Source organism: Triturus cristatus, chromosome 8 (genome assembly GCF_964204655.1).
Source record: "Triturus cristatus chromosome 8, aTriCri1.1, whole genome shotgun sequence".
NCBI classification, from domain to species: domain Eukaryota; kingdom Metazoa; phylum Chordata; class Amphibia; order Caudata; family Salamandridae; genus Triturus; species Triturus cristatus.
The window spans coordinates 249,888,216-249,960,304 of NC_140591.1; the positions used below are offsets into that span (position 1 = coordinate 249,888,216).

The 72,089-nt window shown below is 42.9% G+C and overlaps 1 protein-coding gene across 1 annotated transcript; it reads right to left on the reverse strand.

The window, feature by feature from the left end:
- Window positions 1-34,627: 34,627 nt before the first annotated feature.
- Window positions 34,628-52,373, reverse strand: LOC146801928 (matrix metalloproteinase-18-like). Its single transcript, XM_085624072.1, has 10 exons — window positions 52,185-52,373; window positions 49,738-49,979; window positions 49,489-49,637; window positions 49,251-49,376; window positions 46,585-46,746; window positions 46,203-46,374; window positions 45,770-45,903; window positions 38,341-38,500; window positions 36,751-36,854; window positions 34,628-34,975 (listed from the first exon to the last, which is right to left on the reverse strand). The coding sequence occupies exons 1-10, from the start codon at window positions 52,287-52,289 to the stop codon at window positions 34,875-34,877; spliced, it is 1,455 nt and encodes a 484-aa protein (XP_085480198.1). The 5' UTR covers window positions 52,290-52,373; the 3' UTR covers window positions 34,628-34,874.
- Window positions 52,374-72,089: the final 19,716 nt, after the last annotated feature.

Consider the following 72,089-nt stretch of genomic DNA (forward strand, 5'->3'; position numbering starts at 1 on the left):
ACCCCTTTGCTGTGTGTTTGGGGGTTGGCATGCAGTGGTTGCTTCATTACCAAAGAGAGGAGAAAAGGACTGAGTGTGCTTTCTATCAACTTGAAGAAGAATCTCCAAGGGCTTGAACTAGAGCTTGCCATCTGCCTGATGTCTCAGGGATACAAGACTTCACCAACCAGCTCCCCCATGAATTCACTTGCTGGGTATAGACGTGCCTGCTGTTGTGCTGGGCCTTCTGAGAGACTGTGTGTCGCTGGGAGCTGGAAGCGCGACGCAACAACGCGAAGCGGGTCGCCGTCGCAGCCGCTTTCATCGCATCGCCGAGAAAGTGAGCCGCAGCTGTCATCATCGCATCGCCGAAGCGCGGCGCATCGCCGGAGAAGCGGGACGCTGCCACAGAGGTCATCGTCGTATCACCGGAGAAGCGCGTTGCAGTGCCTGTCGCAGTTCCAAAGATCATCAAGTTTCCACACAGCCATCGGGCGTGCATGCATCACACCAATGTTGTCGCATCGCAACCAAGATGCCATTTTGTCACAACGCACCGGAGAAAAGTATCGCATTGAGGTGCCAGCTTGTCGCATCGCACCGGAGAGCAGTATGAAACCGACGCATCAACTCCCCACACACTAGGAAGCGAGCATCAACTCCCCTGCGCAGCAGTAAGGAACCGACACATCCACTCCCCTGCGTGTAAGGAACCGACGCATCACCTTCCCTGCAACCCTTTTGTTTCATTTGCGCTACGCATCTAAGGTACATTGAGAGTAAAGTGTTGCATTTGCAACTTGAGAGAACTGAGCTATTTTATAACATTTGAGAGACTATTTTTGAGTACAGTATTGTGGATTTATTGTCGTTTGGTCTTGTGTTAAGTCTATATAAAAATATTTATTGTTATAATACAACCTGTGTGGTGTCCATTTGTAGTGTTGTCACTGTATTACTGTATGTGTTCACAAATGCTTTACACACTGCCTCTGAGATCAGCCTGCCTGCTCGTGCCAAGCTACCAAGGGGGTGAGCAAGGGTTATTTTAGGAGTGTAGCCCCTTACCCTGACTAGACGCAAGGGTTCCTATTTGTCACAGGTACCTACCTATGCCAACCAGAGACCCCCCAAATCTAACACTCACTATGTGCATTATTGGTTTTATCCTCCTAAATACATGCCACACGTGGCAGTGGAACATTGGCTAGCAGACCCAATAACCCTGGAGGGTGCTATATTGGGAGCTTGGCAGTGCATCGCCGAAATGCTGCAAGTCCGTATGCTATACTCACCTCTGCTTCCTTTGGTGTACCATCCAAAGATGCCGGTACTACAAGAAGGTGCCTTTAAAAGAACTAAAGTAAAGTCCGGTATAACGTGCTGGGGAGACCTATATCTCAATGGAAAGTTCCGCACTATACACATACAGCAGCTTTTCACTAAAACAACACCCTCCCCTATGGAAATTTTTCTATATGTTTGATTGAGACAAGGTATTAAGGAATACACACCTAATTATCCACAAGAACCGCAAGAGTTAACCCCGCTGCGGCTGATGCTGAGACGCAACACAGCAGCACACGCAGTGTCCACATTATATCACAACAATTACACCAATCAAACCCTAGAACGATGCGATGCGAGGGCTAAATGGGAAGCACATATGGGGCAGGAAATAGCAGACAACCACTGGGATTATTGCTGTGCACAAACAGAGCTAGTCTCAGCAAGCTGCCGCCTATGCATTATTCATTATACATTCTTACACTGCACTTACTACACTCCCGTCAAAATGCACAAATTTAAATTGCGTGACGATGATAACTGTGACAGATGCGGGATGCCAGAGGCAGGTTTTTTGCATCCCGCCTGGAGCTGTAGCGGCTTTCAGGAATATTGGTGCCACGTTTTTTCAGAGTTAGAACAGATGACCTCATCACCTATTGAAATGACACCTATGGTTGGCCTACTGGGGTATACAGAAAATGTTGAAGTTGGATACAGGCGATTTGTCTCTTTGGGGCTCTTATTAGCCAAAAGGAGACTTGCATGCAGATGGCGGCATGAAAGAGCGCCTAAGTTTAAGGACTGGGTCAGAGACATGATATTCTGGCAGGATCAAACACTTACTTACGTTGAGTTACTCCCACTGGCTTTGCTCCCCAGAGATATATGGGCCCCTCTCCAAACATATCTCTTGTCACACCCAGTCGACATTGCGCTTAATAACCAGGCACGATAGCCATTACACTTGAAACATAAATATCATGGGTGACAGTGGACCGGAGAGACATTGGGTTGTTCAGAGATATAAAGATGTAGCCCTTAATGTGATGAATAGAAGTATATAGAGAACTGTCCTGTGTGTGAACAATTTATTGCAAACTCATGCATGTTACCGCACTATGTAAACAGTTCTGAATACCATGAGAATGTTCACAATGTGTAGGTATATAGTGAACCATGTACTTCATGTATCGATACTAATATATGTTTAACAAATAAAAGTAAAAAAAAAGAATTAGTTAAAATTGTTCAATGCTTTACTAATCCCACTGCTCTAGATAGCACAGTTACGCCATCTCCTACCCTCTGTGCTGACCTATCAGACTATTTTCAGGAAAAGATCCAAATGATCTACTCCGCTTTTTCTTTCTCAACATCCTCCCTTGCGCAAAGTCCAACCTGGATCTCCCCGACACCTGGTCTGAATTCCGCCCACTGCCACCCGAGGTGTCTCTCAGGGAATTGTACAAATGTAAATCAGGATCTCCGCCCAGCTCTGTTCTTCAAACTACTGGCCCCTTGTTTCAATTTGCCCCTGAACCAGATCTGGAACTCCTCCTTGACAACTGGTATTTACCCAGCTGCCTTGAATCAGGCCTTCTTGCTGCCTATACTTAAGAAACCAGATGCAGATCCAGCGGAACACATGAATTTTAGGCCCATCTCTCTACTGCTTGCTCCAGCGAAAATTCTGGAGAAGGAAGTCCAGAAACAACTGGCTGAATTCCTTGAATGAAACAATTGTTTTTATGATTCACAATCGGGTTTTAGAACGGGGTATAGTACGGACACAGCACTTCTGGAAGTTTCTGAAACCATTTGTGAACCTGTGGACCAGGACAGCTTTGCGATATTGGGGCTGCTTGACCTGTCCGCAGCATTAGACACTGTGGCCCACCCAATTCTTTTGGAGAGACTGAGACGGATGGGAGTGAGGGGAACTACTCTGTCCTGGTTCTAGTCGTTCTTGGAGAACCGCTCACAAGTATTTCCACACCCTTACATCTCACCTCAGAAACCCCTTGTTTGCAGGGTACCCTAGGATTCAGCGTTGAGCCTTTACTTTTTAATGTACACCTGGCTCCTCTTGCAACCCTTGAGGTTCTGTAGCAATCCGAACCCGTGAATTCGGTATCATAGTACTGACACGATTTTGGTACCAATGAACCGCAAATGATCCATTGTATACGTGACAGTGTTTTCGCTGCTCAACTAGCATGAATTCACTGGAAAATAGGGCATTCTCTCGTAAACGCCATGGCATCCATTTTAGTTACGGCATCCATCTTGTTTCTTGCCCTCACATAGTCAATGAACGGACGATGACCCCGGCAAGATCACCTTGTTAAGGACACGTAAGCTCGAGTCCGAGAAAGGCTGACGCTACATGACTCGGCAGAATCAAGCTGCCTCCCTTGCCTGAGGCCAGTCCTGCTATACTGGTTCTCGTGTCCGTTGTCCTGACTGAAAGACCAAAGACGATTGCCCTGCCCGTTTATGATCCATAAACACCTCTTATCCTACATTTCAATCCTTTTGCACCTGGCACTGCTCCTTTCCTTCTGGGCTTTTACAATGGGGAGGTTACGATTTTTATGGTGGGGAGGATCGGGCGAAGAATGAAAAACTGTCGAGAGGACCTGATCGAATACCGAGAACCTACAACTAATCATTGTTTGATATTTATTTATTGTCTGTTTGGGATACCGGGTTGGGCATGAGAAATATTTGTGTAATGTTGCCCCGAGACATTTTTCTTGTATTTAAGATGCGACCCACTTAATGCAAATTGAACAGTCTCGTAGATTCTGCCTCTGTGTGGTTCCTATGATTTCTGTGTCCCTGCAGTAAATAAACCTTGGTCTTTGACGCCGCCATCGAGAAGCCCGTGTCTCTGTTTATTTGTGCACCGAGACAGGAGGAACTCAGGGGTCTTTGGGTGTTGTTTCCCTGACACCTCTGGACTCTTAAAAGTCCAGAACCTCAAATTGGTGCCCAAAGTGGGGCGACGTCATCCGGTACCGGTCCAAAGCCTGAAAAGTTCGAGAAGTTTCGTGTGAAGATTCCGGAGGGAGGTACCCCGCTTCATCGATCCCTGCATGTCGTAAAAGTGGCCCGACGATCTCTTCCACGAGGGTTCCCGTTCCCAGACGGCTACAGAGGACCGCTGCCTTGACTGTCGCCCTGTCTTGGACCCGAGGTGAGACCTTAGTACGGCGAGACGTAGAAGGGTTCTCCTTGGTGACGTCTTCCACATTTCAGTTAAGTATTAAGTGGGTCGTGCTCAGTCTGGTTATTTGGATACGTTTGTAGATTATCATTGGTTGCTCTTGTTAGATAATCTTTGTTTTGGTATTGGTTCATTTTGGAAGGCCTAAGTTCTTTGCGCATATTTTTTTGGAATTTGTTTTTGTTGTCATGACCACCAGTAGTAATTGTTTCTTGTCCTGGTTACGTTGCAACGGGGATTCCCGGTTGGAGGATTCGTGTTCGGTTCCTCCGATTGGAACTCCTACATATGAGCTCTATTGTAAACATGGTGTGGGTCCTATTACGTACAATGAAGTATGGGTCCGTTATACCAAGAAAGATGGTGTCCTTAGTTGGCCACCGCATGGTAGTTTCGAAAGTGAAATTCTAGATAATTTAGAAATGAAGTTGTTCAAGAGAAAAGCCCGGCCGGCAATGTTTGATTCTTTTCGCGTATGGCGCAAAGAAGCCAAACAGAGAGAAATTAGGAAAACGAAGAAAGAACAGAAAGAGAAAGGGTTGACCTTAATGGAGTCTGCTAGGCAGCTGCATGTCAACGAGACCGAAAAAGCAATAGAAATAGCGAATAGAAAACATAATTTGGCGATCGATAAATGCTACCCTGTCTTGCCATCTTGTCCTGTTAAGCCGATAGAGGACCCTGAAAAGGATCCTCTGTTGTCTTATCTGTTGAGTTCACCTCCACCGTATGCACAGGGTATTACAGCACCACAGTTATTACCTGTTGTACAGCCAGCTGCTGGTCAGCCTGGGATAGGTGCTCCACTTCCTTTGAATCCAGCTCCTGTCTTTCCCGTGATCAATGATCCTACGGCTCCCCCTCTTCCTGGGTCGCCTATTCCGCCTTTGCCTGTCGTTTCGCAAACTGCTTTACCTGCTACACCCACCCTTACTATTTCGTCTGCTCCAGCTGCCCTGTCCGCAAGCCCTGTCATTCTGACTCCGCTTTCCGTTCGTCGGAAGATAACCGACTCTGTAACTAATATCTTAACTCCTCTCTACAGGTCTTTAATTGGGACCCCCGTTTCTGACTCTATACAGAGACGTAGCCAGCTTCCTGGTCCCGAGGAACGAGACACGTTAGATTCGACAGCTCTTAGGTGGATGTCGAAAGCTGCGAAGTATGATGCACGAAGAGTGTTAGACACATTTATGCAGTGGAATGAACCAACTCAACGTTATGTTTTTGACGTGATGTGTACTCTTGTGCGTGAAGAATGGGAAGATGATGACTTAGATACAGTCCCCTCTGATTTAATAAATATTCAACAGAAATTCGCCGCAGGAATGGTGATAGGTTCAGAAGTAGGTAGAGCGATAGAATTGGTTTTAGCTTATAGGGATGAGTCCCCTTTCAGGGCAACAAGAGACCCTGATGGCACTCCGGTAACTAGAAAAAGACGAGGTCAGTATCCGATGAGGGAAGTTCCGCCCATATGGCGCGAAGCAGTTGCCGCTGATGGGAACTTGAATATTGTGGCTGCTCCAGCAAACTTCCAGAGAGTGTGGATACACATTCCTTGGAAACGGGCCGAAGTATTAGCAGTAAAACAAGCATTGCCAGATCCTCGTAAAAATCCTGCTGGCTATTACAAAGAATTAACGCAGACAGTCCAAGCATGTATCATGAATTTGGCAGACATTGAAATGCTATTTGGTAATGTAGTGCCACAGCCTATATGGGCCAAGATTCGGCAAGAGAACCACCCAGTCGCCTTAGGAGGTGATTGGCCAGCTATCGTAGCGGCAGACGCACAGCAGATTGGCGGAGCTAAACCCGAACCCCTGATTGCTGACTTACCTGGCAGAATAATTAATCTGATGAAAACGCTGATGCCAGCGTTGCGAGTAAATTGGGATAAACTATCAGCATGTAAGCAAAAGAAGGACGAAAGCGTCTCTGACTTTTTCACTAGATTTGAAGAGACTTTCGTAGATCACAGTGGGCAAGATATGAGTACCGAGGGAGGTCAGAGGTTGTTTGTTGATAAGTTCGTGTTTAATTTATTACCTGAGCTTAGTAACAAGTTAAAAGATTCAGAAAGTGCATGGGCAGTGTCGACGACAGCACAGATACTTGCAACTGCACAGTACTACGAGAATAGAGAGAAAGAAGAGAAGGAAAAATCAGAAAAGAAAACGAAAGATTTAAAAACCAAAGTTCTGTTGCAACATGCATATCCGCCTCGTTCGAATCAGTCAGATTCACAGCAGCGACCTCAGTTTCAATCGCAGCCACAATTCCAGCAAGGGGCGACCCAAAGATTTAATTATAATTTTCCCCGACAACAGTTAACATGGAATCAGTGTGCCTATTGTAAAAAGGAGGGTCATTATAAGAACGAGTGTCCAGTACTACACCCACAAACTAGTGGTATCCCAGCTCAGAGAGGAAATGTTGGATTTATGCAAACTACTAGAGGTAGAGGGCGTGGTACGATGACACCACAGGCTGATCGCCAATCGAATTATTTCGACCAGCGCAATATACAACCTACGCAACCAGGTAGATCTCCACAGTATCATGTTGAAGATTACTACGATCATAATGAAGAGATTCATAGAGGCGAGCAATAGGACAGCCGTAGGCAGAGAGAGGGAGTAGTATCAGTTCCAGTTGATCAGAGTGGACCTTATGTCGCAGTAGTTACATCAGGTGTGATCGAACCGTTTCTGTTGGATACTGGTGCGGCAAAAAGTTCAATCATGCGTGCGAAACTCCCTGGCGCACCTTTGTCCGGCTTAACGAACATTTCAGTAGGTTTTTCAGGCGCCCCTGTTCACAATCCTGTGTCTAGTCCTTTATCTATTTCTGTTGGGCCATGCGAGCTAGAAGCACCCCTTATTCTAACTACTGGTTGTAATGAGAATCTGCTTGGTTTAGACCTGTTAAAACGCCTGCATGCGACACTGTACTGTTCTCCTTCGGGAGTACAGCTCACATTAGGCAAAAGAGTCATCTCTCCGATGTACATGTCGATGGACAAGCTCCCACCGGAGCTGCGTTCTCTCCCTGATACTCTTTGGGCAACTGGTCCTAACGACGCAGGCCTCTTGGAAATTCCCCCTTACGTGGTAAGTCTAAGAGCGAATGTTAAATTTCCACGAATCCCACAGTATCGGATTTCACATGAGGGTGAACAAGCACTTTTGCTGATTGTAAAAGACTTGATACAGAAGGATGTGATAGAGGAAACGAGAGGAAATGTCTGCAATAGTCCTGTTCTGCCGATTTTGAAACGTACTGATCCTTCCAAACCTCCAATCTACAGATTTGTGATTGACCTCAGAGAGGTTAACAAAATTGTGATTCCACAGTTTCCAGTGGTACCAGATATCACTGCATTACTGACGTTGATTCCTGCATCGGCATCATGGTTTACGGTAATTGACTTGAAAAATGCATTTTTCAGCATTCCGATAGCAGAAGAAAGTAGAGACATTTTTGGTTTCTCCTTAGGAGGACGCAGTTTCAGATTCAAACGCGCTCCACAAGGTTATTGTGAAAGCCCTTCAATTTACAGCCAAGCATTAAAAAGTCAACTAGATACTCTTGTACTTCCTCATGGTGTTGCTCTGATCCAATACGTAGACGATCTTTTACTAGCCGCTGACGACAAGGAAACTTGCAAAGCAGCTTCTATTTCTTTATTACGTCATTTGTCCGACTTACATCACAAGGTGTCACCTTCTAAACTGCAATATTGTTGCCAAGAAGTGACCTACTTAGGTCATCTTTTGTCAAAGGAGGGAAGAAGGTTGACCCCAGAGAGAATCAAAGCAATTTCGCAGATGACTGTACCAAGCACACAAAGAGAAGTGCGTGCGTTTTTGGGTATTACGTCATACTGCAGGCAATGGATTCCAAATTTTTCTCTCATGGCGAAACCATTGGTAGCCCTCACTGGAAAAGGTGTTCCGAGCCCTTTGCCATGGTCTGATGAATGTCAACAGAGTTTCTCTGACTTACGTGATGCGCTGTGTTCAGCTCCTGTGTTGGGTACTCCTGACTACAGTAAGCCGTTTACACTATATGTTCATGAAAGAGACGGTTGTGCATTGAGCGTATTAACACAACAATTTGGTGACAAACAGCGGCCTTGTGCATATTTTTCATCCACACTAGATCCGGTAGCCAGAGCATTGCCAAGTTGTTTGAGAGCCACAGCAGCAGCCGCAGTGTCTATTCGACAGTCTGCTGGACTAGTCATGAACAACATGTTAGTAGTCATGGTTCCACATGCTGTGGATACACTCATGAATCGAACGAAAACTCAGCACCTCACCAGTGCTAGATTATCAGGCTACGAGCTGACACTTTTGGCAAGTCACATTCAGATCAAGCGATGCAACATATTGAATCCAGCAACGCTGTTGCCGATTGCTCAGGAGTCGAGTGATTCAGAGCCCCATGATTGTTGTTTCAGAACTGAGGAAGAGACAAAAGGTAGAATTGATTTAAAAGATACTCCGTTATCAGACCCAGACGGCACGTTATATGTCGATGGGTCCTGCTTCAAACTCCAGAATGGTGATGTGACGGCCGCGTATGCAGTTACGACTTTGAGTACGATTGTTGAGACTGCAAGAGTGAGTCAGAATTCTGCCCAGGCTGCAGAATTAATTGCATTGACAAGAGCGTGTGTTTTAGCTGAGGGAAAGAGAGTGAATGTATTTACTGACAGCCAATACGCCTTCGGCGTTGCACATAGTTTTGGACGTCTCTGGAAAGAAAGAGGTTTTCTCACGTCCCATGGAACTAAGATCCAACATGGACAGTTAGTCAGCGATCTATTAGAATCCCTGACTCTACTGAATGAAGTTGCGATTGTGAAGTGCAGTGCACATCGAAAGATTACGGATGATGTTGGCCGAGGGAATGCGTTTGCTGATGAGGTCGCTAAAGAAACGGCCAAGAACATGATGAGCCAAATGTACGTTGCAACGTCTGCAAGATGGATTGCTGAATCAGGAATGTGTGAGAATACGATTGACAGTGTGAAAGCAATCCAAAATGAGGCAACTGAAGATGAGAAGAATGAATGGAGGGAGAAAACGGGTAAAATAGATTCGAGTGGATGTTGGATTGATCTGTCTGAGCAGCAACGTTGGATGTTACCCAATGCGTATATACTTGCAGTAGTCACGATGGCGCATGGAGCGGCGCACATCAGTTCGAAAGGGATCTGTAAAATGTTAGCTCCAGTATGGAAGAACGATGGAATTACTAAGTGTGCGGAGAGAGTGGTGAAAAATTGCATGGTATGCCTGATGCATAATCCTGGCAAGGGAACCCCAACCCCAACTGGTCATTTTGCTCCCCCTTCTTGCCCTTTCGAGGTGATTCAGTTGGATTATATCCACATGGACAGGTGTAACAATCTTAAGTATGTCCTAGTGGTGGTATGTGCCTTTTCGAGATGGATTGAGGCATACCCATTAAAGGATAACACTGCCATGTTCACTGCCAAAATCCTCCTCAAAGAATACTTCCCTAGGTATGGTATGCCACGGATTGTTTGGTCAGACAACGGAAGTGAGTTTGTAGGGAAAGTTATGAAGAATGTGTGTGCAGGCCTGGGAATTGTACAGAAATTCCACAGTGCGAATCACCCACAGTCAGCAGGTTTGGTGGAAGGGTACAATGGCACCCTGAAATTGAAACTTGCGAAAATTCAAGCTTCCACTGGTCTCTCTTGGCCAGACGCACTGCCTCTAGCTTTACTGTCCACCAGAGCGACTGTACACTCTCGAGTAGGGCTTAGCCCATATGAGATTGTGTTCGGCCGCCCTGCTAATGTTTGGGGAGTCCCTAGGCCAAAGGAATTTAGACAAATAGAATACCCAATGTTGATTGATTACCTTTATGATCTGACTGCTAAACTGAACCTTTCTAAGCGGATTACTGGCGCAGAGTCACCCTTACCTGTTCCTGGCAGCTGCACTGGGACGGTCACGCTGTTGGTCTCCCCTGCCGCCGACGGAGTTCACGGCCGCAGTTGGGGGAGACTACAGCTCCCAGCAGGCTTAGCGCCACCACCACCGGACATCCGCCTACTTTCGCGCCCGGAGGCGCTCAAAAAGGAGAGGCTCCCTCCGCGTCGCGGGACGCGCGCGGGCGGCGCCGGGCTAAGCCCGGGCAAAGGGCGGGCCCTCTGAGGTCCTCAGAGGTCAACAGTGGTCGGGCGGGCCACCCATCTAAGCCGTAGACAGGTGAGAGAAGTGACATGGCTACAAGGGGGAAGCGCTCTGCCATCCAAAGTGGTGGCCCAGATGCGGCACATACGGGTATACCATTAACTTTGGAAAGTATGCTGGACAATGCTTTTAACATGGTTGCCAATGAAATTGCGAGTACGGAGAGACGGATGTCACTGGAACTCTTGCGCGTACACCCTGAGCCCAGGGACCCAAGTGTAGTTCACACTGTACCATTATCTCCAACCGTTATAGTGTCTAAATCCAATGTGCTCAACCCACCATCTATCACACTTGAGGAGGAAAGTGATACTATTATCCTTGAATCCCAGCTTGACACCACTGAATATGTTCCTATCCCTCATATATCCCCGAAAGCCAAACCTGCTGGAGGAAAAAGGAAAAGAGGCCCCCCAAAATCTTTAAACAACAAAAGGAAACCAGCTCCATATAATAAGGGCCAACCCACACCGCAGAGTATGTGGACTAGAGGGAAGCAAAAAACAATAGGGGTCAGCAGTGCTACGACCGATGAAGTGCAACTGGTTGAAGGACCTCTGGACACTACTCCTCCCAGTAACGGTATAAACTGCACTTACACACAGACTGAGCCAGCTAGCGAAAATACTCCAGTAACGAAATCAAATGCTAACATTTTGGAAACCATTGTAGATACCGTTTTTAAACAGTTAGAATGTCAAATGATCAAACAGTTTAATAATATTTTTAAAAGATTGGACCGTATTGAAACAATGATTAAAAATGAGGATGTTAAGAGGAAGGGGGCTATCAGTCTTGATCTAATAAGGGGTGAGCGCTTTTTGAAGGATGTAGAAAATGTTAACAAAGGCATATTAAGTGATGTGCGAAAATCCCCCAGAAATGTCACCACAGCAAATATTGTGACGAACAGCATTAGTGACGGGAGAAATCACACTTCAAAAAACCTCCAGCACACCCAGGTCACAGCCAAAGAACCAATATGCCCCAATACTATTGCCACTAATATGCCTAAGGATGCTCCCACCCTCCACACGACAGGAAGGAAGACACCTACTAACACTGCATCTGATATGGGTCAACTAATTAATACAAGGCCAATAACGCACTCAGGGCCTGTCCTTAACCTGCCCCCTGACGCCTGCCCTTATGTGATAATTCTGGCAGGAGTCCCTCAGTTAAGGGAGGGACAGAGCGAGACATGGATGCAGCTTAACAATAAATGCATAGACTGGCTATCTAAACACAAAGGGGTAGGACCTAATATCATGAGAGAAATTTTGACTACACGACGGGTAAGCTGGGTTGGGCCTCTACCAAAGAACATAGAAGGGGATTGTATTGTCATCAACTTCAGAAATCCCCCTACAGTTAAATTTATTCTTGGTAGTACCAATATATGTTTTTCTCCGCCCACTGATATAACCTCCTTGCCTTTGGGCTACTTTTACAGACCTCATTATAGACCTCTCAGTTCCACCTTTTCGCCTTTTCCCTTACATAATAGGTATAGTGCCCTGTCTGATCTGGGCACTCTGGACTGACCATCAACTACCCTGTCAGATTCAGCAAATAAGAACTATTCTAAAATACCCAGGCCAGCAGGGGATTCTCCTATTGATTTAAATACAGTGATTGCTAACGATGATAAGATGCCTAAGAATAATAGCTATGTTTCTACTCCGGTATCCCAGACTAACAATTTGGCTATCCTAAGCTGGAATATAGCAGGTTTAAATGCTAAAGTCACAAACAGCGATTGGGTGGACTGGGTTTCCAAATTCGATATTTTAATGTTTCAAGAAACCTGGTGTACCACTCCTTTACTTTTTGATGGTTTCTGTTGTTTTAATCAAATTGCTTCCATACCTGCTTTAGGTAGACCCAGTGGAGGACTATCAACATGGGTTAAAATAGGTGCCGATGTCATAATTGAACCACTGGAAACAAACAATAGAAACTTCCAGGCATTGCTTTATATTAGCAGTGTTAGAATATGTTTTGTAAATTTTTATAACAACGATTTTAAAACACATCCCAATATAAATTTTATAGAGCTGTTCAATTTTATTGACGACATTACTGAAAGACAAATGTGTGGTAAACTTGACGGGTTATGTGTTGGAGGTGACTTTAATGCACACATCCACCGTCAAACTCCTCCCTGTAAAAGAGGCAAAGAACTATCTAACCTCTTGGCCTCGAGGGATTTAATTAATGTAATGGAAAAAGTAAATACCATGGAAAAACTCTGCCCTGTGGCCACCTACATTGGACATGGGAGCGCTTCCACAATTGACTACGTACTCATGAGCCCTATGTTGGCGGACCTTTTATTAGAGGCCTCAGTAGTCAGGTGTATTTATAGCGACCACTACCCCATTCTATCCACTCTCAAACTTCCCCACAAAAGGCTAAAGCGGAAGGAAATAGGGGCAAAAAATCTAGCCGTGTCGACAGATAGGCTAAGGGTGGTCTGGAGGGGGATTAATAATAAGGGGGTACTAGCCCAGGTTATAAAATCTCACCCTGGACTAGTCTTCACCTGCCTGTCATCCGACCACCCTGATTATGCGATAGTGGAAGCATTCACCGAATTGTGCAAGACTATAAAGAAGGAGATATCCAAGCCAGTCCTAAACAATACTAATATTACACCCAGATGGTTTGACAACTCTTGCTCTAGAGCAAATAGAGATTTGAGAGCTGCCTTAAAGACCGATCCACCTGATCAGCTTTTGGTGAGGACCTTGAGGTCTAGTTACAAACGTGCTTTAAAAACACGATCCAATGAGCTTCTAAAAACCCACTGGGAATCACTTGTAAAAACAGCAGCAACAAAGGATATCGCCGGGTTTTGGAGAGAGGTCAAGAATTTGAAATTATTTGGCTCTAATATCACTCCCATAACTTGTAGCATATCAGGGGATGCATGGGTGAAGCATTTTACAAATATTTACATGGCATCGACCCCCCCTATTGAAAACTGTCAATCATTTAAGTTTCCGCATATTTCAATAACGGAAGTAGAGGACGCAATTCTTCAAAGCGCCGGAAACAAAGCGCCAGGGCCTGATGGAGTATCCATTGATTTAATAAAATCAGAGCCTGATTTGTGGTCCCCACTTTTGTGTAATGTTTTTAACAATTTATCCTCCACCTCATTGCCTGATTCTTGGTCCAATAGCACCATCGTACCAATCTTTAAAAAAGGGGATAGATCTGACCCTGGGAGTTACCGCCCGATATCATTAATTGACAATACATTGAAGATTCTGGGCAGGGTCATTTTTAATAAGATTAACATCTGGTCCGAAGAAAACAAAATTTTACATCCATGCCAGCTAGGCTTTAGAAGCAACGTAGGGACGGTTGAGCAGTGCCTGAACCTAAACTTAGTCTTAGATAAATACACTATAGCTAAAAAATCCCCACTTTATCTAGGTTTTATGGACCTAAGCTCCGCCTTTGACTTTGTCAACCGGTCACGCCTATGGACAGCCTTGCTGAGGTATGGTTTGGATGTATCTCTGGTCCACTTTTTGGCCCACTTACACAGTGATTTAAAAGCTTGTGTCCGTATTAACAATGATGGTGAAGTTTCGGGCGAGATTTTAATTGGCAGGGGTGTTAGACAAGGTTGTGTTCTGGCTCCCCTGCTTTTTATTCTATATATAAATGAATTAAGTATATCTCTGGATAAATTGACTCTTGACGTTCCGCTCGTTAATGGCAAACCTCTCCCTGTATTGCTTTATGCCGACGACGCGGTACTCTTAGGTCGTACACCTAATGCACTTCGCACTTTAATATCAGGCTTTGTTTCCTATATGGCCGATCTTGACTTATGCACAAATTTCAAAAAATCTTACATTATGTCTTGCGGGCCTAAGAAACATAAAATCAGCCATATTACGTCAGGGAATAACGTCCTAAACAGCACTAGCACTTTCCCTTATTTAGGTTTGTTGTTTTCTGACTTCGGATCCTGGCAACCACATGTTGCCAGAGGGAGGAATAAATTGGGTAAAGCCATCAATTCTATAATCACCTTACGCCAACCAAAGCATACCGAAGTCACTCTGTCACTTCTACAAATTTATAAAACGCAGTGCGTCCCTACAGGAACCTATGGCGCTGAGGTGTGGGGATACTCGAGCTGCACGAACATCCAGATTGAAGAAAATAGGTTCTGTAGGAAGGTACTGGGGGGCGTTATCTCAGCACCATCTTACGTGTGCCACAGAGAACTGAACCTTCCATATATAGAGGACTTTATAAAATCCAGACCTGCCCTGTTTTGGTTAAAAATTTGGTGTAACCCAGCAGCCTCGTTGACTCGTGATATAATTTTAGACTGCCTAAAAAGTGAGCGAGCTAAATACATTCCCTGGCTCAATGCGGTTCAGTCGAGCCTTCTAAGCGTAGATATGGGGCATCTTTTCTTAGCACCCGAAACAATCAATGTATCACATAGGACCATAGTGAAAAAGGCCTTATTTGATTTGTATCGAGTGAACAGAGAAAAAATTGAATTTACAAAGCCAGTAATTATTGGGTACATATCACTACAATTATCATGTACTAAGCCATCTAACATGCCCCAAGGCTACCTACGCAAGAAACTGGGCAGATGGAATCGAAGTTTGCTGTTTAGATTTAGGGACGGGAGCGTGGTAAACTTACTCTGCTTCCCCCTAGGCTACACTCATAACTTGGGGAGTCTACTCTGCCCATGTAACCAGGGTGGAAAGCAAAGTTTGTTGCATTTTACACTGTTCTGTGGCTTTTATGCAAAATATACCAAACACTTCCTAATCCCTTATTTGAGAGCTAATGCCCTGACGGATTTTAATGAGGCCTTTAGAGTTTTACGGATGCTAAGTACCGACGATGTAATTTACAGAGTCAATTACTTTCTTCAGACTGCTGTCCGTTCTCGTGCCTCCATGACTATGACTTGAAGTGTGTTGAGTATTCTGTCAAGTTAATCAACTTTTGTTCATTGGGTGTACTTTTAGATACGTTGTTTTTAAGACTAGTTTTTATCAATGTCTTAGGATGTTTTATTGTCTGCACATTGCATATTTGCACATTTGATGTATATTAGATACATTGCTTTTTAAAAAATGTCTTATTATTTATTGGGATTGTTTTTAATGCTTTTAATAGATGTATCTTCTGGAAGTCTCTGACGTGTATTGACCTAGAACTATCTTTATAGTATTTGTGTTTCTGAATCTGCACTTATTTGCCTGTGTTTAAGAATGTCTGCTGTATTGTGTATGTACTTTTATGGATGTTTTGTTTATATCCGAATAAAGATCATTTGAATTGAATTTGAATTGAGCCTTATTCATCAACAGGTATTCGAATCTCTGCCTAAACTGCCGGAGAGTCCAGGCCATACGTTGAAACCCGGGGACCAGGTGGTGGTGCGGAACTTTGAACGCACCCGAAACCTTCAGCCAAGATTCGTAGGCCCGTTCCAGGTCCTCCTTGTAACCAGAACTGCAGTACGCCTGGCCGGCAGGAAAAACTGGGTGCATGCCAGCCACACAAAGCGTGTCCCTCTTCCACTTCCCTATGACAACTGGGTTAGACGAGGAATTGGTGTATCCGAGACAGAACCTGTTCCTAGGCACATTCCTTTCAGCGATGCAGAGTACCTAACGGACCACCCACGAACTGAAACACAGAACTTTGACACTTCAGCAGAAACCGTTCCTTTGAATCCTGAACCAAGTATTGCACAAAGTGAACACTTGTCATCTGTGGAGTCGAACACTTCTGCACCTGTGGACCAGCTATTTCAAGACCAAACAAGACCTGGAAAATACAGATACAATCTACGTTCTCATGTGATAAACTGATGACATTGCATTAAGTACATTTTTTTGTTTGAAAACTGTAAAACTGTTTTGATCGCATTGCATCCGTACAATCAGGAAGTTTGCTTTTATTTTTGCTATCCTCTTACCTTGCCGTCTGGGTTACCGTAGGGTCGTAACGTGTGCCTTGTTTTAATTTACAGGGAATCAGACATTAGGTCGGTTTCTTCTGTTTGTCTTGGGAACTCCCAGGATAGACAGAGGTAAGTTTCTAACAGGTACAAACCATCCGTTGCGAACGGTTGTAGAAGATGGAGCTTCCTGAATTACGACGGGTTAAAGTCATAAATGTGCACAAGACAAAATTATATGACATACTGTATAGTAAATGTTTCCTAATGCAATGTGCTTTAACACTTCTGATTGTTTTTATAACTCTGGTAGGCGGAATTATTTTTGGTATTCAATTGATCTTTGCACCTGTTACGTCTACAGTATCTCCCCATATTTCTGTTTCCCCAACTATTGGTACTATTCACTCTTTCCACCCTTTTCCTGCTCACGAGCAAGCTCGACGCTCTGAGTTCATAAATAACACTTTCATTCAGCTCTTGCACCAACATCAACTAGTGGTTAACACAACAAACTGCTGGGTATGTGGCCTGATACCACATACCATGGACAAGGGCATCCCTTATTTGGTTCTGCCTTTCAGTTATAATGGATCATTCTGGGCATTTCAGACCATGTTCGCCTATGCTCTAGAGACCTACCCTCCACGACCTCCGCGTTCCACCCGGTATAACTCTGCTAATAGAGCCTTGGTAAAGGGAATCACTGACATGGTGAGAGATGTCAATAATACTCCGTACATTCCCAAGGATGAGTTGCGAGTTTACATGGGGTGGAACATTACAGAATATGGCATTACTCTGGGCGAGAACAAACGTAAGAGCTCAACTCCGATCTGGGTCGTACCCCACCAAGGTCAGGTCTGTTTGCAAGGGAATGGGAGGAATCCGAAAGCTCGACTGGGGAAGAGTGACTGTATTGAAACATACGTGTTCCCGTCACAATCTTCCCCTGCATTCTTAGCCGCTAAGGGTACCTATTTTGTTTGTCAAGACAGAGCATATACATGGCTGCCCGCTGACTTCTCAGGCTCATGTTATATCGCTCGACTGTTACCTCCGACATACACTGCTGCACCGGACTATCACAAAACGAGAGTTGTGAGAGGTGTATTCAGTAAAGAAGATACTGCTGGCCAAGAAGCAGGAGACTTTTTCAAAGGTTACCTTCCGTTCTGGGGGCCTATGGTCAACAGTAGAAACCTGCGTCAACTAACACGAGTAGTTGAATCCACCATTACCGAAACTGCGGGTGCCCTTAGTAACCTAACGGCTGAGCTTCAAGCGGATCGCCTTATGACGTTACAGAACCGTATGGTTCTTGATGTGTTACTTGCAGATCGAGGCGGGGTATGCAAAATGATCCAATCAAGTTGCTGCGTTTTTATCCCAGATAATGCGCCAACAGTATACAAGGCCATCTCTAAGTTACACACAATTTCCGACTCCATTCATGTAGAGGAAGGTGACTGGTCACTTATGGGATGGTTCTGGAACCTGTTATCTGCATGGGGGTGGAAGGTTCTAATGGTCATTGGTGTTACGTTGGTATTTCTATTCTCGTGCTGTCTTATTATTCAGTGTGGCCCTGCCTTATGTAGCGTTTGTGTTTCATCATGCGTAAGAAGACCACCTGTTTTCAAAGATACGCCACGGGCTAGAGTAATGCTACAACAACATATCAGTGACCTGATGAACATAGAACTGGACTCTGACATAGAGTGAGTAATTGCCTATGTAAGGGCAAAAGGACGGTCTGAGGTTCTGTAGCAATCCGAACCCGTGAATTCGGTATCATAGTACTGACACGATTTTGGTACCAATGAACCGCAAATGATCCATTGTATACGTGACAGTGTTTTCGCTGCGCAACTAGCATGAATTCACTGGAAAATAGGGCATTCTCTCGTAAACGCCATGGCATCCATTTTAGTTACGGCATCCATCTTGTTTCTTGCCCTCACATAGTCAATGAACGGACGATGACCCCGGCAAGATCACCTTGTTAAGGACACGTAAGCTCGAGTCCGAGAAAGGCTGACGCTACATGACTCGGCAGAATCAAGCTGCCTCCCTTGCCTGAGGCCAGTCCTGCTATACTGGTTCTCGTGTCCGTTGTCCTGACTGAAAGACCAAAGACGATTGCCCTGCCCGTTTATGATCCATAAACACCTCTTATCCTACATTTCAATCCTTTTGCACCTGGCACTGCTCCTTTCCTTCTGGGCTTTTACAATGGGGAGGTTACGATTTTTATGGTGGGGAGGATCGGGCGAAGAATGAAAAACTGTCGAGAGGACCTGATCGAATACCGAAAACCTACAACTAATCATTGTTTGATATTTATTTATTGTCTGTTTGGGATACCGGGTTGGGCATGAGAAATATTTGTGTAATGTTGCCCCGAGACATTTTTCTTGTATTTAAGATGCGACCCACTTAATGCAAATTGAACAGTCTCGTAGATTCTGCCTCTGTGTGGTTCCTATGATTTCTGTGTCCCTGCAGTAAATAAACCTTGGTCTTTGACGCCGCCATCGAGAAGCCCGTGTCTCTGTTTATTTGTGCACCGAGACAGGAGGAACTCAGGGGTCTTTGGGTGTTGTTTCCCTGACACCTCTGGACTCTTAAAAGTCCAGAACCTCACCCTGGTTGAGACATGGGGACTGAGAGTGGTCGCCTACACTGACGACACTCAGCAGGGGTTCTCTTTCAAAGAGCACTCAGAGGCTGCCTTTGTCAACTTCAAGCAATGCCTGAATAACATCTCCACCTGGATGACTGAAAATTGCTCAATGCTTAACGCCGAGAAAACAGAGGTCTTATTCTTCAGCCAGTAGGCACCTCCACCGTCTGAGCTATGGTGGCCCTCAGAGATAAACCCACCACCCAACCCGGTGGACTTAGCCAGAAATCTGAGTTTTAAATTTGACAATGACCTCTCTTGTAAGATTCAGGTTCGCCATGTCTCATCTTTATACTTCTGGAAGTTAAGAGCTTTGAGAAAATTCTTACACTTTCTTCCGGAGGACTGCAGGAGGACAATGGTCCATACATTTGTCACGTCTCAGCTGGACTACTCGAACAGTCTCTATCTAGGACTTATTTGGTCCGCAGGCTGCAGATAATACAAAAGGCCGCGGCCAGATTAATTAGGAATGCACCATTCCGCCATCACATTTCCCCACATTTGTGGCACCTCCATTGGCTGCCTGTCAATAGGAGGATAGAGTTCAAGGTGCTCATTTTTGTCTACAGAGCCTCCAGGGATCAGGGCCCAGGCCATCTGAGGCAAAGACTGTAAAGATACCATCAAGGTTCTGAGATCAAACCATCTTCAACTGCTCAGGGTCCCTCGCTTCCTTAAGGCCAGGATAGGCGGCAGAGCATTTGCGTTGAGAACTGTGAAACTCTGGATTGCTATGCCCCTCATCTCTGCATGATGGAGCCGGAACAGGACTTTAGGAGGGCACTAAAAACTTGCCTTTTAACCTTCCGTAGAACAATTTTCCTGTTTTCCCTCACTGTGAATCTGCAACCCAGCGCCGTGACACCTCCGTGGGAGGTAGCCGTGCGCATTATAAACCACATTTATTTATTATTATAATGTTCATTTGGCATAACAGACACATGATAACCTTTACCTTTCTCCACTTAGAACTCCTATGACATCCTTAAGGTGCGGCATGAGTTGAGTAATTGCAGTTTGATGACACAGGGCAAATGTGGTATTTGAGATTTGCTTATTTCACTCAATTACCATTGACCCCTTATGCTTCTACCCTCACAGTAAACTGAAGCTTGACGCCTAAACGGTCTAAGAGGAAGGCCTCTTAGATGTAATAATTATTACAGAAGATGGAGGAAATTGAGGTGAAAAGTATAACCTTGTATGCAATTGTAGTACTTAAGAGTAGAGTAGAGTAATGAGTCTATGTAAGGTTTGGTGGAGCAGGAGACCCAGCTTAAATGTGTGGAGTCAAATTCCAACACGCATGTGATTCCCTTGCACAATTGAAAAGTGGAGAACCACCAAATTTCCTACTGTGGAACCTCTGCTGGCTTTGCTATCAGAAACCGTTGGCAAATAGCCGAACTGTCAAATGGCTATTGGCTTATGATTGCTCTGACTGGTGAAATAGTGTCTGCAATATACATTGAAAAGGCACATTTTATTACAGCTCTGTGATAGATCGCAATGTTAATCTTTTTTTATTTTCTGTCCCGTCGTCAACTTCACACATACCATGATGCATCAGCACATAGGCCGTGTAATATCCCATACCCATCTAAGCTGTATGTACTGAACTATACTCGATGTTATTCTAGGTGTACAACATTTGCCTTGTGTAGTAGGCCATCTGGTACACTAGACCAATCAGGTGTCAGACTTGTCCTTGTAAATATGTAAATACCTCTGTATGCATGTCTAACATATTACTGCAATTAACAATTTTCACTGTGTAATATGTACTGCATTTTACATATGAATGAATTGCTTATTCTCTCTATTTGCTGCCATATTATCATCTTTTTATAGTACCTAATCGCCAACTTGTATATCAAGGTTTGATTTTGTTTACCCTCCTTGTCCTGCTCTCTCCTCCTTGGCCCCTAGTCTTTCCTCGTGTCTTTCTTTTCTTCCTCTCTCCCCCTCACCACCTCTTTTTATTTTCCCTGTAATAATTGCATTTTGCAGATGGATTGGTGTTTCTAATAATAATTGTTCAGGTTCAATGGCAGTTACTGGCCCTATCAGAATTATGATCTCCTGGGCAAATCTATTTACTTTTATTTATTTATCTGAATTTTTTTATTAAAGGTTTTTTATATATATACAAACATTGTCTATCGGGTTCACCGCCTTTGGGTTACAAGGTATAGAGATTAGTATAAAAGTACCTTTTTTGTCGGGTCTCCCATTGGTGGCTATATTCTTATGAAGAAAAGAAAGGTCTTAAAGTGGGAATGTACAGGACAGATTGGAATAAGTCGAGGAGGATGATAGGACAGAAACAAACTGTATATATTCTCCTGGGTAGGTTGTTTGTTCTAGTTCTTGAAATGTCTCTTGATCAGAGCTGTTTCTTATGGTGGCTCATAAGGGACTAGCGCCTTGTCCAGAACTTCCCACAGGCCTCTGGAAGTCGACTTCCACGGGGAGTATTGCATTGCCAGGTTATCTTCTCCCCCTAAGGTGGATGACCCAGTTGAGCCAACTCTTGTAGGATGTTTTTGAGGAATCTTTCCAGTTCGTTAGCACCAGTTTGATCGCTGCTGTCAGAAGTAGGTCCAAAAGTTCTCTCTCTCCCTCTGTGGGGAGGCCTGTTCCAATGAACTCTGTGATGAGTGAGGCGAAGTTCCTTGTGATCTTGCACTTAAAAACATTGTCTATAAAGTCCATCACCTTTTCCCCAAAAATCTTGAGCATTGGAAGATCAGGTGCTCCAGCTCCCCCCTCCCCATGTTGCAGTTCCAGCAGATTGGGCTATCTCTAAGGCCTAATGTGTGTAGTCGGGCTGGAGTCCAGAATGTTTTGTGTATGAGCCATAGTTTGGTTTGTGCTAGAACTGGGGTGATTTTATTTCGGGTGGCCGAGGCCCATTCCTTTCCCCACTCCTGTTCATTTAGCGGGGGTTGTATAAGTGTATCCCAGTATCCCTTTGTTTTATTGTAGAGTTTGGACTTGAGGGGGCGTAGTGTTTTGTATATTTTAGATGCTTGGTGGCCTAGTTTATTTATGTTTGCGTCGTATTGAAAGATCGAGGACGTGGTGTCTGTTATTATTGATTTTGTTATGGCTGTCTTTATCTTTAGGAAACTGTACAGATCTAGGTCTTCTAGATGGTGGGTTGTTTTCAGTTCAGAGAAAGTGATTGGTGTTGCTTTCCTTTCTAGTTGATGCGAGTGCGAGATGCCCTTCTCTGTCCATGTGTCAAATCTATGGGTTTTCCCTTTGTATTTGAAATTGTTATTCCCCCATAATGTTTCTGATTTTGAGCCTTTGATACTGACCTCCATTTTTTTGTCAAGTTTTAAAAGTGCTATTTTGGTATTTCTTAACATAATGTTGTTGGCGAGAGGGTATGTGTTAGTTGTTAGTAGTGCTAGTGGGTTCAGGTTGTTCAGAATGGCCTTGTCTGCCTGAAACCATACCGGTGTGTATTCTGGTGTCTGGTCTACCCACAGTGTGCCCTGTTTGGCAATGATAGCAAGTTGGAAGAGCTTGAAATCCGCTAGGTTCACCCCCCCTCCCTTGTATTTTTGGTAATCTTAGTTTTTTGATGCTAATCCTTGCTTGCTTATCTCTTCAAAGAAATTTGGTGCACATTTTATCTATCTTTTGGTGGAAGTCATCTGATAGGAAGATGGGGAGCATCCCCGATAGATAATTTACCAGAGGTGTGACCATCATTTTTAATGTTTCGATCCGTTCCCACCATGTCATAAATTTTGGTGACCAGTCTTCTAATTGTTTCTTTATCTTTATCGTTATAAGTTTCTCATTGTGCCGTATTGTGGATATTAGGTCGTTGCCAAATAAAATACCTAAGTATTTGATGTGGTTTGTCTGCCAGGCCAGTCCTGAGTCTCCCAGCACTTCTCTGGAACAGTATATATTTAGTGGCTTGCACTCAGACTTTTCATTATTGAGCTTGTACCCAGAGACTTCTGAGTATTCTTTTATCGTGGCCATTAGCGCTTTTATTGATGTCTTTATCAGAATGTCGTCTGCGTAGGCTGCCAGTTTTATGGTCACTCCCTTGAAGTTAATCCCCTTTATGTTTTCATTTAATTTTATGTCCCTTATTAGGGGTTCAAGAGCCAGGAGGAAGAGTGATGGTGAGAGTGGGCACCCTTGTCTGGTCCCTTGCTGGAGCTTGAACGTGTCAGAGAGTGAACCGTTTACCATGATGCAGGCCATTGGGGTCTGGTATAGGGCCATTGTCATTCTGATGAAGTCATCACCTAGGTTGATGCTGTTCATGCATTGTTCTAGGAAAGGCCACAACACCTTATCGAAGGCTTTCTCTGCATCTAGTGCTATGGCTACTGCTGGCATCTGGCTCCCTGAAACTTGCTCTAGTACATGACAGATTAACCGTGTGTTGTCGCCCGCCAGTCGGTTCCGCATGAAGCTGATTGGGTGTTCCTTATTATTCTGGGTAGGAACTCGATCAGTCTAGCCGCCAGGATTTTGGCATATATTTTACAGTCCACATTGATAAGTGATATGGGTCTATAGCTCCCCGGAAGTTGGTGGTCTTTCCCTTCTTTTGGTATAACTATTATTGTCGCCTCTGTCATAGACAGTGGGACAACCCCTGACGCTGCTGTATGGTTAAATACCTTTTTCAAGGTAGATGATAGCTGGGGTAGGAAGGCCTTGTAGAAGTCGGCTGTGAAGCCATCTGGGCCCGCAGCCTTGTTTTTTTTAAAGCTATTTAACTGCCAGCTCTATCTCTGTGTGGTTGATTTCTTGTCCTAGTTTTGCTGTCAGCTTGGTCTAGTTTTGGGAGTTTTAGTCTTTCTAGAAATCTTTTGCACACCTCCTTGTTGAGTGTCTTTTGGCTCCTATACAGCTCTGAGTAGAAGTCTTTGAATGTGTTGAGTATTTCCTTGTGACTTGTGTGTGTTTTGTTGTATTGGTCTGTGATTGATGAGATCGCTACCTGGTTACGTTTGTGCTTCAGGTATGATGCCAGCAGTTTCCCTGCTCTATTAGACTCGCAGAGGTTGAGAGCCTTGTATTTGTCAAACCACAGTCCCGCTCTCTCGCTTATGATTTTGTTATATGCTTATTTCTGTTGTGTCAGGGTGTAAAGTGTTGTGTTGTCTTGTTTGTTGTTTATATGCTCGAGTTCTAACTTTTTTATGTCCTCCTCTAGCTGGGTCAACTGTAGATTCACTTTCTTGTTTATTCTTGCCTTGATGCTGATTAATCTGCCTCTAATGGTTGCTTTTAGTGCCTCCCACATGGTATTGGTGCTAACCTTTCTATTGTCATTGTTGTTTATGTAGTCCTCTATGGCTTCCTCAATTTCCTTTTTGTTGCCCGGGTCACTGATGGTGTCGTTCCTAAAGCGCCATCTTTTCGGGATTGCTTCGTTGTGTGCCACTTAGTTTTAGACTGATGGCTGAATGGTCAGAGACTAACCTTGGTTCGATCGTAGATTCTTCGATCATATGTGTGTGGTTCCCTGAGATTAGGATGTAATCTATCCTCGTGTATGTCTTGTGAGGGTTGGAGTAGAAGGTGTAATCCCTTGCGGCTGGGTGCTGTAACCTCCATGCATCTTTGAGATTGAATTTAGAGCATATGTTCTGTAGTGCTGTGTGGGAGTTGGTGGAGTGGTATTTGCAAGAGGATTGCTTGTCTATTAGAGGGTCTAATGGGATGTTGAAGTCCCCAGCAACGACAATGAGATCGACTTGTGGGATTTTGTCTAGTGAGTCGGATACCTCTGCCCAGAAAGTGTGGTTGTCTATGTTGGGACCGTATATGTTCGCTACGTGCAGTTTTTCTCCCCCTCTGGAGAGGCTTGTTATAAGCAGTCTGCCCTCTTTGTCCAGTGTGTGTGAGTCTATTGTTAGCTTCGAACTCTTGGAGACTAGTGTCAGCACTCCCCTCTTCTTTTTGTCTGCGGGTGAGCTTGCTATCTGCGCTATCCATTTGGCTCTGATTAGTTTGGTGTCTTCCTCATCTAGCTTTGTTTCCTGTAGCAAGATTATGTCACTTTTGGACTTTGCTAGGTAATCTACTATTTTCTTGCGTTTAATGGGGTGGTTTAGGCCCTTAACATTGAGTGATGTTATCTTAAGGTCTGTAGTCAGTCTGAGATTATTGCTACCTGCCATTTGTATTCCTAAATTGCGTCACTACTGAACGCCCATCACTCAAGGTTCCCCGGGGTTGCTCGTATCTCTGGCAAAGATTCTTCCCTTCTACATTGTTCGAACTAGTCAATCGACATTTGAAAGGATATATAAAGTTTGGAAAAAGGAAAGAATGGAAAAGGAATAGAGTGAGTACATGAGGTTTACTAACATTGCCCGCCCCCCCCTCTGTAAAGCCCCTCCCACCCTCCCCTCCCCCCTTCTTCAATAGGATATGGAAGGTGCAACGGCAGGATCGCCTTTCCGCTTCCCGGAGCTTATTGTCTCATTGATTCCTGTTGCTATACTCCTTTTTGTTTGCAGACTACATTGTCCTTAGTGTTATCCAGGTCTTCATCCAGAGGCTAGGATACTTGTAACCCCCAGAATTTTTTTTTTTTTTTCCTCATTTTATCAGTTTTCTGGTACCTTGTTCTTTGTTCCCCCTGACTCTTTACCTGAGGTCATGAGGTAGCAGTTGGCGGTTATTTGAGGTAGTTGTCGTGAAATAGCAGTTAGTGGTTATTTGAGGTAGTTGTGTTGCGCATATTCCTTGTTTCCTAGGTTCTTCCCTTCTTTCCCTTTTATTTTTTTATTTCACCCAGTACCCGGCTGAGGGAACAAAATCTTGAATTACTGTTTCCCCCAGTATTTCCTCTTTTTTCAGAGAACCCTTAAAGCCCAACAAATAATGGGCAGAAAATGTACGCACTCCACAGGTACCAGCACATGTATATATACTGGTCCATTTCTAGACTACTCAAAATTAGGACATGAGAGCGCACTGCTAACCGGAGGTTTAAATGAGCTAAAAGGAAGGGAACTGCTTAAATGAAATTGTTGCTCAAAAACGTTGTATTGATGAGATTAACAAGGTAGAATCATTTGTTTAAAAATGTATTTCAAAAGCTATGGCAAATGTAAATAACTAAATAAGCGACTAAGGTGAAATGTTGTTCACTGAAGACAGTGTGTGTGAGTTCTTGGCAGTACAATAATAATCCAACCTCAAGATCAAGCCTAAGCCTGAGCCTGCCTGCAGAAGCCCTATAAGAAATATGGCATCTACAGGATTTGTAATTGCCCTAGGCTAGCAAAAAACTGTCAAACGCCTTCTAATGTATAAGCATGTGAAACAGCATGAAACTTTCCTATAGAATTAAGCCCTACTAATGCCACATCTGCCTTCGATTTCAAGCATAAAATGCATTTTGAAATGTGACACACAGTCATTTGGTGCTGCAAATGAAAACATATGGCTTTGATATTTACAGACCTTTAACCAGAAGCTTTCCCATTGCACAATTAATTTATAGTTGGACCTTAATGTGACTGGTTTAGATTTTGTCCATTCTATAGAACGCAGTTTTAACTTACAAAAATGTGTGCAGTAGTAAGTAGCATATCGTTTGTATTGAATTAACACATCATTTTAAAGTGTAGAAACCCGAAAACAGCAAATGGTTTAACTTGATCAGAGAGCTCCGACTTGACCTTCCAGATAAAAGAGGAATGTGCCTCTCGTGAGAAATAGAGACGCATGGCATAATTTACAGCATGTAACCTCGGAGCCTTATTGTATTTAGTTGCTGGTAAAATGTTTCAAACAAAGCCCCATTTATTTATTTGCCTTAGATATAACAGAAAAGCACATATATTTCAAAATGTATTACCATATTATGTTTTATGGAGTCCTATTTAAATAATAAGTTCTTTTGCAGCTAATGTAATTTGTTTAGTTAAAATAAAACATTTCTTCAAAAGAAGGTTAGGGAATAAAATAATTTTAAATAGGACTTAAATGTGTTGTGAGAACAGCACCTGATGGATGACGTGTAGACAGCAGAAGGAGTTGGAGATGTGCATCTGGAGAGCGCTGGATTACATTGGCGGAGACAAAGAACATGCAACATACATTTAGCAAAATCTTTACATATTTATTAACGTGTTCCCAGTTTAGGGGTTTTTGATTTAGAGACAGAGATCTGCAGTGAGAGAATGGAGAGAGATGCCTTTAGAGGAGAAGACTTGGAGTCTTAGATGCAGATCTGAAGGGAGCAGAGCAGAGTTGATTCACAGAGAACAGATGCAGAGGAGGAGAGGGCAGACTTTGATGGAGAGCAGAGCAGATTCAGACGAGGGCAGATCAGATCCAAGCTTTATGCTTTGACTAATTGGCTTTGCAAAGGCTTATTTGCTCTATGCTTAATTTCTCTCTACGGGAAATTTTGCAGTTTTTAATTATTGATTTAACTTCATGCTAATCTCACTCCTGCCTTTATTTTGTAACTCTTTATGGGTTCCAACTGATATCATTTGTGCCCCATTTCATCGTATATGGATTCTTTCCTTTATGGAACGCGCTGTTTGCACATCATAATATTCTCTGCACGAACCTTTTTTTCTATTATCAATTTGGTAACCTGACTGATATTTGACTATTGAATGAAGAATCAGAGAATCTTAAACTTTAATTAGAAAATAAAACCCTTCAAACTACTCACAAACTCTCATTCTCGACTAAAATATTTCTTTACATTTGATGCTTGTTTGTGTTTATGAAGGAGCTCTTTTGGTGAAAATACGGTGGCGAAGATTCGTAACCTCGAGAATAGATATTGGCGTGGAAAAAGGGTAATGATAATTGAAGGAAGTTGTGTCACATTTACAAAATTTTCCAAAGAGAGATTACTGTGAGATTTCTGCGCTAGCACATGTGTGTCCTTTTCTTTAAGATGGTATGGGTAGACAAAAATAATCAGGCTGGGGCATCTTCTGGATGCCGCTCGTCCCTGCCTCGGTAATGTGGGTTGAGGAAGCTAGGAGGCCACCATTAGGAGGGTGGCAGAGGGGTAGTGCTCGTCAGGAGAGAGGGCTCATCGTAATAAAAGCAGTTGCGGTAACACTGTAATGATAGCGCTTGTCAAGAGAGGGGCTCACCTAAATTGACAGCAGTTGCGGTCTCCTCCGATGCAGTATCCAAATCGTAGAGTTCCCTTGTGCAGCAGCAGGAGGAGGGGCCCCTGGTCATATCATGTAGTCTGGGGGCCAATGAGACACCGTTGCAGGTGTTTTCAAGGGCTTAATGTATTTTTTTCATTACTGTGATTTTCAGCTGCTCCGTGTTAAAAATCATGCCTGTCCCGCCTGTCCCTATGAGGCTACCTCAAGCAAAACAGAAAAATGCATCTGCTTAGGCCCCAATTTTCCCAGGGAACAGTAAAACTGCCCCTCAAATTAACACTTTAGTGAATTCATTCTTGCGGCTCTGCCCTGCAGACAGTCCTTGGAAATGAGTGCAGCCTTGTTTGTGGAAAGGTCTTTGTGTAACTGTGCTTAAAGTAGCATCTGGTGTCACCCAAATGCAGAATCATTTAATGAACTGTAGTCACTTGGAAGGAAAACCACCCTTTTTTTTGTTGTTCCTGTGTTGTGTGTCGATCTCTAGTTATGTTGTAGTACACATGATGGCTACTGGTTCAGTATTTGCAGTCACCTTGTTTCACTTTCAGTGATGTTATTACTATTGAGTGCCTATCCTGTGTCTCAGTTGATCTGCTTCCTAGGTCCACTTTAAAAGAAGAGTGTCAAGCATTACACACATATTCCCCAAATATTAAAATGGTACCTTACACATAGGTTTCTGTTGCCAAGGCAGGCACTGAAGTAAGAAGTTCTTTCACTGTGGGGGCAGTTGCCATCAAGCATGTATCTGCAAGGTAGTTGCACTCCTTCAAAGGATCTGCCTCAACACACGTCTGTAAGTAGTCAATGGTGATGGTTTTTATGCGCCTAATTGCTTAACTTATTTAAGATTTCTAATTGTGTACATTTCAGCTGGTAGCCGGAAAGCAGTATGGCTTTTTAAGTGCATTTTATTGTTTTGGTGCAGAAGTAAATTTTTGGGGGTGGAGCGTGTAGGAATATTGTTTCTAAATTTAGTGTGCTCCGTTGTGCTTTTAACGCATGTGGATATTAAGTAATTCACCAAAAAAAAGCAGGATGTTGACACCATGCCAACACTTCAACCTGCTTCCCCAGTTACTATGTCGGGAGCTCTGGTTACAACATAACAAAGGTGACATTATATTAAATGTGAACTTATTCACAAAATAGTTTGCGAAGGTAAAATCATGTTGTAAATAATACATGCACATTATCAACTTGGTTCCCTAAATATAAAGGGGCAGATCTATGTTGCAGATGCGCCACTTTTACGCCGCCGTTGCGTCACTTTTGTGACGCAGCGGCGGCGTAAACCCTGCGCCGCGTTGCGCCCAATTTACATCATGACGCATCTATGGAGATGCGTCACGGTGTAAAGCCCTGCGCCACGTAAAACCTGCGTCAGGTTTCACGTGGGCGTGTCGACATAGGGGGGGGCGTTCTGTCGCAGGAACGCCCCTGAAAAGTGACTCAGTCAAATCTATAAGATTTGACTGAGTCACTTTCCCAACGCTGATGCGCCAAAACCCTGCGCCTGCTTGAAGCAGGCGTAAGGCTTGAAGCACCATGTTAGGGATAGGGTTGGTTGGAACAGTGCTGGAGTTGCGTCGCGCTTGCGACGCAACTGAAGCACTGCGCCAACCTTACGCCATTGGATGCGTCACGCATCTGTTTATTCCTGCGCCATGATGCGCCGCATTATAAATGCGGCGCATCATGTGTGGCGCAAGGGTAAACTTGCGTGACGCATCATTCCTGGCGCATCCTTGCTGATTTGCAGGGATGCGCCAGGCAACATAAATCTGCCCCAAAGTCGGCAGCTCTTTTTATAATAGCATACCCTCTCCCCCTTAGTAGCTAAATCCTCAGCTGGAAGCATTTACTCTCTCAGCTAGCCTATCAGCCACTAGCACTTATACGTATTTGCATTCAGTACTAACACTTTGGTAGACTCATTCTTTATATATTTCTTTAGCACAAACGGAAGAAATACAAAGCAAACACAGTACCAAATCTGGGGTGCAACCAAAGGGAGCACACCTCTGTAAAACTAAGAAAGTTTATATTATTTTTATATCCTAAAATATGAATGCATACAACCCTTTTTTTTAAGCAACATTGTTTATGTACCATTTTCTACATAATGTAGTGTAGTATACACCAATTCAAACCACCATACTACAATAAATGCCAATACACCACACCACTTCTCACCTCACAGCAATACACTTAATACTATCCCCCCACTAAATTCACACCACTCCACTGCACTCTCCTCCTCTTCTTAAGGTGTCTTCTGCATACAGAAGCATGCCTTCTTTATGAGTCTGTGTCCAGCTAGCCCCATCTTTCCCTCACACTCTTTCTGCTCCTCTCTCTGAAATTCTTTCACCACTAATACATAAACTACATATCCCTCTCTATCTTCCTTTCTATCTATTCTATACAGTTCTCACCCCTATCTGTTCACCATACCACATAATTCCACATCACAAATACATTACACACCACACAATTCCACCCTACACAATTCTACAACTAACAATTCCCATACAGCAGACATAATTCCACTCCATGTATTTTTGACAGTATGCTGGATTTCGTTTTTGCTGACTTAGATGCTTTGGGCACTTTGCCACTGCTGATCAGTGTCAAAGTGCAAATGCTCACTGTATAAATTGTTGTTATGCTTGGTCATCCATGATTGGCATATTTGATTTACTGGTATGTTCCTAGTACAGTGCACTGTTGGTGACCAGGGCCTGTAAATCAAATGTTACTAATAAGCCTACAGTACTGATTGTGCAACCCACATTAGTAGCCCTGTAAAAGTATCTCAGATCTGCCACTGCAGTGTCTGCACGCACAGTTTTAAACTGCCATGTCGAACTAGCAAGTGCACACACTTGCCAGGCCCCAACCTTCCCATAATAAAATACTGCCAGATTCGTTTATCACAATTGAAAGGCCATCTGTCCCATAGGCTAACATGGGAATTGTTTTGTAACATCTTACTAGTATAACTTTCCATTGGCACAAGATGGAGGAATGGCGTTTAGGCTCTCTGAACTCAGAATTTAATAACACATATTTTTACGGAGATGATTTTTAAATTGCGTCTTTCAAAATGCCACTTTTAGAAAGTAGGCATTTTCTTGTTTAACTATTCTGCTGTTTGTGTATTGACTGTCTGGTTTTGGAATGACAGGAGTTGGGATGTGCATTCACTGTAGACAGCCACAAGGAGGGGGGTTGGGGTGTGTCCTGCCTTTCCTGGGTGACTCAGAGTTGGACTGAATAGACATTGGCTGCATTTAGAATGGTGGGAGGAGTTTCACTTGCACCTGAATAGGCTGTGTCTCCCTTGCATAAAGCTGTCTACACCCCCTGGAGTAATGCTGCACCACAGAACTGGTTTGGACTGGGCTCAGAGACCCTGGCCACAAAGAGAACAAAGAGAAAATGGGATATCAGTTTGGGACCTTAAACCCCAGTGTATTAGATCACTTCTCGGCTCAAGAGAAACATCGGCCAAGGAGAAGAGCTGGGGAGCTGTAAGGAGGAGTACTGCCCCTTTTCTGTGCTGCTTTGCTGGGTTAGCCTGCAGTTGCTGCTTCTGGCAAAGAGAGGACAAAGACTTGAACTTTCCTGTGAACATGCTTGAAGAAGAATCTCTAAGAGCTTGTGTGCGCTTGCCTCCTATTCTGAAGTCTCAGGGCCACAATAACTTCACTGCCACACACCGACCAGCACATGTACTCCTCTGTGGACTCCTGTATTCAAAAGGGTGCCAATTCCAGTTCCTGGGCCCTGAGAATTGTATAGTTGCTGCTGGAAAGCAAGAAAAACAACTCTGACACCATCAGTGCCACTGCGAGTGATGCCACAACCTGCACTTTGGCCGGGGGCACCACTCGTCGAGTGCACGATGCACCCCCCCACCTGCACCACAGCTCTGATGCCCTTAGCCACCTGCAGTTATCAGCCTTCCAGATGCCATCGCTCACACCGATATTGTCACCGCCAGCATCAGCATCACGTTATTGCGGAGCCGATAACCGAAGGTGACTTCACAAACTCTTCGACATTGCATCGCCTCACCAGAACTGCTGCCTCCCCGCCACCTAAATTACTCATCCTGGATTTGACGATTCACCTCCTCACTGACTCAATGCCTGGCCTCCCTCATGGCAGAAGGGAACCGGCTTCACCACGGCACCGATGCCTCACCTCCACGATGCCGTGCATCGCCAGTTGACTTTGTTTTACAAGGTACTGTTGTTTGGGGGTCCGTGTAACTCTATGCCCAGCCCATGCACCTCGCAGTTGGCGCCATACTTTGGATTTGTGCCTGTCACGACATCGTAATAGCCCCGGGTGGAGCTTTTTTGCTTCTACCGTTCTATTTTTGAAGTAGCCAGTTTTAAAGTGATAACTTGATATATGTATGGTTGATCTTTGTCCTTTTGGTCTTGTTTGGTTTAGATAAGGATACTTTATTTTTCTAAACTGGTGTGGTGTCCATTTGTGGTGTTTTCACTGTGTTACTGTGTGTTTGGGCACAAATACTTTACACATTGCCTTTTGGATAAGCCTATCTGCTCGTGCAAAGCTACCAAGGGGGTGGGCAGGGGATATCTAAAGTGTGTAACTCTCTTACCCTAACTAGAAGGAAGGGTCCCCACTTGGATAAAGGTGCATACCTCTGCCAATTAGAAACCCCCATTTCTAACAACAGGTAGAACACGTTGTTGTTTACAACGTCAATAGCTCTACCTCTGGCAAATGCGAGACCTATTGCATTGCAAATGCTTGTAATTCCCTTGATAGCATCTCAGGCCACTTCCCATCCTTCAGTCACTGGGTGGCTAAATCATGAAGCGGGCCAATCCAACTCTTGAAGCTTATGAGATCCACTGCCCAGGCTATGGTATCGGAAGGGAATCCCTTCATCTAAGATGGACATCCATATCACCATGATGACAGCAATGTGTGGCAAATATGTAACATTTTTCTCATTTGTGTGAGGGAAAACCTGAATAAGGGAGTGCCAAAATATTGCCATTAAATGTGGCTTTCCTGTTGTGCATATCTTTTCACTTTTAGCACCTGACAATTTCTGCCTGTTCTCAGGGCTCTTCAGGAATTAGACTGTTTTTTTCTTTGTGTACCCTCCAAATTGCACATGTACATAGTGCTCTTCTGCATTCAGAGAGGGAGCTGTGACATGGTGACACTGAGTAGAGAGACACTGGCAACTAGTGAAAGCACTAGCTAGAAGGTGCCGGGATCATCTTACTGCCCACACCAACATAAAGAAAGTACTGCAATTTAGCTAGCCTGGGGGCACAGTATCATAGGAGCACTGTGAACCCTGATGTTTGCAGGGCAGTGCACTCTTACGGAAGACGCGTTACTACAAAAGTACTTTGTGTATATTAACAGGTTTGATTTTACTCTCTGTTTGGCCTGCAGGGCTAGACAGTGCAGTTTGAAGTGGGGCCTTCTCTCAGCAAAGCAGGTGAGGAGAGTTTATGAGCAGGTCTCTGCCAAGGGCTAGTAAGTCAGAAGAGGTCACTGTTCCGGGTTAGGGGGATGCCAAGCGCAGGTCTTACTCCCTTCCTTTCAGATAGGTAATGCTTCTCTCTTCTAACCTGACTTTCTCTTTATATCCTGGTATTTGGATACATTTATGAATGGGGCTGGAAGGCGATCATTGTCTGAGAATTCAGTTTCTGATGCTGCAGGTCAGACAGGTTCCAGAAGGTAAGTCTGCCACCAGCATCTCCTCTGCACCAACCAAGCAAGCCCTGTGGCAAGAGGATGCCAAGTGATAGCAGCCACTCACTACTCATACAACCCTCAGAAAGTAGCAGTCTCACACTCCCAACAGCGTCTCACACGTGTCACTGCCTAATCGCAAACTAGCAAACGCACTCTTAGATCCCTCAAACTAGAAGTCACACACAACTCACAGAACACTCACACACTCACAGACTAGCATTTACTTTCTAAACCCCATTTGAGATTTGTATTTATGTTTGCTTGTTTGTGCATAGTGATTAATACTATTGTTTAAAATCACAAATATCATCAAACATATGTAGTAAAATATGTTCTCATGAAATAATTTATTGTTTCTTAACAAATACATAAATAAGTTATATGAATATTAAATATAATAAATTAGTTTAGAAACATACACTTAATAAGTATTTTGCCCTGCATTAAAAAAATAAACCTAGTTTTCAGCATTGATTTCTAACTGTCTTAAAAGTTGAACCAGTACTCCGTCTTTTTCTTCACATTTTAAAGACCTTCTTCCATTAGTGAACTATTTTCTGAAGCTATCTTAGCACCCTAACCAGCTGGTGTTATTCAGAGTTCGGGTGACCTTCTTAGACTTCATGTTGAACTCAAAATGCTTATGTCCACTGAAGAAATACAAAAGACCTGCAAATAATAAAGAAACACTATCAGTGCATTGTGTAATGTTTGTGAAAATGATTTACTTTAATATAGAATCGGTCAAGAAGAAACATCGTCATTTTGTTGAGGTTAACTTAAACTTTTCCAAATTACCCTTCAATTGACAATATTAACATCTTTAAACAGAAAATATAAAACCGATCATGGATAAATACTGTAGTAAATAGTGCAAAACAGCAGGGACCCTTTTGTTATGCAAAGAAATTGTTTCTTGGTCTAGCTGTTTCATCATACATTATATTGCAGGGCTGTCGTTGCATTTTTAGTACTGTCTAATTAAGTAGACACAACCGTAGCCATTTCAAGACAATATTGTTTTGCAGTGTTACATTTATATTGTGCTACGTGGCTCTGACAGGCACCGAAGGGCATTTGTGGACTGGTGACATGCTTCTTGGTGGCAGTGCTTGGATGGAGGAACATGTGTCTGTCATGCGGCCTGTGCAAGTAGTGGTTTGACGTTGTGTGTGAGGAGCAGAGTTGAAATCTTGTCCTGTTTGTGTCACTGCAGCTTGGTGAGTAGTAAACATAGTAATACAACTGTTGTGCTTAAAGAAGACATTGTACTGCTGTGGAGAAAATGCATGAATTTTGTCGGCCCTCCTATGTGGGGAGTACTTTGGTGCTGTGTGTTTATGGCAGGGACTGCTCATGTGGTTAAATAGGACACTGTGGTTAGGAGGTCAACTCTTTGGCACTGCAGACTGCATTCAAAGCTGAGAGAACATCACAGACTCAGATAGCAGAGCCATAAGCTGACTCAGGTGGCAGAGCCATAAGCTGGCTGCCTTACTATACCCTGTCTTGAAGATTAAGGGAGTTAGGCTTTAAGAAACATCAGTAAGTGTGTTTGGAAACAGTGGATTGTGCTTGTGCTCTGCTTAGATGGTAATAATGACTTGGGGTTTTAGTGCAGGGAAGAGGGAATGACAAGTTAAGAAAGGCAAAAGGTGTTAGGTCCTCATTTATGAAAAGTGACACATCGCTGCGAGAAAACAGCGATGCGTCACTTTTCATTGCGCCCTCCTTGCAAACCCAAATGATGCGTCAAATTTACAGTATGACGCATCATGTCGCAAGGAGTTACAGATACGTCAGTATTTCTGACATATCTGTAGGCGCTAAAATGACGCATTGTTGGAGTGTGTCACAAAAGTGACGCAACTCTAGCAATGGGTCATTACACATGGGCAAATCCCATGTGAAATGTGCCTGCGTCAGTCTTACACCTCCCATGAGGCAGGCGTAATATATTGACGCATTTGCGTCCTAGAAGTGGCGCAGTGAAATCTTATAGGTTTCACTGTGTCACTTCTATGACCCTTTCTTGCGTCGTAACGCCCCCCTGCATAAACTATACCTGGCACAGGTATAATGTGGCGCAGGGGTTTACAAAGTGACGCATCTAACTAGATGCGTCACTTTGTAAATATGGTGCAACAAGGCACATTTTGTACGCTGCTGGTGCATCTCAAAAAGTGATGCACCGGCAGCGCATAAGTGACGCAAGGGTTAATTAAAAAGCCCCTTAATTTCTTCTGGTTTAGTACTCTGTTACAGGGCACACATTGTTTAGTCAGCAATCAAACATGTTTCCTTTCCTGGGTGTGTTTTACCCAACCTTGGAGTTTCTTTTTCACCCTGCCCTCACATAGCTGAATTATAATGTATAATAACACTTCTGATATTTCAGTCACAAGTTCGACCAGTCCAATGCTTTAGCTAAGGGATCTCCTTACCATTATCTTCGAAAACGGCATGAACTTTCTTGCCAATCCCTGGAAAGTCATCTTCGATCCGTCGTGGAGAGCCTGTGTCCATGGTCTTTCTGGATTCATCATAGCTGTAGAAGCAAATAGTTTAAGAGGAATTAGGATCTTCAGTTTGGTGAAACCAAGTCACATCAATTATGTTTTCACACTATTATTATCATTACTATTACCATCATCATTAACATCATCACTATTATGTTTCATCTTTTTTATATTTCAGTTCACCACCCCTAAGAATTATGATCCATAATTTATCAGCTGGAACTTCCATTAAAGATTTATTGATATTTATTGTGGGCGGCAGCTTCCAAGAGCAACACTGAGCTTTCTCTCCACCAGCAAGTTCAGAGCTGATAAATGCATGAATGTTGTAAACTGCAGGAGCCATATTGTGGAACTACTGCACTGCCCTAAAGTAATGCTCCTGCGCCTTCTGCTCTTCAATGTGGTGCGCAATATTAGATAACCTCTGTAGTGCCGCTGAACTTGATGGTGCAAGACTGAGGGCCCTCAAGTACCTTAGAACATGCCTTGAGGAGCTCCAACAAGTTTGCTCCAGTGCCCCTAGATCAACCGCGCTGGTGATAGGTACCACACCTTTGTCAATGGAAGGGCAGTAGGGAATCTGGTGTTGAATTAGGATGTTAAATTACAGCTAAAATATGGAAAACTGTTGGTTGTTGGGACACGGCCATACCAAACAAGAGCAGGGAGCCCATTACTCCACGTGAGGGGGCTTAGTCCACCTGTAAGCCAATTTTCTACGACTTCATGAAGTGAGAGTGGTAGAAAATGTTAACCAGCACTAATTAGTTTCCCTTGGGTTGAGCAACAGCCTGGGGTGTGTTACGTTTGAGAAACCATCATCTGGTCAATGCACCCTCTTCCCTTTATTGTTCCCCATAGCACAGGTATTGGTCCTTTCCTCTTCTCTCTCTAACCATCTGTATTGGCTAAATTGTATTTCATTCATTTAGATTATTTGCTGGAAACACATAAATGTTATTCTCTTTTACCATCTTCGCCCCTAATATTAAAGCCAAACTCACAAATTGCCTGAAACAGCATTTGACGACTTGCCACTTCCCCACATTCTGAACAATATTAGCAACACCTTCCCTTCATCTGCAAAATGCTTTGCCGCACAACTCCACCTTGGTACCCCTGTCTTTGTACAGGGCTTCCAATTCAAGACCATCCTATTCATTGTCCTATAGGACCCAATGTGAGGAGCCATAAACACCCCCAGCTCATCCTCCCACTCAGTAGCACCTTCCTCAACATTCATGTTGTTTATGTTCCTTTAGCTTTGTTTCACGCCCAACTCATAAACTCTATCCCATCCATCTCTTGGTTTATAAAGCCACCAACAGCTGTCTTGCTGGGTCCTGCCTTGCTAACACTGCAACATCTTTGTTGTGATGTTAAATGTTTCCACATATATATAAATGGATAAATACAGTTGGTAATTTTTCATCATAATCACCAGGGGCACCTCTGAAATGTACTAAAAGTACCGAATGACGTCATCAGAACATCACAATCTGGCATGCTCACCTCCAGTACTGCTCTCCAACAAAGAAGTATGTTTTCTGTGTGCTTTGCAGATGCACGGCTGCATTGATGTGCTTCACGGTCCTTGGGAAACCAAGTTTGTAGATGCTTTGAGGGTAATTGGGCAGAATATCAAATCCCTGAAGAGCCCAGTATTTTGATGCTACAGGGAACACAAAATAAAGAATCGTTAGCCAGCCTTTAACTGATTCTTTATTAGCATTCTTTATGACGACCCGATTAACCTTGAAAACATAGTAAACTACATGGAAGTAGGTCGTTAAAACCCTTTTCCGTCTGCTTTCAGTCGATAAATTACATTTTCAGCCACTGCTTAGTACACTTGTTCCTATATATGCAACACTTTTCACTGAAATTACATTCCACTGACAGGCTTGTGGCAATAACTTTGCACCGAGAGTTTTTAACATTTCTTTCTAGAAGCATTATTTTTAAAGGCTCTACAGGTTCACTGCAGGTGCAATGTCCTGGCACAGTGTACGGATCAAGGAGTAAATGAGAAGAATTTGTTTTTTATGTGATGCGAATAAATTATAGAGTGATTATCCACCCATAGTACAGAGGCTTAATGCAAATCCATGGACTTCTATATTAAACGTTCCTTTTTCGACCCCTTGTTAATGTTTAATATTAAAATGTAAATTACATTACTTGACAGTCAGTCAAAGTACTTTTATTTCGATAAATAAATATCATAAAAAGACATAGGAACAATACAATACAAATTCATAAAGAAAACATTATTTCATTAAGACAGCTCAATCATTAGAAATGTTAAAAAAGAGGTCAGTCAGATAAAACCATCTATTTACATCCATCTAAAAATTACGTTTATATACAAGAATCCCCCAAGAAACGAGATCCTGCTGACAGTGTTAGTGATATCACCATTATAAATTGATATTTGTCTGATTATTGGGTAACTTGCTTTTCTTAATCCTAACAGCCCCCACCAGGAAACTAGCTACATAATACATAATCCTGGGGGTTTGTAAAAGCTGTAAAAAAAGGATTGCAGGCTTAACTTGAATAAACCCTGCCTCCCTTAAAATAGGAAGCAAATATTTCTTTCTTGGGGCAGTGTAATAGTCACAGAACATCAAGAAATGTGTAGTATCCTGAATCGAAAAATTATCACATTTACACGGACTGGCGTTTTCTGGGATACACCAGGTTGGAAAATGTCCAAGTATTAAATGAATCATATTAAACCTGAAACGAGTTAAAAGGAACCGGTGAAAAGGTAGGTTTACTATGGTTAGATAGGGTTCGGTACATATGTGAGTACTCAAAATAATGCTACTCCGAACCGAAGGTTTCTCCAATTCAACTCTTTCCCTTTCTGAGCTTAATAACTCGCCCATCATCCTCTTAATAAGACCAATATCTTTCGCAGTAATCCGTTCCGGGGCGGAAAAGAGTTCCAATCTCCCTAACTTAACAAAACAATTTTTAATGTAAGCTAGCCACGGTATATTTATGGCTCTATCCAACTGCAAACAGTCTTTTAAAATGATGTGGTTGAGGGGAATTTCTTGATTCAGCCATGTTTTTAACCAGGCCACGACCGGAGCTACTCTAATCAGGTCTGTGATGTAACCCATTCCAAGTTCTGTATGGACAATATATGTGGAAGAAGACTGCGGTACGGAGAGTACCGATCTCAAAAATTTATTTTCAGTAATCTGTATACTGTCGGAATTGCAATTGCCCCATATAGCACTTCCATATGTGGCAACAGCAAGACATTTTGCCTTATAAATTTTAAGTAGCGATGCTATTGGCCTAGCTCCTAATTTTTTACCAAATCCCTGAAGGGCTGAAGATGATCTAGCTAGGGCAATATTTCTATTTTTTATCTGGGGGCCCCAAGTGCCTCTTTCATCAAATGTGATCCCCAGGTAAGGAAAAGTAGCTACCTTACACAGCTCTTGCTTCCCACAAACAAATGTCTTTGAGATCTTACTCTTTTTACTCTTGCCCATTATCATGATTTGGGACTTTTTAGCATTAATCTTTAAGTCCAATGATCCCATAAAATTCTCAAATGCGTCCAATAATCTTTGTAGACCCACCCCAGTGCGTGAGAGCAGGACGGCATCATCGGCATATAAGAGAACTGGAATACCAAGTTCTCCTACGCGTGGGATGTCTAGGGTTGCATCTTTGAGAATAGGGTCCAGGGCGTTTATATAAATGGTAAATAGTAGCGGCGCCAGAATGCACCCCTGCCGCACGCCCCTATCCGACTTAAAGTGACTCGTGCAGCGCCCTTCTGAAGTTACTCTAATCGAGGCTGTTAAATCAGTATGTAAGTCTACTAATAGATTGACAAGGGCCCTATCTAGTCCAATGTCTAGCAAAATTTCCCATAGTTTAGAGCGATTTACCAGGTCAAACGCTGACGAGAGGTCCATGAACGCCAGGTACATAGAACCCTCTTTAGCCCTTGTATATTTTTCAACTAGTAAGTGCAGATTGAGCCCTTGGTCTATTGTACTTCTTTTTGGTCTAAAACCATACTGGGCATTTGACAGTACCCCTTTCTCTGTAAGCCACTCATTCAATTTTGTTAAAATAACTCGTCCCAATATTTTCACTGAGGTATCAATCAGAGAAATAGGTCTGTAACAAGAAGGATCTTGCCTGTTACCCTTTTTAAAGACAGGAATAATGATGGATTTTTTCCAGGAATCTGGGATTCTTGCATTAGGAAGAGCATTAAAAACATTACATAAAATTTTTGCCCATAATTTCGGCTCACTTTTATAGACATCCCCAGGCACCCCGTCAGGGCCTGGGGCTTTATTTTTTAGAGTTAAGTCTATCGCCCTTTCAACGTCTACTACATCAAAGGAGACAGCAGTGTCAACAGTAGAGGGGGCCCCTACGTCAGTTTCCGGAATCCCATCATTTGCAGCAACACTCATTGTTGCTGAATATATCTGACTAAAATATTTGATCCAGTCTTCATCTGGGATATTTGCCTCCAAAGGGCTGTTGGAGTCCTCAGAGAAAAATGGCTGGTTTATTATTTTCCAGAATAAACTACTATTTTTTAAAGTTTCTGGTTCAAGGAGTTGGACCAGCGCATTTTCTTTCAAGACCCTCTTTCTTTCTAAGATGGTTTTTTTATACACAGACCTTGCACTGATTATATCAGCACGAATCGTAGGGGTCGCTTTAAGTGCTTTTAATAAGACTCCATGTGCTTTCGTGCATTCCTTGTCAAACCATCTTTTTCCCATCAAGGGCTTCTGACTCGATTTATTCTGAAGACCATGGTTTAATTCCTTACAGATGTTTTCAAAAGCCATTCAAATATCTATCGGTTGTGTGCTACTCTCTAAACATATTGTTACTTCTTCTTCTACTTTGGACAACACATCTCGTAAGAAAATGTCCGGCACAATTTTGGTCCATTTCAGCCGACGATTCTGGTCTTTTGCCTTGAGATTTACACCCCCTCTGTCTTTTACTCTATTTAGTGAGATTAGATCTGTTTGCATTACTACAAGTACAACGGGATTGTGATCACTAAAAACTGAAACCTCTGTATAATAATTTAACACATTATACAACAAAAAAGAAGACACAAAAATATAATCAATTATAGTAGCCGTATCCTTTGCCTTAAAAGTAGGGGCTCTATGTATTCCCTTCCCACACCCTGATTAATATAGGTTCCATCTAGCCAAAAAGATTTCCAAAAGCTCCCCAGACCTGGTATGTTCCAGATGAACAGGTGAGGAAAGAGGGGGGCCTTCATCCTCTTGACTAATACAGGGGAGGGTACACGGATGTATATTAAAGTCCGCTAATAATATTAATTCGAAAGAATTTACATTAGCACTATAGACCGACAAGAAGTTGTCCAATACTTCCAGATTTTGGCTCGTACACTCCTTAGCGTGTGCATTATAAAAATTTACAAATAAAATCCTGGCCTTATCTAGGGTTAATAATTCAACAACCAAGCAATTTTCAGAGCCCGACATACACTGTGATAAGGTCCCTTTCAAATCCAGTTTGAATAAGCTCAACAGACCCCCCTTAGACCTCCCTGCCACACTACTGGTTGCTGGAATAAAAAAATGGGAATAGCCATCCAAGGCGAAACTGTTCGTATTGTCCCAAGTCTCTTGCAGGGCAATGATGTCAAAAGATTTTAATGATGTTAACCATTCATCAATCCCACTTTTATTTTTTATGCCGGCGATATTCCATGTGGCAATTTTAAGGGATGATTCTGTTGGCTGTGCGGACTTCACCGGTGTTTCAGACAGTCAGTCATTTTCCTCCAAAGATGATAAAACAGAAAAACGATTATGAAGAGATAAAGTGTTACCCAACTGACTGTTTGGTAACTGCTGAGCTTGTAGGTCCCCACTGATTTGATAGGAAGATCTATTCACATTTGCAACAGAACCAACTGGCCCCCTCCCATGACCAGAATACCTATGCTGTACAGGCAAATAGTGTTGAATATTGTCCAAATGATTATAAAAGAAACCCAGAGGTCTAACACGTACCGAATTTTCCAGGGTTGGCAAAACGGCTGCCCTAAGGAGGACTGTTGCCACGTGTTGGGGATATTTGAAGTTTATGATAATACAGTCCCCCCTTATATTCTTCCTACCGTTGCCAATCCAGCTAACTCGACGGGTGAATAATATATCTTCTGCAAGGGCACACGGAAAACCACAATTCCTGTTCAACCAGGCCAACGTTTTGTTTTTTAGGGCAACATATGTTTCTTGCCTTGAGTCAGACAGACAACTATCAATCTCCGGAACATTAGTTAGTACAAGAGTATATGGCACACAATCCGGTGGGAGATTTACACATTCATTCCTCCTCGGTCTACTTCTCCCACCTAGTTCCGTCCCACCTGCATTATTCTGCTTGTTATTTTGGGCATGTTGTGTTTGTACTGTTGCCTGTGCATTTGCAATACCCATTGATGGCATAAACGTTGGTAGGGTAGTCAGTGAGTTAGTGACAAAAGGCGCCTTTGCATTCACCCCGGTGTCATTGCCGTGTACCTTTAGGCCATCCAATTGATGTGCCTCCGGAGCCCCTGGGCCCCCTATACTGGATCCCATCACCCCCGATAGACGAGGTTGTGATATTGACCCATTTTGAGACTGTGTAATGTAGGAGTGTAAAGCACCTTCCAAACTAGTGACTTTTTGGGCCACAAAATCTAACTTTTCTACCAGTGGAGTAATCAATGCCTGTAGTTTAGACTCAAATATGGTTGTCAAGAGAATAATCTGGGAAGGGTGCAGAATGTTACCCTCGACATTATTTATTGGCTCAGGGGCATCTTCTCTACTAGTGGGGGATGTGCCTGCCTTTTTAGTCTTCCGGGTCACTACTCTTCTAACGGGTGCCTTCCTACATGCGCGTACCCTTCTCCGTAATGGAGACTGAGGTGGTGTGAGCCTTCGAGGGGATGTCACACCTGGACTTAATATAAGGTCAGGGACAGTCTCCTGTTGGGCCTCTACCATCTCATTATTTGTTTCAGCATTAATATCCATTACCGAACAGCGATTAGACGATGAGATAGACTGGGTACATGCCCTTGTAGGTGAGGAATCTGGGCTAACCCTTGTTAGTGATAGTCTCCTATCTTTGTTGATCTTACTGACAACCTTGACGAGATAATTGTCCATTGTCCTTGCTTCAGTATTTGGGACTTGTTTACCAGGCCTCGATTTAGACATAGTCAACATGAACAATATAAATCAGGTTTGGTCAAACAGACAGACACAATATGACTTACAGCCTCAGCCAGGACATAACTAACTGGGGAAACAAAGTCTTACTGTGTATCCTGGTTGTAGAGTGTTCGGAGCAAATAACAGGGCCCGGCCCGGCCTCACTCGGTCCGCTGAGGGCCACAGAGGGCCCGCCCTTTGCCCGGGCTTAGCCCGGCGCCACCCGCGCGCGTCCCGCGACGCGGGAAGACCAGCGTCCTTTTGAGCGCCTCCTGGCGCGTAGGTAGCGTCGCGCTCGCTGGGGCCGCTGGGAGCTGTAGTTTGCTCCACTTTCCGGGCCGCAAGATGGTGTTGCGGCGATGGCGGCAATGTCAGGAGAGGGACGGCAGGTTTCCACAGGCAGGCAGAGCACCAGGAATGACCCCGTACCCAGGCGGCAGGTGTCCGCTGTTCAGCGCAGCTCCACGTTCAAGTTTACTTGACAGAATATCGCACACTCAAATTGATCAATACGTTATTAAGTATTGCTCTAACATGCGACAAAAGACACTTTAAGGCACTTGATATTGGTCAGGCCTCTTGTACTGTCATTATGCTGTGCACTGTTCACACCCAAAGACTGCGGAGGCCCATGGTATATTTCCATGGGTGGGGTGCGCAGTCAGATCTGAGACACAGGTGAGAGATGGTAACACAAGTGATAAAATAACCCAGAGGGTTAATGCACCTAATTACAGTTGTCTAACCAAGGCCCAAGTTTTTGGGTTATGGCAAGGGCCATTTAAATGCTCAAACAGCTCAAGGTAAAGTCAGATTTATTGAAGCATAGCATATGAACTCCTGGGGGTTATAGGTGTGTCAAAGCTACTACGGACTGATGCACTAAGGGGCATAAACCCAGTGGAGAGTAAACATCTAGCGTGCACCCTAACTTATAGTTCATGAATGGTGATCATTCCAGGCAACTATAACTTTACTGCTATGGTGCTTCTGCATTGTTTCTCTTCTCAAGTCATGTAGGATATCAATCTTTCTTTTTAAGATGTTGGGGAGTGGATTATTGCTTGTCCCTTCCTTTCACATCATAGATGAATTCTCATCCTCTAAATACTATAGAAAGAGCTGGGTTTACACTTTAGTCAAAATTATGCTATTCTCAAAATGATCATATTCTGATAAAGTTGAAATCATCCCCTGTGCATGGGTCATCATACGTAACAACACTGGAACAACGCCAACCCAACAATGACCCAGAAGTTGTTGGATGACCTAGGCCAGGAAGGTCCAAAATAGGTGAAGCCTGGCCATTGCGCCAGATTTTCCAACAGAGAAAAACAATGACTACTTAATGTATTTCATCTAGGTTGATTGCCTGGGCATTTATCTCATTGGATTATTCAGAAAATGTAAGCACATATGGATCCAAAGGACCTTCAATGAACACCCATGATCTGAGCAAACTATGGGTTATTGAGAATCATAGGTGGAATGTGACCTTCACTACAGCAGGAGCAGTCAAAGGGTTAACGCATGAAGCAACAATGATGGGGACATTTTTCAATCTTGAATCAGACAAAGTTTAGATTATTGGTGATCTTCAGCCATTAAAACCGGTGGGTCCTCTCCAGACCAAGATTCGCCATGGTAACAAGAATATGGTGGAAGTGATTATTGAATGTAAATACCTTTGAAGAGGAAAATCTCATCTGTCTCTGGATTTTCATAGGCGGCCTGGATACCAGATGGCAAAGACGGCCAAAATGTTGAGATTGGGTAATTGTAAACCTCTTTTACGGTTGGAATTCTGCGCCAAAAGGAGCTGTTTAGGAAAAATAAAAGCATATCAGTTAATTGTCATATCAAAATAATTCTCTACACTGTAAAACAATCAACACTATTTAGGGTATGTCAGCTTATAGAAAATAATTATATACATTGAGAGAAGTGACACTAGAAATTCCAGCAAATGTTTTAATGCTAAAGATGTCACTATGAAGGAAACAGTCGTTGTCTGTGCTTTTTGAGCGAGCCACAATTATTTTTGGACCTGACCTAGCCTCTCCAGCCCTACTCAATAATGCATGAAGCCAAAACTAGAAATGTTTTTCTTTGCTTCACCTGTCCTTGAAAAAGAGGATTTCTCCGCGCAACGTGGTGATGGCATCAAAAACAAGAGTTGGGTCACAGATGGATGGATTGATGGGAGACGAGGTAGTTGTGGTGGTAGTTGATACGGTGGTAGTTGGTGTGGCATCTTCTGGTATTGTTGGAACTGGGTTAGGAGATCCTCCTAATAAAATGAAAAAAAATGCCTTTCAAAATCAATGTGAAATAATATGCAATATAAACTTATGCATGTAAAAGACACCTTCTTTTAAATCTCACATTCAACATGAGTTGCTAGAACATAATAGTTTAAAGAACATATTGACCCTTTCTTGCAAATACATCTTTTTACATTGTAGAAGGAAAATTAACATAACATGTAAAGTTAACTTACCATACAGGGCTTGAATGCCATCGACATCATCCTGGGGGAGTCGGAATTGAGCTGGATCAGTATAGGAGTAGGTCGGATACATCAGAGCACTGTGGTCACCAGAATGAGACAAGCCTAATGAATGGCCAAACTCATGGGCAGCGACCAGGAACAAGTTGTATCCTGTGGAACAAAGGAAAACAAATGTCACTACGGTCTACTAGAGCTTTTCTGAGTCTATATGGGCACACTGAGATCTGCCAAGTATAACCTGAACTACCAGAGCCTACCAGAGCCTAAAGTATATATTATACCACCAGTGTTACCAGGGACTACTAAACCCTATCAGAATATTTGAAGACCTACCAATTTTTATGAGGTATACCAGACTGTTCCTGACCCTACTATGGTCTACATTACCATTAAAGCCTGTCGGGTTCTGGGTTTAACAAGATGAACAAAAGTACAGCATAGTTCCTCTCCTTCTACAATAGTGTTGACCAAATAATGCCACTTTAACAGTTACTACAGAGGAGATTTTTTTGTAATGGTGTGTGCTCCCTATTGTGAACAGGGCTTATGGGCTAGCTCTGAACTATCTCAACCTTTCAATGTATTATGCAGGCAAGTTCTAAGGTCATTGAGGTTACTTCCTGAACACCTGAATTCTTGTTTAATTACCTTTCTAGTGGGCATATTAATTAGTATTTTGTATACATTCTAAAATTAACAGGGAGACAAATAACTGAATGTGAGGGATCTTGGTATGGAATTTAGGGAGAATTTAAGTTTCGACTGACAATTTAAAGTAATATTTGAAAACGTTTACACCCGAAAGATATAATGGGAATCTAATCCAGCATTATCATTGTAATTTGTTTTTAATATGTAACTTTAGTCCCAAAAAGTTCATTTTATAGATTATGGGGCCTATTACGATGGACCGTCTCGGAAACGGGACTGACTGACCTCCGGTTGTTGGTCCCTACCGCGTGATTAGGATGCGACTGAACACTGTTCAGTCGCATTCCGGCATTTCCCTATGGGAGCATGAGATATGGCCATAAACCGGCCGTAGTACATGCTTCCTAATGGAAATGGGAGGTGGTGTTAATCCTTCACCCTGTGGCAGGAACTTAAAGGTGCATGCCACGGGGTGAAGGGATTAACAGGGGGGCACATATGGTGCACCCTGGACCCCCAACCAGAAGCTGCAGAAGCAAGGGGGCCCTGCTAAAGGTCCCCATACTCGCTCTCCGACAGACTTTCCATATCGGAAAGCCCAGCATGGAAAGACTACCGGAGACCAAGTATAGTAATCCCAACGGCGAAAGGCTGCCCTTTTGGAATTATGGGCCAGCGTCTGACTGGTGGACGGGCTCCATGAGCCTGTAGAAAGCCGGCCGGAATGACCAGCCGGTTTCAATCCCAACCGGCTTAAGCAAAATCAGCTTTTCGGAATTAAACAGACGATGAAGCCTGTAAGCCTCCGACCCCACGTATTTCCATGTATAATGTTCTAGCTTTATTGAACTCTTTTGAAGCTGAAGTCATGTTTGTATCTTTCCCTTGGATGGTGCAAAACAATTTTACGTAAAACTTATATGTTGTTTCCCTCAAATTATTAGACTGTGTGAGCTAATGTTATAACTTTGACATTGAAAACATGAGAATGGGGATGTGGGATCTTACGCTGTGAGCAGTGAAAGTGTCTACTGTATTAAATAAAATATTCAATGGTCAAATAATGCTAATCGAGACATTATAACCTTTAAGACGTTATCAGTTTTTGAAATAAAGAAATAAAGCTTGGCTCAATAAATCTCTTTCTGCAGATAACTACTACATAGTCCATACTCTCATGTAGGAACATTCAGACACAAAATGTTTTATGTATTAGAAAGTAAAAAAATAAACCAAAGTATCAATATTTGTTCAAAACTTTAATCCACTTATCGCTTCTTCAGACACCGCCCACACCTACCATGCATAGTGAGATTATATCAGTTTCACATACCTTAGTTTAGCACCCTTAGTATTACAACGGGCGGTAGCCCAAGAAAGCACTTTATATGTGGAATGCAGATTCATTCACAACCAATTCCTTATCTATTTAGTAGTAACATGGTGTGTTTTTTAAATGCTTTACTTAGGGTAGAGTTTTTGTTCCTCTGATTAAATTGCTTTATATAATCAAATGTATTTATTATTATAAGAAAGATTTATATGAAAGCAGTGCAATAACAAATATGCAAAAGAGAATGTAAATGTGAAAACACAGATGGCACTATGATGAAAGTATGACTGTATGGATATTTATCTGAGCTCGATGGAGGCCATGGCAGTATGGAACACCGGGGTAGATCCCGAGTTAATGATTTATGATCATTTACAAGTGAGTCAGGGTATATATAGGATCCAATAATGTGGAACGAGGCAGTGTAATTTGAAGATACACGTCTTTCATTTCGCTGTGAACTGCACCTGGGTAGCAAAGTTAATTGTTTTATAATTGGCAAAACACTTTAGGATTTCCTCCAGGGGGCATTGACTAAAAATGACCTATTCATCAGGAGTTGATTTTCCCTTTGTATTTTGTTACTCATGACGACCCTCACATAAGTATCACACATTCCATGACACTTGAATGAGATTCAGAGAATGGTATCATGTATGTGAACACCTACCAGCCGACCCTGCGGTCCAGGATTCATCTTCATCAAAGTGCGCATCGCCACCAATTGAATTCCCAGGTGCAAAGGCATGGGCCAGAGTTCCATGAGGTCCATCAAATGGGTAGAAATCACCATGCACTAAAAGAGTAAATGGCAAATTAGCAAAATCTGCAGGAATAGAAAGCTAAGGAAAAATGAGGAACAAGGGAGATCTCCCAAGGATGACTGCAGCACATTCATTCTTCCTTACCTCCTGCTCCAAAGGAGATCTGGATATCAGCCGTCCCTTCGTAGATCCGGCTGAAGGTCAGTGGGGTCACATCGCTCCAGACTTGGAAGGCTCTCCGGATCGCTCTATCTACATCAGCCTCAGCCATGTCAGGGGTGTGGTTCAAAATTCTTTTTTATAAAAGAATACAAAACAGCAATATTAGTGATGCCTGTGTGCATTGGGAACAATAGTATATACTGTCATCTAAAACGTTTTCTATCATGTTACCTGTATGTCAAAGATGTTGTTCTCCAGGTAGGGCGGCCACCAAAATGGCTGTATTCGGCCGCATCAGCAACTCCACAGCGGGGCTTGTGCATCATTTCCAGTGTGTTGGAATCCAGCTTCCCAGTCACCTCCAGCCCAAAAAACGCCTGCATTTCTTGAAGTTTTTCAGAGAATGGACTGTGCTTTTTTCGAGTAATAGGTGTTCCATCTTCATTGAGGTTGTAGAATTTCTTTAAATATTCCTGAAATTAATACAAATAACAATTTAGTAAATTAGTTTGCAAAAAACACAAAGGAATGTCAGCAACCTCACAACTGCCACAAGTGTTTCTTTACATCTAAATGAGGCATATCATGGAACTCACTGAAGATGAATGACTTTGTTTCTACTGTTACATAGAAGATGTCTCTCTAGTCTTTCATTGGAGAGATTTCTGCAGTGTCAGCGGGCCTAGGTTTCATGGAAAGCATGTTTGCGAGACAGTGGGCTGAGATTGTATGTCACAAAAGAGAGCCTTGGCCTTATCTGGGATGCAGACCTGAGCTTAAATACTCCGATTGCGGCACTTGTGCACAGTGCATCATCAGACTAGGCAGCCGTATCAACTTCTGCCGCTTATCTCCACAGAACAAAGTCTGATTGAGGCAAGGGTCTCCTTCCAACTTAGAAAGTCACTGTTTGTAGGTCTTTCAGCAAAGTACAGTCAGAAGCAGACCAGTATCTGAACAGTGGTCGCAGAAAAGAGCGATGTTCAAGATGTTACCACCAAGGCTGGACTGGGAAGTTAGATTCAGCAGTGGAAAACACCCAAATAATTGCCTATTACTTCAGGGACTGCAGTGACTGAGTCTAGCATGCAGTGAACGAGGCTTGTGACCATCTCTGGGGTAGTGTGGCAACCAATGAAACATTACACAGAACAATTTTCGAAATTAAAATGCTGAAAAGCCACCAGCCTTAGAGGTAGTTCTGATGAATAAACACATGGGGATGTTGCAATGCTTTAAGCTGTAGTACGGTACCAAAGAGCATCATTTATCCGCAGCAGTAGACCTTATAGATGCCTCTAACAAAACCTCCTGGTGCTCTCTCAGGACTGTTATCAGGGATAATGGGTCTGGAGAAGCCTCAAATCTCCCAGTCCTAAAACCACTCAATTGTTCCCAAGCCTACTAGGATGTTTCTGCTAGTGCCATATAGCAAGAACACCCCTGGTTATAGCTCAGCTAAAGTGCAACAGTGCATTCCTGCTGGAATCTGAAGTTAAGTGGCCTTCAATAAAGTCACTGGTATATTCCTCCTGGGTTCTGTGTGCTAGTGACTCTCATTCAGTTCTAATGGCATGTTCCTGCTTAGTTCTTCAGTCTCTTCAGTCCTGTGACTCTATTTAAACCTAATAGTATATTTCTGTTTGGGTTCTGTAGCACAGTGACCCAAACAGATTCCCCCACGAGCTTTCAAAGTAGAGGAGAGTGGCCTTTGTGTATCAAGTCACCAGTGGCCAGGATGTCCTCTCTAGTGATAATCTGGGTTGCCATAATTTCTTAGCCTTTTGCAAATTTCTAATGAAGTTTTTGATCGCCCACTGTTTGCACTTGAGCCTTTCCTGACTCTGGCGTCCAGGCTACCATGCTGAGTACAAGACATCTGCTTCATCTCAGCACATGATGTGGTGTAAACATACGAAACAATGTTAAATATATTTGGCGTGTTTGATTCATGCCTGACAATGTTTTCTGCCTTCCGTAATGAAGTAATGCCTGCTTCCTTCCATGGGGCAACAGGCATGTTCTGCTCTTCCTTGTAATATGAGTGTAGTCAGCTGGGAGCCGCCTCTCAGTTTGCTGCTATGGCATTTTTATATACCCCGGTCCATGTTTCCTAGTTCTCTTTAACTTCTCAGTCTACTGCTATGACATGTTTACATGCCCTAGGGCCATGTTTCCTAGTTCTCTTTAACTTCTCGTGCCACTTCATTCCTAATCAGGCACTGAGAGCACTTACAAACCTGCAGCAAAACAAACGGTTTTGCATTTGGTTTTAATTTTTCTCGTTTCTCGTATTTTTACGCTCTTTGCTAATAGTGGAACTGCATTATACTGTCATTTATATAGCGCTGTATCCCCCTAAAAAGGCGCCAAATCAACTGTTACTTCACCTTTCAGGTTGGTACATTAAAATATCCCTTCATCCATATTTTATTTACTGACAACCTCCAGGACTAAGGGATTAAACCTCCAAACAAAAATGATTTAAAACATGCAGAACAGAACTTAGCATTTCTTGCAAAATGTTGTTTTCAAGAGTCGATAATTTGAAAAATAAACTATCCAACAACATTTACCGCAGAACCAAAACATTCTATTATGGGATTTTAACTCTTGCTGTATGCGGACCGGATTTCTGCGGGGCTCAGTCATGGACTGAAGTCTGTCCCAGGACTCACCTCTGCCAGCTGTTGACTCTCCTCCCGGGCCTCGGTTACAGGCGCTGCAGGGAACGCATATGTGCGCAGCGCACACAGGAGCAGCAGCAGCGACAGGGACTTCATTCTTCTCTTCTCCTGGCCCTCCCTCTGCTCACTGAAAGGTCTCTTCGGGTTCTCTGCCTCGCCATCTCTCTGCCCCCCTTTTATACAGTCCTGTGAGCGCCCCCCAGTCACCTGCATGAGTCACTCTTTACAACTTACACCAGATGCAAGTCAAAACACACCCAGAGTGCTACGTCATCTGTCTGTTTGCTAAAATCCCTCAATGGAGCAATCCATCCTGTAAAATTCTTCGTAGCCAGGAAGAGGTTTAACAAGCAAAGGGAACATTTTTTTAAACTATGAATTCTGTTGAGAAAAAAAGTCTTTTGCAAATCGCACTTTGAAACTCGTTATTTGTCATATGTCTGTATCAGCTATAATGCATATGTGGAATGGCCTTAACATTATGACTGCAATATCAATTATGAAGCAATATGGGCTAGAAGTCTGAAAGAAGGCCACTGTCCTGTTGTCCAAGGAATGTTCCTGCTTTTAGTTTTATTTATATTTTCATTAAAAACACATACATATATTAAATTGTATGGTTGGTGTTATTTTCATTAGGGCACCAACGTCACTCGTTAGCCTTGCCGAGTTATGCTCTATCACATGCACGCGACAGAGAATAATCTACCTGGTTTGAGAAGTTGTTTAGTAACAAAGCTGTATGCGGTGAATGTTAAAAAGTGAATCTTCTTCGGGGGGGGCGTGGCTAGCGCCCGACGATGATGGCGGCGCTTCTGTGAAGCTCCCGGTCCGGGGTGCTGACGGCGCATTCTACTATGCATGGCAGTGGCGTTTTTCTGGTGTGAGGCTGTGGGAATGGTTCCGTAACAAGATGGGGACATTTTCGCCGACTCCTGTCTCGTCTTTGACTGCCGAATGAAGGTAATGCGTTGGAGCAATTTCACGCTGCCGCCATTTTGTTTCATCGGCTCTGCCCGCGTATGCTCCCCACAGATGTATTCACATCAGCGCTGCATTTGTAACTGCCTCTGAGGATAACCCTTTTATGCACGTGTCTGCTGGAATGCATTTTGTGCATTTTGTGCCCTCTATTGATGCTTGGGCAAGATTAGGAGGATGACCTGCTTCTGACTGACAATTGCATAGCCGCCATTTTAGGAATCTGTCATCTTCTCCAGTGCGCTGCAGGAATATCAATGAATCATGAGCTGTATTCCTCATTAAACAAATACTTTGATGGTCTCAATTTCATCTTAAGCAAACCGTTTTTGATGCTGGCTATGGGTCTGTGCTTTCCTGCTATATTCCAGTCCTTTCTTCGGTAGTGGGGCTGTGACCAAGACTTGCCTCGCCTTTTCCTAGCAACTGAGTTGATGCGGCTCTTGGTCGGATATGGCGAGACCTTGCGGAGGCTGACCTGTGTACCTGTACTCTTGCTACATTACTATAGTGATGCGGGGGGGCGTAACTACCGCCCGATGAGTATGGAGACGTCGGAATGAGGCTCCTGGAACCAATGCGAAATATTTGCGCTCTTAGGCTACTTGATATGTAGTTATCTAGAGGAATGAACTATTGCGCATCTTTGAGAATCTTCATTTGCCGCTCCCCAGGACAGTAAAGAGTCGATTCTGCAAGGTGTAAACACCATTTTGAGGAGAATTTTCAAATTCCGGTATCTTGTGAAGGGACTTTTCTTACAGGACCACAACTGTGTTTCCTCTCACACATTTCTTATTTCATTCTACCTTTGCATGATCATACTTGCTTTTGCTACCACTCCGCATTGCTTCGCCTTGTGGTGACTTCAGCCTGTCTTTCACGTTTGCCTGTCTTCCTTTGACTCCGGTTTCCTGCACTTTCATCATTGACCTATTGCTTTCGTTCAACTGCCTCTTAGACCCTTCATGGGGAAGCTCCGGAATTTAAAGATGGCTACTTCTTCTCACTTACCTGTGGACTCAGATTTGGATTCTCCTCCCCAGGACATGGTGGACACCGCGGCACCGAAATCGGATTTACCACGAGGAGCCATCCCCAAAGCGCGCAACAAAGGGAAGTTGCCATCTTCTCTAGCTTCCTCTAAGCGCCTGAAGAAGGACCCACCATCCCCAGGGAGTAACTCATCATCCGCTTCCATGGATCTCATTTTGGAAGAACTTCGTGCGTTCAAACCATTTATGGAAGCTACCACAAAGAACATGCAGACTATGCAGGAGAAATGGTCGTCTCTGGAGTCCCGTGTTCAAACTTTGGAAACGTCCACAGACTCTTTGCAATCTTCTTGTTCCCATATTCCATCACTGGAGGCGGAGATACTTCTACTTAAACGTCAGATGGAGGATTTGGAAAATAGAAATCGTAGGAACAATCTACGCTTATATGGTCTTTCAGAACTTACAGAGGGGTCAAACCCCACCGTCTTCTTTCAATCCTTTCTTGCCAATATCTTAGATGCTCCGGCCCTGACTTCCGTTAACATTGAAAGGGCTCATCGCCTTGGACCGAAGGTCGCTAGTAAACCTAGAGGTATCATTATGTTATTCCTGCAATTCACTGATCTCCTACAGGTCCTTTCAGCTGCCAAGCTCAAGAAGCAAATTATGTGGGAAGGTCATCGCCTCTATCTTTCACAAGATGTCTCCAAGGCTACTGCGGATCGAAGGAAGAAGTTCTTGGACATGCGACCTCAACTACTAGCCCTGAATGCTAGATATGGACTACTACATCCTTGTCTCTTCAAGGTCACATATAAAGACAGAACAACCACCTATGAAGACCCTGCAGCCTTGCAAGCATTTCTTCAACGGCAAGGCCCAGATGTTATGGATGTATCCAGACCTGGTTGACAGGACCTGCGACTTCTCCTTGGAACTCGTTGTGTTCTGATTCTATTGTCCCTCCATTATCGCTGATGTTGTGAATCCCCTACTGTCTCTTCTTCTGGCAACCGTTTCACTCCCATGTGTCCCCTCTGTAGTTCAATTATAATTTGTTTTTTGTTGTTTCTCTGTGACACGTCTTTCCCTTCAATTGTATATCTCTCTTGTTTCTACAGATTTCTCTTTACCCCCTCTTGCCCTGATGTGCCATGCTACTTTCTGTATGCTGCGTTTTTGGATCCATAGTAATTTGAGGTTTGATGTCTGCTCTGGATGTTATCGTCGCTGTCTCCTGGCGCCACCACCCCATCCTCGTTCTTGAGTTTTTCGTTTCGTAAGTATGTTTTTCAGTCATTCGTTTCGAACGTGTACTGTCTTCTTGTTGGTTTTTGTTTCGGTCCTTTTTTCTACTCTTGTTTTCTTACCTTTTGCTCTCTCCTCCCTCTTTTTCACTTTCTTTCTCCTCCCTTTTCCCTTTCTTGTTCCTTCCTTTTCTTGGATTCCGTATTATATTCATAGGGGTTCCTTCCTTCTTTCCTTTCCTTTTCTTCCTCTTTGCTTTCCCTTCTTCTGCCCTCTCTCCTTCATCAATTTGTTACAATTCTCTCAGTTTTCTCAAGTTATTTTTTCTGCAATAATAAGCGTGTTGTTGTTAGCTGTTTCTCTTTGCTGTTCTATTCCGTGTTACATCTTGGAATGTTAAGGGTTTAAAGAATCCCATTAAAAGGCAAAAGGTTTTTTCACATTTAGCGAGACTTAAGTCTGATGTTGCCCTCCTTCAGGAGACTCATCTCTCTGAAATGGAGGCTCTAAAACTCAGGCGTTGTTGGGTGGGTCATGTTTTTTGCTCCCCCACAGTTTCCAAGAAAAATGGTGTTGTGATTTTATTACATAAAAACTGAAATGTTTCCTCAATTTCTCACGAATGTGATGTTGATGGTAGATGGGTTATTGTTACACTGCTTATAGATAATATTCCTATCACCCTTTTTAATGTATATGCCCCAACTGGGATTGATAAATTATTCTGGCCCTCTATTTCAACTAAGCTGTCCTCCCTTTCTGGAAGTTACATAATTCTCGGGGGAGATTGTAATCAAATTGTTGATGTAATCACTATGGAGGTACTTGGTCCGTGGTGGATATGGTCAAAGATCGACCGGTGTCCAACCAATGGTTAAGAGAGAAAAGAGAAGTGTGGTCTAGGGTAAGGTACTGGGGATGGGGGGAGACACAAGGTGTCTCTTGTTGCCCTCATACACCCCGAGGGATGTCATGCTTCATCATCGGGCGTATGCTCCTCGTCGGGCCGGCGGTGCAATGCCCTACGGGTCCCCCGAAGGGTCTCTTTAGCGGAGATCTTTTAGAGAACTGCCGATGGGTGCATGCGGGTATGTGGAGGGGAAGTACCAGGATCAGTGATAAGGGTAGTGTGTGTAGAGTGAAATAAAAATACCTAAGGGTTACCAAAGACTAGGGGTGTTTTAATAAAGAGGTACCCTTGGTACAGTAAAAAACCCGTAGGTTAATAGTTACCTATCAAGACGTAATGTGTCTAAGGTAGCTTACAAAGTGGTCGACATGTTTCACGCCTTATGTGGTCTAAGCGATCCTTGGCGTTTCATCAGGACCAGGGAAGGTGAGTGATGTGAAAAAGGTGCACAGACTAAGTGTAGTGAGTGGGGTATTAATCACCCTCTCACTGGGCAAAGGAGGAGGTAGTATCTCCTACACAAGTTGTGTGTGGTTAGGGAGTAAGTTATGCCCCCTTTGCGTTGGACCTAAAAAGGGAGTTGGGATTACTCCGTGAGCTATGCGGCGTAGGAGGCCCACACCATCTAGGGGGGTTACTCAGGTGACGGCACTGGAAACCTGCCCGATCCAGACGCCAGCTCGAAGCTTCTACGCCGCATAGCTTAAAGATAAGAAAGGAGCGTACAAAGATTGAGTCCATTAAAACTTCCACTGGGAATTCTTGTTTTAAAGATAAAGACATTCTTTCTGAGTTTGTTAAATTTTATGACAATCTTTATACTCCCGAACACATCCCGGAGACTACGGATCTTCTTTCATATTTTCATTCGCTCCCCTCCCCCCCGGCTTCTTATGTTGATTTCATTGCCCTAGAATGAGACATTTCTCTCTCTGAAATCTCCCATGCTGTTTCTAAATTGCGGCATGGTAAGTCTCCAGGCCCTGATGGTTTCACTATTGAATTTTACAGCCACTTCGCCTCTCTGCTTCTCCCTAAACTGTTACTATTATTCCAATCCTTTCTTGCGGCGGGTTCTTCAAGCGGCTCCTTCCAACAGGCTTTAATCTGTTTAATTCCCAAAGAAGATAAGGATCACTCGTTATGCAAAAATTACAGACCAATCTCCCTGGTCAATACGGATTATAAAATTCTGGCTAAAATTTTGGCATTGCGCATGGATCCCCTTTTACCTGACCTCATTGGCCCTGAACAATCAGGCTTTGTCAAGGGCCGTCTCTCATCTGATAATTCCCGTTATTTTCTTAATATACTTAGCAAGGCTTCCTCTCTGTCGCGGCCTTTCGCGGCTATTTCCTTAGATGCGGAGAAAGCCTTTGATAGGATTGGGTGGGATTTTATGTTTCAGGCCCTACGTTGAATAGGCTTTTCTTCCAAATTCATCTCTATTATTTCTTTACTCTATTCTAATCCCCAAGCTTCCATTTTTGTCAACGGGATGTCCTCTGATTATTTCTCGTTACACAGGGGAGTGCGACAAGGCTGTCCTCTATCCCCTCTACTTTTTGTTTTAGCCTTGGAACCCTTTCTTACCAAAATCCGTCTGGACAACAGTATTTCTGGTTTTGAATTTGACTCCCGTCAGGTTAAACTCTCGGTCTATGCTGACGATATTCTTTTTTACTGCTCTGATCCTGTTTCCTCTATTCCCTCCTTTCTCCAGCAGGTGTCTTCCTTTTCCGCGGTCTCAGGTTATCGCCTAAATGCTGATAAGTGCGAGATTCTACCTTTAAACCCTATTTGTCACAAGCATCTTTTTTCCCAAACGGGTTTCTTGTGGCAACCATCTAAGATCAAATATCTGGGTGTTTGGTTCGCTCCTCTCTTGTCTGATACGCTCAAATTTAATTTTGATTATGTCTTCAAGAAAATGGACACGGCTATTCAACGTTGGAACCCGCTCTTTCTATCCTGGTGGGGTCGGCTCAATTCTATTAAAATGATGTTATCCCCTCTTCTTCTCTACACCATTTCCATGCTGCTGATACACATTCCAGTTTCCTTCTTCAAACGGATTGATTCCTTGTTGCTGAAATTCTTATGGAATGGCAAGCGGTCTCGGATAGCTTTGGCTTCACTGCGTACGGATAAGGCCCAGTCTGGTGTGCGCTTTCCGGACTTCAGAGAATATCATCGAGCTTTCTCTTTGAAACAATCGACCCGTTGGTTCTCCTCTGCTCTTCCGCACTATCCGCCCGTCTGGTTAAGTATGGAATCTTCCTTTCTGTCCCCCTTTACCTTTCGCGAGTTCTTATCCTTCACGTCTTCTTTAGTTCGCTTTCGTACGCCAGTTATTTCTCATTCCCATGCTCTCCTCCTCCCTTACCCAAAATCATCTTATCCCTCCTATCTTTCCATTCACGAACAACTGATATGGCACCATATTTTGGAAGACATGGCACTCTCGAGGATTGTGTTGGATCTCTCAATTAATTTCCCAGGATACTCCCCTCTCATTCCAGGAACTTCACTCCTCCTTTTCACTGCCCTCTTCTGCTCGATCGCAGTACCATGCCCTTCTCCCAGTCCTGATCTCCTATCTTCGCTCCTTGGCGACATCTACCGATATTCCTTTGGATCGCAAAGCTACTTCTTTACTATTGTAAACGTCTCCCTCAGCCTCTGCTATTTATAACTCTTTCCGATACTCCACTGACAGACTCAAATCTAAAATCGAGAATGCATGGGAATTGGATCTTTCTCAAGATTGGCCAATATCTTTTTGGGACAAAATATGGACTAAGCTTCATAAAACCTCTAGAGCTGCTAATACTACCCAAACCGTATATTTTATTTATAACAGAACTTTATGTACTCCACTTGCTTTATCCCGTTTTTCACCTGACACATCCTCTAGTTGTTGGTCCTGTTTCTGTCCCGTTGCAGTTCTCAAACACATGTTGTTTGAATGCCCTCCTATTTCCAAGTTTTGGCACCTGGTTTGGACACAAATACAAAGAATATTCCGATTTCAAAATTCCCTTTTCCCCTTTACAAATTTTTCTAGGTTCCCTATCACCGTCCCTCCTGCAAACTCCTTCCCACTATCTATTACTTGATCTTCTAGTTGCTGTGGCTTTCCATACCATTACTTCTAATTGGAAACAGGCTGCAAATGTCTCCCACCAATCTTGGTGGAATGCAGTTTGCTTCCATCATCGCCTAGATACTAATTACGTATCTCCCGTTTCCCTAGCAATTAAACGTGACCTGATTTGACTCCCATTGGTATCCTATCTCTCCTCCTTTGCTCCAACACATGCCTCTCCAGACCCTGACACCGTTGAGGTGCGTAAACCACCATGATTTTCTTGTTACTTTAATGCCTTTTTGCTATGATATTACGTTCCATTATATTATATGATATTTTTTCATTACTATACGTACGTTCTGTTCATGTAAACTTCATGCTTGTTATATTTGTTTTTAATGAGAGTTTCTATTGAACTGCTTATTCTTTGTATATGCTTATCATGATGATTGTACCCCTTCCCCCTTCCTTCTCCTTCCCTTCTTTATTTCTTCAATAAACTCAAACTTAAAAAAAAAAAAGTGAATCTTCTCTCATGTCCGGGTTCACAAAGCCCAGCTTTGAAACATCAGAAGTCTACAGCTATAGGCTTTCTTCTACTCTTGTAATAGATTTCTAACTTTCGGGGAATTCACCTCAATTTTGGGAGTATTCCTTGAAATCCAGAGGTGTCTTGAGTTTACGCTGTAATTCTTCTTCCCAAAACACATTCCAAAGTTTCCTACATGTGAGAAATAAATCAAGCGAAAACGTGGCCTTTTAACTTCTTTCTCTCTAAAGAGATTTTTGGGTTTTTACCTTTGGAGAAGCTTCTTTGCCTACAAGTCCATAAACATGGGGTCTTAATTCCCTTTCCAACCTAGACAAGGCGCTTACTTTGAATAATAGCCGCAGTTGCATATGTGTAAACAGAAACGACTTCCAATATGTTTGTGTATGTTTCTTGGTGTTCACTGTAGGTGACCAAGCAACTCTGCTTGTAAAATCCACTTTTCTGCTCTGAATATAAAATATACAATATTGGAATGTCAGCCATATCATATTGCGAAACATCCACTATTGATGTGCACAATAGATTTTTCATATATCTAAGTTCCACCTAGCTACACAAAAAACATTTCTGAACCCTATGTATAAAAAAAAAAACTCCTTCAACTTTCTTACTGAAATAAATTAAATTGAATGTGATTGAATTAAAGAAACATTGTATACAGTGGGTGGCCAATTTTACATTGTCATTGGCCAAAGGCAGAAGCAGATGTGCTGCAGTTTGGTTCCCTAAGTTCTGGAAGCCTGGGGAGATTCACATAATTTGCATGAAGACAAAAAGTGAATAGTTTGCAAGGCATGGTATAGAATGGTAAATCTCTCTGTTTTTATTTGTCATCCCATGTAGAGAATACTGCCTTTTGGTTTGCTCCCAGGTAGTATGTGCTTGAGTTTTCAGGTGCCAACGTAACACTTGAGGGAGGTGGGCATTTGTTTAGGAGAGATGTCGGAGAGGCTACATCTTCCGGAATCGGCAGCTCCGTTTCTACAGTCAATACATTTTCAGTTCAAAACCTGTGAGCCTGGCAATACTTAGAAGGTGAAGTTGGTCAACTGGGGAATCAGATCAAGCACCAGTCACCGCAGGCTTTGATTGGAGATACTTACAAACCTAGGATTAGACTGAGGTTTAACATTGCCAGTTAGAAGAACAAGACCTTTCTAGAGTGTCCATTTTCTGCAAGAAATCTTCATTGTAGGAGGACAAACCATGGCAAGTAATTTAGACATGAACAAGATAATTATTGAAAAACCGCATGGTGTCACCTAAAAAATGTATAATGGACAGTTACAACGATAGGAGGGTGATGTCAACTCTGTGAACCAAAAGCACGAAATATGAAACGGTTTCTCTCTCCTAAACAAACATAGGCAACCAGGGAGATACAGAAAGATACTGCAGAGCTTCTCTCAATTGTTTAAACTTTCTACCCCTTTATGGGTGACCTTGAATAGCATATAATAATGTCTGCCTAAACTTAAGCAACATATAGGCTCAATTATTTCAGATCTTTAGGAGCAAATTTATTGTTGAGGGAAGTCCTGGCTGCTATGGAACATCTGCAAAAAACAGAAGGTCCCATTGACAGATGACTTCTTGATGGTCGTTCTGAAATAGTATTGCAAAGGTTTGTCTCTCTTGATCCTGGCGCTAGTTAACTAATTCAGAAAATAATGGAAACCAAGTGGTTCCTTCTTGTAAGAAGATGACATTTTGGCAAATAACAAGCTTCTTCCTGAAAGTTGCTAACACATTTTGCTTATAAATAGTGACTGCAAAATCTTTGTGGGGTTATTAGAGGCTTTCTGTGCCCTTTTAGCATTAGACGTTTGTGAGATAATTCCAGAACGGTGCCTGGGTCTCAGTTGGTGGGAAATTCCATGCAGTCAGAGATCACCCTTGACAGAGTACCTTGACTTCTTTCCAGACATCTTTTGTGTGTCACGGGGACAGGCTCTTGTTTCCACCTAAATGGGTCACGTATTCTGATCCTTAGGTGTATATTGTTTCCAACTAAATGTTTTCCACCATTTTATCCATAGTTTGGGATACAAGGCAGGGTTGTCCCTTGTCACCAATATTAATTATTGTGATGCCATATTTTTTCCCCATCAATTAAAACTGGACAAAAGCATAATAATGATGCACCTCCTTCTTATCAAAGTGGGATTGTGGCTCATAATTATGGCATTTTGTCGCACGTGACAAAACTATCCACATTACTTAAGCTTTTTTTATGGTGAAAATGTTAATCTTCTCGATGATCAGAAGTTATTCTCACAAATAAAACTGAAATTTGTGCCAGAAAATCCTCTTGAAAGAAGGTAAATTATCATGGCTTTGGTTTGTTTGGCAGAAATACGGACCATGATATATCAACATAATAATATGTTGCTCTGTGAATCGTTGACACAAAAGTGAATAAAAGAAAAGAAAATGTTAAGTGAAGTGAGCATTTATTTTTGTGGAAAGGAACTTTTGAATCCATAAAAATCTATGCTGTATTTCATGGTTCTCTGTCATCTTTGAGGCTTGTCCTTTCTATGCAGCGGCGGCCTGCTCAGGTAAGCGCAGTGGAGTGGTGAGACGGGGCTGGGCGCGGCAGGGGGGAGCTGACAGACATTGTAATATGTATTATTTATTTAATTATACCTATTCCATCGTCTGTCGACTTACCCCCTCCCACCCTGCCCCACTCCCACCCTACCCACCGCCCTACTGTGTTTACCTGTGCCGGCCGCCACTGTTTCCATGGTCCAGTGCCTTCCTTAAAGAAGTAGATAAAATTGTTTTCAAATTCATCCTGGCTAATAGGAAAGCCAGAGCAGAGTGCGCCACACTCAAGAAGCTGAGGATGAGCAGAGGGTGAACTTCCCTTATTCCAACCCTTGCCTTAGGGAATTCACACTTTGTAGTTTTGTTGTGGCTTGCAGAAAGTCAGAAACTTAAACCTGCTTGAGTTATATTAGAAGGAAAGCACCAAACGTCTCTTCACACTACCACAAGTTCTTTTCATGTTTGGGTGGAATAGATGTTGCTTATTTCTACTATTCTCTTTCTGCACATCTCTGTATATACACACAACAACTCTGCATAATTCCACCGGCATATATTTATGATAATAAAAGGACCACCCTTACCTTTCCCCACTTGGCACTCCAGTGAACAACAGGAACAATGTGGTATTTCAGATTTGTTTATTTCACTTAATTACTATTGATCTCTTATGCCTTTACCCTCACAGGAAACTGAAGCTTGACGCCTCAAGGCACTAAGAGGAAGCCCTCTTAGGTGTAATAGTTATTTCAGAAGAATGCAAGGGATGAGATCATGGATGATACTGAGGTGAAATGAGAGCACAACCTTGTATACAATTCTAGTACTTAAGAGTAGAGTACTGAGTCAATGTAAGGTGTGGTGGAGCGGGAGAGCCAACTTAAATGTGTGCGGCTCCCATCCCAACACACATGTGATTCCCATGCATCATTTAGAGATGGGAAACCACCAGGTTTCCTACTGTGGAGCCTCAGCTAGCTTTGCTATCAGAAACATTTGACAAATGGCCAATCTGTCAAAGGGCTGCTGCATTATGAATGTTCAAACTGGTGGAATAGTGTCTGCAATAGACATTGGAAGGGCATCATTACAGGCCTGTGATAGAAAGGAATGATTGTCTAAACACAAACATCATTTTTTTTTCCATTTCCTGCCCTGCCATCAATTTCACACATCCCATGATTGATGAGCACATAGGCTGTGAAGGGCCCATACCCATTAAAGCTGTATGTATGGAATTATACTCAATTATATTCTTGGTGTACGACTTCTGCCTTGTGTAGGAGGCCATTTGGTACATTAGACCAATAAGATGTCAGACGGGTCCTTGTGAATATGCACATACACTGATATGCATATGTCTAGCATGTAACTGCATTTAACAATCTACACTGTATTATGGTACTGTATTTTACATAGGAATGAATTGTTTATACACATGCTCTATTTGCAGCCATATTTCTAATACTGATTGTTCAGGTTTATTGGCAGTTGTTACTGGCCCCATCTGAGTTATGATATCATTGGCAGTTCTATTTACTTTTAACCTGAGAACATTTTGGAGAAAAAAAACAGAATTACCCTTTCCCCCAGAATTACCCTATTTTTCAGGAATACCCTTAAAGTGCAACTAATAATGGTCCGAAAGTTTACGCACCCCACAGGTACCAGCACATGTAGATACACTGGTCCATTTCTAGACCGCTCAAATTGAGGACAGGAGTGCGCTGCTAACCAGAGGTTTAAATGGGCTAAAAGGAAGGGAACTGATTAAATGAAATTGTTGCTCAAAAACGTTGTGGTGATGAGAATAACAAGGTAGATTTCAAAAGCTGTGGCAAATGTAAATAACTAAATAACTGACTGAGGTGAATTGTTGAAATCAAACAGTGTGTGTGTTCTTGGCAGTGCAATCAGAATCCAACCTCGAGATCGCGCCTGAGCCTGTCTGCCGCGGCCCTACAAGGAATATGGCATCTATAGGATTTGTAATTGCCCCAGGCTAGCACACATCTGTCAAACGCCTTTACATGTGTGTCATAAGAAAGTTTCCTTTGACGTGTGGTTCTTTCACGGGCCAATAATCCGGCAACAATCGTTGCAGTCGTCAGTATTTGTTAAAAGGTTTGACCCTTTTCGCATGATTGGCGCAGAGGGGAACCTGCTGTTTCTTTAAAAACCTTTTAAATGGTGATTGTTGAATCACTGCTTCAAGCAATATAAGTTGCTATTGTAATACTCAATTCAATTCAAATGTACTTTATTCGGATTCATAAGAACCACAGTAGTACACGTGTGCAAAAAAATCCTTAGAGCACAATGTAACAGCCATTAAAATATGACAGAGGATAAAAAAAACTGTTAATCTTTCAGCAAATATCTGAGATAAATAATAGATTTTTAAAAACAAATACCATTAAAAATCACAAATTCATCAATGAACTTATGTAAAAATACCAGGACAGGACAGATTTGAGATAAACCCTTACCCTTCAAAACTGGAATAATGAAAGTTCTTCTTGGGCAACAACATATTTACAAAACATTACAACATGAAGGGTATCCTGTGGAGACACTTTGTGGTAGCCACAGGCCCTCTGGGGTAGGCCAACATTAAGTGAAGATTAAATCTAAACCTTGTGTGCATATAGCGCTCTCTGTTGTTTTTAACAAGAACAAGATAGGGCTCCGTCATGTGTGTGGTTGTCAGTAACACCTACCTTCGAACCGTAGGCTTCCAGAGGTCTAATGCCTCGCTATCCAGAGCTCTTCTTTCTAAAAAGTAGATTTTTGTCCAAGTCATGCCAGTTTTACAAATGCACTCAGGTTTATAAAATTACAATAGTAATTTTTCAATGAAACACACAGCTTGTTTCTTTGAAGTTTCTGCAATTGCAGAAAACTAGCAATTTGTGATAATACTCGAATTACACAAACAGCATGCATAATCTTAGTCATTCAAACCCCGTGAGTGCCACCTCGACTTTATATTAGAGAGGGCAAGCTATGAGAGGATAAAGTGCCATGTGCCTTCACCAGCTGCTGTCCGTGCAGGTAACAGCGGTGGGGCAGCGCTGGGGGGGATTTCGAGGGACGATGCTGAGGGAAAATTCATTATTTATTTAATTTTCCCTCAGCATCGGCCCTCGAAATCCCCCCCACGCAGTCCCAGCGCCCTACCGCTGTTACCTGCATGGACCATGGCTGGCCCTCACAGCATATCGGGATGAACCTGCAGGATCAATATTTTTCATTTTCAGAAAATTAAGTAACAAAAGAATGTAGCTTAACATTATATATCAGAAGTGGAATTATGGATGACAGCAATTATTTAAATAATGAAGTGCTATGTGCCCTAACAGTGAGTCTTACAAATGAACCTACGTTTAGGCATATTTCATTGTCACACAAATGAATAACAGAAGAAAACATAGATCTACACTGCCTAATATCACTGTATTTCCTTTTAAAAAGTGTAATCAAGAATAACCTTGTATAAAATTCATAAAATTTACAAGACAGTAAAAAATGTGGCATTGTTTGACCTAACTTATTGTGGGACTGACAGGGAATCACTGCATGGTTTGGTTGATACACAAGTGAAAAACACAATAAATATTTAACGGTGTCGGGCCGAAACCTGAATAGCCGAGAGCGCTCCCATCTCCCGCAAGGCTGCTCTAAGTAGACGGAGATGTCGCCTAAGCACACAAAGACAGATAGGTGGTAATCAATGGTTTCCCTTCCACGTTTTTAAGGCAGTTTTCCTGGGCTATTTCATAAAAACTGATACTAATACCTTTTTTTTAAAAGTAGGACACAGGTCTTTCTCTATAAAAGCCTTCTGGATGGCAATTTTTCCTAATTCCAATTTAATGTATGCCAACAGGAATTCGGAGGCCGTTATCACAAGAGAGGCAGTCAAGTCAAGAAAGCTTTATTCGATTGTAAACAAACAATCTAAAAGCACGATAGCAGCACTTCACAAGTTACAAGTTAATTAAAATTCATTGAAGAAATAAGACATTATTAAACTTCACAGGCTTTCCTGAAATTTAAAACAAAAACATTTAAAAAAGAGACAATTGTTTTCTTAGACACAGAACTTTTTTTAAAAAGTTACCATTCTAAAAACAATATGTACATTGTCTAGTTGTTGTAATGCCAGAAGGGCAGGTCGACATTGACGAAGCCCAAACCATTTTAACATGGGGACTATACTCATTCTCCTGGCATAAGAATAAAATTTACAAAAAGGAATAACATGAATCGAGGTCTGCTTAGAGAGTTTATCACAAGGACACAACTGTACGACTTGGGACCAGTCATTCGCTTTGGGCACAGTAACTAATCTATAAAAAATTCCCAAGCGGAAGCGAGTTAAAAGGAGCCTATCAAAATCACTCAGGACCAAGGTGAGGTAGGGTTGGATATTAAAAGTAATTAAAATCAACTAGTTGTGCAGGACTGTAGGTTTTGCAATTTCAGTTGATATTCTGGCGTTGGCTAGTAGAGGCAAGCTCTTTGCTTTTACTTCCTTCCTAGTTATTTCCCTGATGTTGCTGGGATTAGTGAGGTACTCTGGATGGTCAAGATCTTGAAAAAACCTTCGAACATAGCTTATCCATAGGATCTTCAGGGCCCCATCCAGTTTCAAAACGTCCAGAACGATGTCTCTGATTAGTTTTGTCTCTTCCTTTGTCCAGAGTCTGTGCCATAACAGCACAGGCTCAAGTTGTATTAGATCTAAAACAAAGGAGAGGCCCAACTCCGCGTGACAAATACTCACGGAAGTGCCGAGAGGCAGTCATTTATTATATCTCTTGTGAGTGCAGACTCCTCAGTGTTCCAAATAGATAGCCATAATGGTAAAGGCCTCATTCTATTAGTGTCAATTCTGTACAATAGATTTAGTTAATTGTGACAGATAATATGAGGAGATGAAATTGGTACTCCAAGGAGTCGTCTGCAAAACCTATTTCCTTCATTTTATAAGGTTTCACAATTAGTGGCCCCCAGATTTCAGAGCTTTAGGTGGCGATGAAGACACATTGAGATTTATAAATTTGCAGCATGGCCTTCAATTGCGCCTCACCACGAGGTTGCGGGAGAGAAAATAATTAACCAATTGCCTTTGAAAACTGCATTCTACGGTGTGCAATATTAGGTGACCGAGCTCCCGAAGCGGAGAACATAACACCCAGGTATGGAAATGTCATTACACTAATTAGGGAGTTTTCAATCACTTGCATGCTGGTCAATTGAATGCAGTGTGGACCGCATGCAATAATGTGTGATTTAGCAAACTTAGCTCTAAGATCAAGATTAGTCATGGAATCAGTGAACGCAGATACTAAGAGCCACAGTGAGTTGGGGTCCAAGCTATTAGCACAGTGTATTCCACATATAAAAGTGCGGGTAATGGATTCCCTTTGACAAATGGGACATCACTACCCTTCTTAAATATAGGGAAAATAATAGAAGTGTGCCAGGAGTCTGGAATGTCTGTATGCGCCAGGTTGCTGAAAACATTAGTTAAAAGAGGAGACCAAAGTTGGATATTAAGTTTAAAAAAGTCGATGGGTACTCCGTTGGGCCTCGGGGCTTTACCTCCGATACTTTGAGTAAGGGCTTCTTCAACCTCGTCCACTGTCAACCCGACCTCTATAAATTTCCTACTGTCTATAGTAAAGGTATCCCTGTTTGGGGGAGCAGCATAAACTTAATTAAAATGATCTTCCCATGATTCACTTGTAATGTGACAAGAGATCGGGGAGACTGTCAAGTTTTTACGTCTCATATCCGAGACGGTGGCCCAGAAGTGCTTGCCATCTTTCATATTAGCTGCTAGTGCAAGTGACTCCCATTGGTATATTACAATTTGCTGCCAACGCTTAATTAAATGATTTGAAAGTGTTGGGACATAGCAGACTAAGTGCACTACCACTGGTGGAGAATAAAACTGCACTTTATCTTAGTGGAAATGCCGCAGTTATTTCTCTCACCCTTTGACACAACACAATGCAGCACAACAACTGTGGATACTGCATTGTTCAGTAAACCTGCTCCTAACTCCCTCTTCCAAGGTGCTTAGAAAAAACTTTCAAGTGCAAACTGAATCCAGTTGTGTGGTCATTTATACCCTACGTTCTTCCACACACAAATCACTTCAGGTCATAACTGTGTGTCTTAACAAATTTACCCCTGTGGCAATTTTACCACCTGGTAATTCTGTACTAGCTGTAATGAAGACCTAAGAAGCTCCGTTGACTCCACCCACTGTTATGATTTCTGTAGCTGTTGTACAATACTGTTCTATCTGTTGGACATCTCCCTATACCAAAAAGGAGTTGTGATTCGGGCAAAGATATGAAAAGAATAACCGTGTGGGTGTTTTAACATTTATTGCCTGATGTCGGGCAGATTCACGTCCGCACATCACCACGGTCTTGGAACCGACCGACCTCCGGTCGGTGATCCCGGCACCGCCATTACATTTCGACCGCACATGGCATACTACCATTTCTCTATGGGAGCTTGTGCTGAGGACATAAACTGGCCGTAGCACAAGCTCCCATGGACAAATGGGAGATTCTGTTAATCCCATTACCACCTTATGGTGCCTGCCACGAGGGCAGGGATGCCCCCTCTGGTCCCAACCGGAGTCCGTGGAGAAATGGGGGCCCTGGTAGGGACCCCAAAGTCACTTTCCGACAGGCTTTCCATGTCGTAAAGCCTGACATGGGAAACCTGTCGGAAAGTGACATCGTAATTCCGACCGTGGAAACGCCGTCCTCAGGGATTGCGTTGGGGCCTCGGACTGGCTGACGGGCTCCTTTAGCCCATCGGAATCCAGCCGGAATGATCGTCTGGTTTCAATTCCGACCGCCTACATTGTTATTAGGTGGTCGGAATTGAAACAGGAGATGTTGGGGCTTTCCGACTGACATCATAATCGCCCCCTGAATATTAAAAACTGATTCTGAGTGAGTTGTAGGACAAACCAAAGTTTTCAACCCACAGGATGAACCACACTGTCCAGAATTTCGCTATATTTCCCACAAGTTGATTAGAGAATAACGTTGGGGCATATTTACAAGCCGCTCACGCCACTGGAGCATCACTTTTTTTGACGCTCCGGTGGTGTTGCGCCATTCCCCATATTTACAAGGTGGCATTAAACCACTTAACATGGCTTAACACCACCTTGTAAATATGCCCTGGATTGCAGCAGGCTGCTTCAGCAAAGTGGCGGGCAATGGGTGTTGCTCTGGGCGTTTCACCGCAACACCCATTGCTTTTGACGCTGCCCCAGATTTACAAGGCTGGAGCAGCACCAAAACTAAGGCCAGGTAATACCTGGTCTTACAATGGAAATATTAATTTCTCCATATTTTTTGCTCTTTCTTGCAGAGTTTTCATTATGCTGGGCAACAAGTTTTTATCATTAGGTGCATATCACAAGCAAAGGCTTAAAATGTGTTTATTAGGTGTCAGGGAGGGACTTCAATAACAAAATGATGTGTTGCTTGGAGCACGGAAAATCTTTGCACCATTCCAGAATGCATGTTTTGTACTGACATACAATACAGCATAAATAAGGTATATAGTATGCTCTATCACTCTCTGCCACACACATGGTCCTTTGCCACTAATTATGGGAAACTTGCAAGGTACCCCTGTAGACAAATTCACATTGAGATGTTCAGAAGTGTGGAGCTTCCTTTCATCCATACTTATCATTCTGCATTTTTGAGGGGTGAAATGGATGAAGACAAACTGTTCCACCCTTCTGTTAAAGGATGAACATCCCCAGTAGCATGTCACCAAATCTTCCATTGGCAATGACATATAAACATCCACAGTTCAAACATTTGAGTGTATTGTCAACTCTTTGTATGGTAAACCCAGTTAGGTGTCATGTTGCCATCATCTGCACAGTACAGTAAAATATAATTCCTGGGGTTAGTTTACAAAGTTCTGCAATGGGGAACTCAGCGAAGTGCTGATAAAACTCTGTTGCGCTCCTCGGAGTTCCACAAGTGGCAGAGTGCAGTAAGTTGTGCTGCTCGCATTGATTTTTAGCACCGGTTGTTTGCCCCAAGCTGTAAAATCAGCGCGAATGGCACCACGTGCAGTGCAAGAGGTAGCTGCTTCTTTCTGCCTCTCAAGTAGGTGTCTACTCGAGTGGCAGCTTCCTCAACGCGAGCAGCAGGTTCTCAATGCAAGAAATCTCGCCGGGGGGGGGGATCTAGAATATGATTTTCCTCACTCGCCAACTTAACATTGGGGAGCCACGCAAGAGGAAAAACGCCGCTCTGATTCACTGAGTTTTTGGGAATTCCGTGCTCAATGCAGAGTGGGCAAAACTCTGTAAACTCCACCGGCGGAGCGGAATTCATCGCCCATTCCTATGAAATATAAAACAAAATGTTGGCTGGTGATTTTTTTGAAGACTGAGTTAGAAGAAATGGTACATTTTATTGTGTTCATGTCAAATATACGTATTCTTATAAAGTCCAAAACGATCAGTACTCGTATAATTGGCACAGTGAGGACACAGAGGGCTCAATAGAAATTTGAATTTGAGACCTGGAAGCTAAATTCAGACCTCAGTGGTGAACTCCAACTCATTTAGATATCTTACATTCTAACTGAAGCACCAAACAATTGCTATGTGTGTGGTGTTGAGGTTCAGTCCCTTCGAGATGCAGCTTTCAATTGGGAGCTTGTTATGCCCACACACACAAATGCGCTTGCACACACACAAACACACATACACAAACACTGGAAAAACAACCATTGACAATGTCAACTAATCTAGCTTTTATTTATGTTGTATGTATAAATTGTTAGTTTTGTTAAAAAAACTGCTGAAAAAGCAGAATCATTTAATAGATATTTTATTTAGTTGGACAACATATTTGAATTGTAATTGATGTCTAAGTGCTTACAGCATTAGAATCAGAATAACAACATTTCATTTCAACTTTGACAGGGAATTGACAGTAAATTAAGTTACATTCTTAATTATTACTCACGTGTGCATTTGTTTATGTGAAATGTAGTTGCACAGCAGTATGAAGTTAGTAAATGAAAAAAGAGAAATGGAAGAGCATTAGTGCTAATAGAATTTTGTTTGCTGTTTTTGAACCTTTTTGTTATTTGTTAAGGTAGGTTTTAAGCGTTAGTAAATATGGAAGCTAATTGAACTCTAGTTTAATTCCTTTAGTGTTAAGGTTTTGCTTTAGACAGTAGTTGTGGTGCCACTGCTGATTTGTTATTAGTTTTATGCTATTGTAAGTGCATTGAGAATAAAATATTGTGTGAAGGTTAACTTTTATTAAAGTGCAAATGGTTTGCCGCACTCCTATTTCATAGCGGTAGAGGCGGCGCAGCGGTCCCTCCTATGGGCAGGCGCACCTAGGATTGCGCTGAACAAGCTCACACTTGGATGGTACGACGGGGGAATAGCCCTACCGGACATCCGCAAGTACTATTGGGCAGCCCACTTGTCGGCGATTAACCAAGGAACGTATAGGGACGGCAACGACCCCGCTTA

Excerpts from the sequence above, each read along its gene's own strand:
- LOC146801928 (XM_085624072.1), bottom strand. The coding sequence starts at position 52,289 with ATGAAGTCCCTGTCGCTGCTGCTGCTCCTGTGTGCGCTGCGCACATAT. Across the intron at positions 49,980-52,184 it reads AGAGTCAACAGCTGGCAGAG|GAATATTTAAAGAAATTCTA; the intron begins GTGAGTCCTGGG and ends TATTAATTTCAG. Across the intron at positions 49,377-49,488 it reads GATCTCCTTTGGAGCAGGAG|TGCATGGTGATTTCTACCCA; the intron begins GTAAGGAAGAAT and ends TTACTCTTTTAG.